This window comes from Dendropsophus ebraccatus, chromosome 4, assembly GCF_027789765.1.
Source record: "Dendropsophus ebraccatus isolate aDenEbr1 chromosome 4, aDenEbr1.pat, whole genome shotgun sequence".
In the NCBI taxonomy this organism is placed as follows: Eukaryota; Metazoa; Chordata; class Amphibia; order Anura; family Hylidae; genus Dendropsophus; species Dendropsophus ebraccatus.
Window position 1 is genome coordinate 164,336,385 of NC_091457.1, and position 72,089 is coordinate 164,408,473.

General features: G+C 45.4%; 1 protein-coding gene across 2 annotated transcripts; it reads left to right on the forward strand.

The window, feature by feature from the left end:
- Positions 1-3,157: 3,157 nt before the first annotated feature.
- Positions 3,158-17,162, forward strand: ZNF326 (zinc finger protein 326). Of its 2 annotated transcripts, none has more exons than XM_069967647.1 (10): positions 3,158-3,330; positions 7,043-7,118; positions 9,419-9,824; positions 11,904-12,087; positions 12,540-12,639; positions 13,497-13,644; positions 14,451-14,547; positions 15,040-15,170; positions 15,716-15,811; positions 16,399-17,162. In XM_069967647.1, the coding sequence occupies exons 2-10, from the start codon at positions 7,045-7,047 to the stop codon at positions 16,564-16,566; spliced, it is 1,404 nt and encodes a 467-aa protein (XP_069823748.1). In that variant the 5' UTR covers positions 3,158-3,330; positions 7,043-7,044; the 3' UTR covers positions 16,567-17,162. The 2 variants fall into 2 exon arrangements, with proteins under 2 accessions (XP_069823748.1, XP_069823749.1); XM_069967648.1 differs by lacking the exon at positions 3,158-3,330 and adding an exon at positions 3,615-3,979.
- The last annotated feature ends 54,927 nt before the right edge of the window (positions 17,163-72,089 follow it).

Consider the following 72,089-nt stretch of genomic DNA (forward strand, 5'->3'; position numbering starts at 1 on the left):
GGTGTGTGGTGAGGTGACGGTATGGTCTCTGTGATGTACAGGATGGGACAATGCTGAGGATGACGGCTCGTTGTCCTCCGTCTCCTCCGTCCTGGGGGCGGCCATTGTCCAGCAGATGTCCCGGCCATCTGTCACCTCTCGGCCCCTCAGGACGGCCTCCTCCAGGGCTGCTCTCTGCCTCTGTATTACATCAGGGCTCTATATCTGATAATGATAGGAGAGTGTTCACATTACTGTATGTTATTATTACCGGTAACCAGTGTATGGTGGCCCCTGTATCCAGCAGTGTGAGGGTCTCTGTACATAACACCACCCGCACAGGAAGGTCTTACAATGGCTGCCTGCAGTGTAACCAGGCGGCTCCCGAGCGTAATATGAGGGTCCTGAGTGTAATATCAGGGTCTGGAGTGTAATATGAGGGCCGGGAGTGTAATATGAGGGTCCCGAGTGTAATATCAGGGTCTGGAGTGTAATATGAGGGTCCACAGTGTAATATGAGGCCCTGGAGTGTAATATGAGGGTCCGGAGTGTAATATTAGGGTCCGGAGTGTAATATCAGGGTCTGGAGTGTAATATCAGGGTCCGGAGTGTAATATCAGGGTCCGGAGTGTAATATCAGGGTCCGGAGTGTAATATCAGGGTCTGGAGTGTAATATGAGGGTCCAGAGTGTAATATGAGGGTCCAGAGTGTAATATGAGGATCTAAAGTGTAATATGAGGGTCTGGGATTGTAATATGAGGGTCCAGAGTGTAATATGAGGGTCAGGAGTATAATATGAGGCCCTGGAGTGTAATATGAGGCCCTGGAGTGTAATATGAGGGTCCAGGGTGTAATATGAGGGTCCAGAGTGTAATATGAGGATCTAAAGTGTAATATGAGGGTCTGGGATTGTAATATGAGGGTCCAGAGTGTAATATGAGGCCCTGGAGTGTAATATCAGGGTCCGGAGTGTAATATGAGGCCCTGGAGTGTAATATGAGGCCCTGGAGTGTAATATGAGGGTCCAGGGTGTAATATGAGGGTCCAGGGTGTAATATGAGGGTCCGGAGTGTAATATGAGGGTCCGGAGTGTAATATGAGGGCCGGGAGTGTAATATGAGGGCCGGGAGTGTAATATGAGGGTCCGGAGTGTAATATGAGGGTCCAGAGTGTAATATGAGGATCAGTATTGTAAGATACACTGTAATATGAGGATCTCCAGACCCTTATATTACACTCCGGACCCTCTATAGGCTCCTCTATTAGATGACATCCAGTGGCGTAGCGACCGCGGTCGCAGGGGTCGCCGCCGCGACCGGGCCGCTACCAAGGCGGGGCCCGCGAGGCCCCCCCTTACCACTGCACTGCCCGCCTCCCACTCCCTCTTGTGACCGCAAGCAATGTTTTGCTTGCGATCACAAGAGGCAGGGGCCCCCGGCTGTCTTGCGGCCCCCAGGGAGCTCTGTGTGCAGCGGGGGGGGGGGGGGGGGGCATCGCGTTAAGAAAAAAACAGGCCCCGCGAAGCTCCGCCCCCTCCGCGCTAAGCCCCGCCTCCCGCCGGGGGAAGCCCGCCAGCGTGTGTGACCTGGGGGCTACAGAAATCATGCAGGTGAGTATAGATTTTTTTGTTTTTAAGGGGATGATGGGGGTGTAGTGGTATGATGATGGAACAAGAGGATGATGGGGGGTGTAGTGGTATGATAATGATGAAGGAACAAGAGGATGATGAGGATGTAGTGGTATGATGATGAGGGTGTAGTGGTATGATGATGATGAAGGAACAAGAGGATGATGAGGATGTAGTGGTATGATGATGAGGGTGTAGTGGTATGATGATGATGAAGGAACAAGAGGATGATGAGGATGTAGTGGTATGATGATGAGGGTGTAGTGGTATGATGATGAGGGTGTAGTGGTATGATGATGATGGAACAAGAGGATGATGAGGGGTGAAGTGGTATGATGATGAAAGGGCAGGAGGATGAAGGGGTAGTAGTAATATGGTGGAGGTGGTTGTAGTATGATGATGGAGGGGCAGGAGGAGGGGACAACATGGGGGGCATCTGTAAGGGGGATAAAATGGGGGGCATCTATATGGTTGATAACATGGGGGCAATCTATATGGGGGATAACATGGGGGGCATCTATAATAGGGACAACACAGGGGGCCATCTATAAGGGGGAAACATTGTGGGGCCATCTATAAGGTGGACTACACAGGGGGTGTATACAATAGGGGGATATGTACTATAAGGGGGTCACATAGAGTCAGGGCTACCCACTAAATGAGGGTGTAAAGGGGCCAATACAGATGTGCAGTTTGTAGAGAGATGAGGATGGTGTCAGTGTGAGGAGACTAATATGTATGTCTGGCAGATTCTGTGGATTCGTGGCTCGGAGAAGTTCTCATGATGGCCCAGGACAAATGGAGAAGATGAAAAGGGAAGAACTCCGATCAGAAAAGACGTCCCCTGTGAGTCACCTGATATATTTGCACTGTAATGTATATGGTGTATAGAGCCTGTGTAGAGCTGGGGCCACCTCTATATGACTGGATGAGGTGATATTGGTCTATGTACAGAGGATTTTATTCAGTAGCAGCGGTGGTGTTAGTCAGTATGTGGTAAGGGGGGGGGGGGCCAAGTTGACCTCTTGCACCAGGGCCCAAGAGACATTAGCTACGCCCCTGATGACATCTCATATTATAAAGAGCTGTGTATTGCAGTATTACATATTATACAGAGTATGGGGCTGCATATCGTGGTATAACATATTATACAGAGTATGGGGCTGCGTCAAGTACTGATAGTATTATAAGTAATACAAAGTACAGGGCTTCATATTGTAGTGATAGAATTATACAGAGTGCAGGGCTGCGTATTGTAGTGAGAGTTTTATACATTATACAGAGTGCAGGGCTGAGTATTGTAGTGATAGTATTGTAGTATTATACGTTATACAGAGTAGGGGGTTGCGTGTTGTAGTGATAGTATTATACGTTATACAGAGTACATGGCCGACTCAGTATTGTGATAGTATTGTAGTATTATACGTTATACAGAGTACAGGGCCGTCTCACAGCCCCGCCTCCTCACTGAGATGTTATTTTTCAATGACAATGGAGGAACAGGAGGGGCGGGACGTTTGGAAAACCCCACGTGATCCTTCCTAACCGACCAATCGCGCTCAGGGCGGTCTCGCTGTGACGTCACCCCCGCAGCGGCCATTACTGAGGCGGTGTGCAGGCTGCGCGTCCTCCATTCGCGTCTCTTCGTCTCCGGCAGCAGCAGCGCCCCCGCCCGCCCGGTGTCCTCCGCACTCACAGTCATCCGGTCACACGTTATCAGCAGGTAAGAAGCCGCGGGGGGGTGTGTGTTACCTCAGCGCGGCGTGTGGCGGGCTCCGCTCACCCAACATGGCGGCCGCCCCTTTGTTCTGTTTGGCGCCTTATCGTTATGAGGGCTGTGCGCGTGAGGGAGCCGCTCCCCGCGTCCGGTGATCGGAGGAGATGGCGACCCCTGCCGGGTATTACCGACCTGTACCGGGCCCCGTGTTCCCCCGGGCCTCATCCCCTCACAGCCGGCGGCCGTTGTTTCCCAAGATGGCGGAGCCTGTGACGGCCGCTTCTTTCTCTTTCATTCTGAGGCCCAGGCTCCGCCCACTCCTCCCAGCTGCGGTTTTTGTGCGGTTTCTTACATTTTCTTCGCTATTGGCTGCGGATATTGCGGCTACATTCTGGAGCATTCTGTGCCCATTGTCCTGGCCCTCACTATAGACAGCTGCTTTCTGTAAATGTCTCATTTTGGTGGGAAAATCCCCATCACCTTTTAGGTCCTGTTCACACAGGGCAGATATTTACAACAACATAGAAGTTGGTTACACCAGCAGAGAGTAGGCCGCAGGGACCACCACCAGTCTCCTTCTATGAGGCCATCCGTAGCCGCCATTATATTAGTGGGGATCAGGTTACTGATCATGAGAACTGAGGAGAATTACCGTGTAAGTGAATGGCAGTGAGGCCCGGGTGGTGTCCGTTCCTTATAATGCTTCAGTATATGCCCGGCCCGGTGCTGGATGTCCCATAGACATGTACTGGCGCTCGGCCGGCTCGCAGTCATGCCAGGGACGGGCTCCTTTGTTCCCTGTGTCTGTTGTGGTCACCCTGACCTGTAACACCCCTCCCCCAGCCACACAATAGCTAATACATTAGGGCTGGTAATGTACCTTGGAGCCAGGGTTGCACCCAGTCCATACAGGATCAGGAATATCCACAATATAGCACATGTCTGCACCTGGGCCTGCTGGTTGCATATGGATTTTTCCCTTTTTACATAGGCCTATTGGATTGGCAGCGGCCCAGCTCTATGCATTGGGGCTGCCGTCCCCCAGTGTCACCATATCCCCTCTCTGTGGTGTGCCTCCATTGATGGGGATATCGCCACATGGGCACGGTGGGGCATGTCGCATAAAACTGGTGCCAGAATGGTGCCAAACCCAGGAATAGGCAGCGTTTTAAGGAAAGGACCTTACCACCAGGATCTCCGCCCCAGCCCCAATTGGCTTATGTAGAAAAAAAGGGGATGAACCTGACGGTTCATTTACTTTAAGGGTGGTATTACACGGAACGATTATTGTTCGAAAAATCGTTAAATCGTTCGGATTTGAACGATAATCACTTCGTGTAATAGCAGGCAACGATTAAACGACCAACGAGAAATCGTTGATCGTCTAATAGGATCCGGACCTATTTTCATCGTTTGATCGTTCGCACATCATTCGGTGGAATAAGAATTCACAGCTGAAACGTACGCAATAGCGACGACTAAACGACCGCAAGAACGATCATAACGATCATTGTTTCGTGTTCTTCGGCGAACGATTTCGGGCTGTTCGCCTTAGCGGTCGTTTAAGATCGTTTATTGTTAATCGTTAGTCGTCTGAAAATTGCTTGGTGTAAGGCTGGGTTCACACTACGTTTTTGCAATCCGTTTTTCTCATCCATTTTTTTTGCAAAAAACAGATGCTTGTGTGTATCCGTTTTTCCATTGAGTACATTATAAAAAAATATCTGTTTTTGTTTTTTAACATGGTCGACTTTTTTTTTTTTTGTCCGTTAAAAAAAACACATCCTCTTTTTATAATGAAATTTAATGGAAAAGGGATCAAAATGGATGCACACACACGCATTCATTTTTCATCCGTTTTTGCCAATGGCAGCCAATCACCGCTCGGCTTGCCAGAGCTCATGAGTATATGAAAGCTGAGCTGTGATTGGTTGCAGTAAGACTGTGCCATACACCTCCCCCCACAACTGTTAGAGACAATTATCGTGCAAAAATCGTTTAAGCGTTCTAATTTAAATGATTGTTTTGTGTAATTGCAGGCAACGATTGAAAAATAGTTCATATGTCGTTGATTTAGATCTGAACCTAAAATTATCGTTAATCGTTCGTTGTAATGCCACATTTGTTCGTTCAAGTTCTGCATTTGTTCACTAATCGTTCAGTGTAATTGCACATTGTCCGTTTTGCTGGGATCAGAAGGAATAAACGATCATAGTAACGATCATAGTAACAATCGTAACTAACGATTATTGTTCTGTGTAGTATAGTGAACGATTTCAGGTTAACTATAAACAATCTCGCTTGGAATCGTTTAACGTTAAAAATCGCTCAGTGTATTAGGACCGCTAGAGACCTAAATGAAGCACCAGAGCCTCCATCCCCCCTTGCTACAGTGCCAAAATAGGTGATTTTGGGCTATAGCTTTTCCAAAATAAGATAGAAAACATTAGAAATTTTTTTTTTTTTAAGCGGTAAAATACCCCAAAGAACCTGTAGGCCTGGTCTCCGTATTGTTTCCCGCATATGGCGATATGCGAAGATCATCGTGTGTCGGGTAAAAGCCTGACTATTTGGCTGTGCTGGGTGAGAGGCGCGGGCCTGCCTATAAATCCTGAACATTAGTGGCAGCCTGGAGCTGGTGTAGACGACTTCTACAGTCTACATCAGTGATTTTCAACCTTTTTTGAGCCGCGGCACACTTTTTATACTTAAAAAATCCCGGGGCACACCACCAACCAAAATGGCACTAAAAAAGTACATATTTTACATATAGTTAATAATATAGATTCTAAATGTATTTATACTCACTCAGTGTGAAACCTGGGCCTGTTTTCTTCTCCCCCCCTGTGCTTCTCTCCACCATACTTCTCCCCCCTACTTCTCTCCTGTGCTTCTCTCCACTATACTTCTCCCCCTGCTTCTCTCCTGTGCTTCTCTCCACCATACTTCTCTCCCCCATGCTTCTCTCCTGTGATTCTCTCCCCCGTGCTTCTCTCCTGTGCTTCTCTCCACCATACTTCTCTCCCCCCTGCTTCTCCTGTGCTTCTCTCCCCCCTGCTTCTCCTGTGCTTCTCTCCCCCATGCTTCTCTCCTGTGATTCTCTCCCCCGTGCTTCTCTCCTGTGCTTCTCTCCACCAAACTTCTCTCCCCCCTGCTTCTCTCTGCTGTTTCTCTCCCCCATGCCCATGTTTCTCTCCCCCCCCTGCTTCTCTCCCCTGTTTCTCCCCATCCCCAGGTTTCTCTCCCCCATTGTTTTCTCCTGTTTCACAGGGGCACCATAGTTTGGGGAACTTTCCCCGCGGCACACCCGACCATGTGTCGCGGCACACTAGTGTGCCACGGCACACTGGTTGAAAATCACTGGTCTACATCACTGTACGTTTGTGGCATCCAGGAGGCCGCACCCTGTTGTGCTTGGCCCCACCTACTTGACAAGAGCAACATAAAATTGTAAACTAAAATATTTGTGCAAGATATTCCTTGTTTCATAAAACCTTGTCAAAGTTGGCGCAAATATTGCTGACTGATGGCTATAATGTTAGTGAGTAGACTTGTGTGTGCTTATAATGATTAGCATATTAGGAAATACACTGTATGCAAAAGGATTATTGCGCTGTTATGGTGAAGCGCTCTATGCACTTCTCTGTGAAGAGCTTTTGGTTCACATTCGTTTTGACATCTTTCCACACTGACATCCCTTTTGAACTTGTCTTTTTAGGCATGGAGAGAGATTACGGACACGTATCTTACGGTCGCGGTATGGACAGCTTTTCAATTGACAGTGGTGCTGATAGGTAAGTGGCGTATATTGTATAGCCTAGGAGTAGTCAGTATTTAGGTCTAATATCATGGCTTATTCTTCATGAGCCCAGATGTATAGATCTGCCTGAAACCCATAGCAACCAATCATGGCTCTGCTTTTACTTTACCTGAGCGTATATGTAAAGCGTGAGCTGTGATTGGTTGCTGTGGGCATGCACTACTGATGCAGGTAGAGGACTAATAATCTCAGTGATGGCTAAGAGGACTAACCCTCCTCTGTTTACAGGTGATTGCAAGTCACTAGAAAGGTTAAAGGGAGCTTTCAGTAGGTAAGACAAATCCAACCTGCTGATACCCCCCTGTTGTGCATGGGGCACAGAGGATGATCGATGTCCCTTACCTTCATCCTTGGTGCCGTTCCTGTGCAGTTAAAGGGGTTATCCAGCGCTACAAAAACATGGCCACTTTTTTCCCAAAGTTGCCACCACTCTCTTCTCCAGTTCAGGTATGGTCTGCAATTTACCTCCATTCACTTCAATGGAACGTAGTTACAAAACCCTACCCAAACTGGGGAGACGAGTGGTGCTGTCTATGGAAGAAGGTGGCCAATTTTTTTTGTAGGCCTGGATAATCCCTTTTAATGTAGTCCTCTGTCAAGTAAGGCCACTTGGAGACCTGCCCTAATCCCCACCCCCGTCTGCTCCACTGATTCTCATTGGGGTGGGGGCGATTCAGATTGGGGCTCTGGGGGCGCCTTATGGGAAAGAGGACTACATTAAGACTGCACGGAAATGGCGCCTAGGATGAAGGTGAGAGACATGCCTTCATCCTCAGCCTCCCGTGTGCAATAGGGAGCTATCAGCATGTTGGATTTGTCTTACCTGCTGATGGTTCCCTTTAAAAATTACAGATTCAGAGCTGTCGTTTTGGAGTATTTCCATTGGAAAGGCATCCTTATAGTTTGCACACTTATTGAGATTGTTTGCAGCCTAATCTCACCATCCTCCTATAGGCCTTACATGTAGCAAGATGGTCACTTCAGCACATGAAGTAAAAGCTTTGCAGATTGCAGTAATGCCCGGCATATTTCTACTCCTCCCGTTAAAGAACGCATATACACTGCTTATCCAAAAATAAACCCTGCCCTGAAAATATGCCCTAACTTTGAGTTTTGTAGAGTTTTTCCATAACGCTTTAAATATGAGCTTTACTCTAAAATGAAAAAAAAATACTAGAGCATAATACAATTGTTTATGGAAAAAATAACCAATCTAGCGGTTGTATGCTTATTTGCTGCACCTGTGAGGTCCTTTATTTTATGTGCGGCTGAGGCCTGTGATTGGCTGCATCAGTCACATGACTGTATGGGACGTTATCTCTGCAGCAAATACTGATGATACCAGGGAGCAGCAAGGGGAATTATGAGTGAATAAATTCAAGTTAGGAACGGAAGCATTGTGCCGCTATTAGTGAGGAAATAGGGGCATGGTCCTGAACCAAAATGTTGAAACACAGCCTAAGGGGGGTTTCACATGCAGTTTTTTTTTTTTTTTGTCCAAAGTGGAGTAGAAATGGATTCAACAAGGGAAGTGTAAGTTCTGAATTATATTTCCCATTTGTCTCGAATCCACTGCCACACAGAACTGTGTGAAACCACCCTTACTGCAGTCACACTCATTGCTCAGTTAACCCTCTGAAGGCTTTTTTAATTGGAGCTTTGTAACTTGCCATCATAGTAGTTTTATCAGTTTTCCTATATACATGTAGCAGACAAAGGAATATATCTGCTAAATGCTTTCACAATCTTCCATTAGAATTTATGCATAGACCACCCGTTAGCCCCTGTGTTTTGCATCTTAGATATTTATTCCTTGCTCCTTACAATAGACCCTTCCTCAACCCAACATAAAAGATTATTCTGCGTGTTAAGACTTTAAAGGCCTTTTTAATTCCTTTTAGTTATCCAATGTTTTCAGCGATATACTTGATTTTATTACAAGATGTTCTAGCGGAATCATATTAGTTTAGAGAGGAGGCAAAGTATTCAGAAGCTTAATGTGAACATGCTCCTATCACTGATCTGCCTGGGCTGAAAGTATGTGCAATTCCAGGCAGAAAGTTGCACATTTCTGTTTGGTTATGTTAACGCTGTTAAGCAAATGTTCCAGGTTTTGGGAGGGTTGCTTATAAATAAGCTGTAAGATATTAGGTTAGTTAATGCACTGCTTATTGTATGAGATGTAATGTTGATAAATGTCAGCTGATGCTTGATTTGTTTTGTATATTTCTGGAAAGCTTACCTCTATTTTTCTCCTCACGTCAATTCTTCCAGGTATGGACCTTATGAGTCTTTTGACTCCAGGTCTGCTGTGGGTGGGCGAGATCTGTACAGATCTGGCTATGGTTATAATGAATCCGATCAAGGCTACGGAGATAGTTATGATGGTCGATATGAGAACACATACCGGAGTAGCGTTGACTCTTATGAAGGTAGAAACCAGGGCGGGTCTAGCTGGGATCCGTCTTTCACACGAGCAAAAGTGAGGACTGGGTTTATGGAGGACAGAGGAAGAGACTCTTACTCTTCCTACGGCGGTTTTTCTTCGCCCTATATGAAGCCTGCAACAGTAGGCTCACGGGGAAGAGGAATGCCTGCTTACCCCGACAGTGCATTTGGCGGCAGAAGCAATGATGCTTTTGGAGGACCAGCAACAGGCAGAGGCCGTGGCAGAGGAGGAGTAAGTACAGAATCTTCTCAGATTCTTTTTAATAATCACTTTGAATTATTTGAAGACCAGAACTTTAAAATGGCATTTTGTCCATCCTATTCTATTGCATGAAGGTTTGTGCATTTCCCAGTGTGAACGCTCACTTTTAAAGAAGTAATGCTTTAAAGGTTCATCTGGGAATTAGCCCATTTCTGCTAAATTCTTTCCATGTGAAAGAAAATTTGAAGTATTCTGTAACTTTTCAATCGCATGTTCTATCTGTTTACAAGGGAATATAAATTCCTTGGCCTCATTTGGAGCATTAACTAAAGAAACAAAAAATAATTGCAAAAGGTTACATGAAGACCTTTTTGAAGTTCTGAGTAGGTTAAAGGTGCAATGTATTATAGTCAAATGTATCTTCATTTCACATATGGTATGTGTCATATGGCCCTGCAGCTGTTGCTAAACTACAATTCCTATCATGTTTGCACAGCTGAAGCCTTGGCTGTCTAGGCATGATGGGAACTGTAGTTTTGCATCAGTTGGAGGGTCACAAATTTGACACCTGGGCCTTAGACTTTTACTGTAAAAGCTTTAAACATCAGGTCTTATCCACCCTCTAAAAAGATTGAAATATGCGCCTGAAATGTCATAAAATAACATGAAAACCTTTACTCACCTTTTATGATCCTGCAGCGATCCAGCAGAGAAACCTCAGTGGGCATCCTAGTCTGTTAGGGGCTGACGTGGTCATAGCCCTGTGACCAGTCACCGATGGGAGTTAGAATACCAGTAGTACAGCATGTAACCATTTAAGCCACTGATTGGCACATACTTAAATGGGTTCTGTGGCAAAAAAATTTATCAACTAGTTTTAGAATGTTATACAGATTTATAAATCGCTGTTAAGGAATCTCAAGCCTTTCTTTACTTATCAGCTGCTGTATGTCCTGCAGGAAGTGGTGTATCTTTTCCCGTTTGACACAGTGCTCTCTGCTGCCACCTCTGTCCATGTCAGGAACTGTCAAGAGTAGCAGCAAATCCCCATACAAAACCTCTCCTGCTCTGGACAGTTCCTGACATGGACAGAGGTGGCAGCAGAGAGCACTGTTTTAGAGTGGAGAGAATACACCACTTCCTGCAGGACATACAGCAGCTGAGTGCTGGAAGTCTTCAGCTTTTTCAAATAGAAGTAACTTACAAATCTGTGTAACTTTCTCACACTAGAGAACCCTGTTAACAGAACAGGGTGCCTGCTGAAGCTTCTGTGCTAGATCACCATGGGATCAGATAGGTTTAAAAGTTTTTATGCTTTTACATTTATTTTTTTTTTGGCTTTGTTGTGCACCATGTACACTTGTCTGTGCAGAACCGTGAATTTTTCAGTGGGTGGATAACCATTTATATGTCTATTTAGTTCCATGGGTGCAGATAGCTGTGAAGAAGGCATCTGGTGCGATATGCTGACACCAGATATCCTGTATTTTTACATATAGCCTCACAAAGCATAAAAGGAAACTTGTATAGAAAATCACAAGAGTTTGAGCATGATCAGATCTCTTGTGGTTGGGGCAGGTCGCATGTGACTTGCCCCTCACTGTCATAACCATTTTATGGCAGTAGTGGAGCCCTGTCCTGAAGGGAGTAGACAGGACTCTTACTAGTTGTGCTCCGTTCCTCCTCCTTTTTATAGTTACTGATCGTTCAGAATTATCACCCAACTTAAAATAGTTAATACCAGTCTGCCACAATAGTGCTTCCGCTTTCTTTTTTTCAAGTTCTTTGCTTTACATGAGTAAGTATAGTACAATGCCTTGATGATGCCTTCATTTAATTTTGGAAAATGCATTGCACCTTTAATAAGTATTTGCAAAATTTGTAATGTGTTTAAGTTTTCTTTGTTACATCTTGGGGTGGGGGGGGGGGCATATTTTCATTTTCTTTGTTTTTTGTTTTTTATTTTTATTTTAGGTTTGGTATTTTTTTAAGTCTTTACTGATCAATGTGGTCCTGTACATTGCCAGCGCCACTTGGTTTGTAGAGGGTTATTCTTTAACAGTATTGGATGTTCTCAGTGGATTAATGTGGTTTTTACACTAATTTTAGCAACTTGGCCGTGGCATGCACAGACCGGGAATGTTGGAGTTTAAGCACCAGCCAATGCCTGGTGGCATGGCAAGAGGAATTAAGAGAAAGATGGCCCAGCCTTTCAAGGCACCAGTAGGTTTTGGCAAAAAACAAAAGCTGTCGAAAGCTGGAAACCAGAATGCTAAGAATACCCCAGCACCAGGTAATGTGTAATGCTACAAATGTTAGAATTGTATGGTTATTTCTAACTCAGGATTTAGAGTTGTGTTTAAAGACGCTGTTATGAGTATCTTAAGCTCAGCCAGAGGAAAGGAAAGTAGTGTTGGGCAACTTGCAATTCCCTGTTAGGGTGCATTCAAACCTACAGGATCCGCAGCAGATTTGATGCTGTGTTCAGTTAATTAAATAAAATCAGCTGCGGATCCGGTAAGTGTGAACGTACCCTTAAAGAGTTTTTTTTTTTTTTAGAGCAGTCCCTGTGCAGTGGTTACTTCCCCTAATGTGAATTCAGAAGTTGCCTGCTAAGCAGCTCTGGCTACTGGGGGGGTTTGGGTGGGAAATGAAGGACAAGAAGCTTTTTCTGGTATTTGGAGGAAATGGCTGTGTTTTAATAATGTTGCTAAATAAAGTCACATAATACCTTTGCTCTTTCAGAACCTGTTGACCCAGAAGAGGAAGAGAAGCGCCGCACAGAGGCTAGGAGAGAAAAGCAGAGGCGCAGAAGAGAGAAGAACAGTGAGAAATATGGAGATGGGTACGTTGCTTTTTATTACTTTTTTTTCTTTTTTTTTTTTTTTTTTTTTTTTTATAAATAAAGTAACTTGTATTGCAAGTGCATTCCAGAACATTCCTTATAGTTGACAAAATTGTTTGAATATTGATGGTTTGGCCTTGCTAACTTTCTGGACAAATTGTAAAGATGCCATTCAGGACTCAAGCTTATTGCTTGCTCAGAATATGTGCTGTATCAGTAATGGTGTATTTACAGAGATTTATCTGACAGATTTTTGAAGCCAAAGCCAGAAACAGACTGAGAACAGGTCATAAAGGAAAGACATATCTCTCCCCTTTTTCAAATCTTTTCCTGGCTTTGGCTAAAAAAACCCTCAGATAAATGTCTCTGTAAACGCAGCGTAACAGTCCTGTCTTTGTGTCCCTGTCGTTTACAAGAACCTTTGTCCAAAAAGTTTTTGATTGGTCTGGAAGTTGAGAATGAATGGAGAGCAGCATGTGACAGAGCTCTTAACTCCATGGCTTTGCTGTCCTGTCCTGTCTTTTTGCCATGCCAAAGTTTTTGCCATGAATGCTAAAGAGAACCTGTGATCAGTTTAAAAAAAGAGTTGTGTGTTTTTTATTTTTTTAAGCCTCTGGTGCACCTGCCCAGAGAACCCTGTTAAGCCTTACGTTTTGTTCCAACCTCTTCAAAATCTTGTTTTTTGAACTTTTTGGTTCTTACTACGGCTCTGTCAGGCTCGACTGATTAAATGTAGTAATATGTTACTGTGTGTAGAAGAGATTATTCATGCTTTACATCTGCAGAGGCAGGCCTTTTTGGTATGAACATTATATGCAGTATTTATCCAAGTGTTTTTATAATTCCCACCCCCCCAGAATGGCCTTCACATGCTCCTTTTGCAAGTTCAGATCCTTTGAAGAAAAAGGTATTGAAGAACACTTGGAAAGTCCAGCTCATCAAGATATGTTGGATCACATTCAGAAACAAACCAAATTTGACAAACCAGTCATGGAGTTCTTGCATGTAAGTAGAATACAAAGTTGTCTGATCTGTTCCATCTCTCCAAAATCTTATTGCTACTTTAAATTATTGAAAAGTTCCAGGCAAACTTAATACACTATCCTCTTGGCCCTTAAAGAGAACCTATCATCTCTCTCTATCTAACTACTGTCCCTAATGTCTCTATAAGCGTCCCTAAATCTAACTAAAGATACAGACTGCCTTTGCAGTCTGTATCTGATACTTTACCTGATCCTCTGTTCCCTGGCTGTATCGGCCGGAGCAGCCATCTTGATGACGTCACTGTGTTCTACCACTGGAACGCACTGCGAAACGCAGTGAAGTCACCAAGATGGCGACGCCCACCGGAACAGCGAGGGAACAGAGGATCAGGTAAAGTATCAGATACAGACTGCAGAGGCAGTCTGTATCTTTATGGTTATATTTAGGGACACTTATAGAAACACATTAGGGACACAGAAATACACAGCGATCTCGTGCTGGATAGCAAGAGATCGCAGTGTATTGACAGAGCGGCGGGCAAAGGATCATGGGATCCTATCCTGCTGCTCTGCATGCCGGGAAGATCCGGGCTATAATTGGCTGTGGAGCCTAAACGTGGCCCCAAAAAAGTAAGTTATTTAGTAAAATAAAAATTTCATAATCTAATAAGAGAATAATTTTTTTTAAATCACTGTGATTGGTTCTCTTTAAGCACCTTTAAAACTTTGCTTAAAAGCAAAACACATTGGTTGTGTAGTTGTATTATGGTGAAATCTGGTCTTTTGTTGGGTAATGAGTTTTTGTGTTTAATTTTTCTTCTCATTTAGGAATGCATTGTTAACAAGTACAAGAAAACAGCTGCACGGAAAGCGCAATCTGTCCAGAATGAAGCTGCCAAAGCTCCAGAGAAGGATATCATGGAAGGTAATGACCTGTCTTGCATGTTTGCGGTGATGTACAGAATACTGCTGTGGATGTTTATTTTCACAGGATACAGGTGGAGAGCCGTGCAAATCGGCCTTCTGACATAAGATTTTGTTACTCTGGATACGTCCCACCCCAGCCCAGTTACATTTGGAAACCATAGTCTAATAAGGTTTGAGCATGGTACTCGCCCAGTGTGGAAGTTTTGCTCTGCTTTCTATCACGACAAAGCTTACAGGCTCAAGTGCTGTTTGTAGCTAAACCTCTCCTCTTCAGACCATATAAGAACTACACTATGAAAGATTATAAAGATTTATATCAAATTACACTAGGGGCAAAACAAGCATAAAGCTGAAGTGCATACTGGTACTATTCACTGGCGTTGGGAGGTGAATCTGCTGATTATGGAATACTGCTAGTGTGTCTTTTCTAAAATGTAGTGACTGTGCCACTATAAATGCTTATTTTAACCCATTGTTTTTGTTGTCTTAGGAGTGACTCCAGATGACCATATGATGAAAGTAGAAACTGTGCATTGCAGTGCTTGTAGTGTGTATGTCCCTGCACTGCACAGCTCTGTTCAGTTGCATCTCAAGTCTTCTGATCATACAAAGAGCAAACTGGTAAGACTCCTGCCTCTCGCTGACCATTCTCTAACTGTTCATAATGTCAACACTGGACAACCCCATGTCCTACTGCTTTTAGTGGGTTCTTGTCTTACCCAGAAAACAGACCTGCTGTAAAGGCCCTATTCCACCAACAGATCTGACGACAGATTATCTGCCAAAGATTTGAAGCCAAACCCAGGAACAGACTATAATGAGAGAACAGGTCATAAAGGAAAGACTGGATTTTTCCTCTTTTCAAATCCATTCCTGGGTTTGGCTTCAAATCTTTGGCAGATAATCTGTCGTCAGATCTGTTGGTGGAATAGGGCCTTAAGGATGTTTACATCTGGCAGACTTGCTGCACCCATGTATTATGTAGTTGTTTGACTGTTTTACGAGGAGCCATGTAATAGTCTGACTGGCCATGTCACTACGCAACAGCAACCAGCCACCTCATATAGGGAAAGGGTTACCCATCTGGGACAGCACTAAGAATTTACAAAGCTATAATAGCTAATAGCAATTTAATTTTCTTTTTTTCTTTCTTTTTTTTTTTTTAGGCCTATAAAGATCAGATAAAACGGGAAAGCATTTTGACTGCTACAAGCATCTTAAACAATCCCTTGGTAAAAGCAAGATATGAAGTCTACCTGAAGGTAAGCAAAACCAGTCACAGAATATGGCACTTCTCATCTGTCTCCAGACTCGAATGGACAAAGAATCAATAAAAACTTTGTATGTAATTGTGCTGTTGGTAAAGGGGTTTCTGGAAAAAAGTCAGAGGATAATCAAATTTGGCAGCTCTTCCAATCAGCTGTTTACGTGCAGCACCAGGCTACATGATAGAATGGAGTCAGAAGCGGACAGCTCTGCACATTGTGTTGTGACCAGGTTGGGTCCCTGCAGCTCTGCTTGCGTTGACGTGAATGAGACCTGAGCTTCATTAACACAGTACTGCTACCACAGTGTATGGAGCTATGTGCTCACTGTGTATACTGGCTTCTTGGCTCTGGCAAACAGCTGACTTGCTTGGAAGCTCTAATTATATGGTACTGATTATCTGTTAAGAAGATGGGCCATATTCTCAGAAAAGTAGTTTTGGGCTGTGTTCACAGGCTGCATGTTATTTACTACACTGCCATGTTTTAAGTGCAAATCAGCATCTTTAAAAATTATGTAAATTCCATCAGCTTTCCTGGCACCTCTTTCAAGTACTTAAAGTCTAAATCTATTTTATTTTAAGGGTGAAAATCCATTTGAGACTCAGCCTGAAGAGACTGCACCAGAATCCAATGCTGAAGATGCTGCTGAAGTTCCCACTGGTGAGGAATGCGGGGCTTCTGCAAATGATTCTGCTTTGGCTGCCACGTCAGAAGACTTCACAGCAGACCCCCTTGCCTCCACTGAGTAAAAGTAGTCGTGATACTCGAGCAAATCAATTCCTCTTTTTTTTTTTTTTTTTTTTTTTTTTTTTTTTCTTTTATCTGTTGTGCCATCCTGTTTTAAACTTTGGCTTGTGGGCCATGAGAGTCTGATATTCGCAGAAATCAAACTTTTTTTTTTTTCTTTACATTTGGCATCGGCATACAATGAAAGAAATCCTCTTGCATTTTTAACACTTATCTTACTTTCTTTTATCGGGACCCCTCCTGATATTAACTTGCCAGTTTTATTTTCTGTTTTCTATTCTTGGTTGTAATATTTTTATCTTACAGATGCTGTGAAGTCTTGGACGTGTTTGTACAATGTTGAACAGTTAGTGTTTATATTGTAGTTTGTGACACTGAAATATTGTGGCATTGTAAACCTTTTTTCTGTTTGTTTGCTACTTAGATCCTTGTGTCTCAGATAACTAAATAAATCTCATAAACTGTTCATGATCTCTTATGGATAGAATCCTGAAAACCAGCATTTTCTCATGTAAGCCCGTTCTGCCTGTGAGATAAAGACCTGCGGGGAAATCCCAGGAACGGTTTTATGTAAATAAAGTTTAATTGTATAATGGAATCAAGCAGCCTGGCGATACTTCAGTTTCTCTCCATTTTCCTAGTAGAGATTTGCATTCAAGATGAAAAACCATACAGACCTAGACCCCAATTGTATGATTCATTCAACAGCCACTCCATGGTAAAGTGAGACTTTGGTTATCTTTCTCCCTATGAGCAGATGCTGTACTCTCTATAGCAGTCCCATAAACAACCGTCAGACATCCCCCCCCCCCCCCCCCCCCCCCCTCAAAAAAGTAAAAAAAAATCTTGGCAATTCGTAAGTGACTGAGACAATGTTTGGGAGTAATTCTTGAGGTCTGGATTTATGGCAATGATCCAAACAATAGCTTCCAGTACTCTGATACTAAATTTGGCCTATCGTAAGTCCCTGGTGTAACAACCAGACAGTTACAAGAAACAAATACATGAATGAATTGTTATCAGGTAACAAGAACTGAATGATTGTGGCCAGGGAATGAAGTAAACAGAAGAGCGAATTTATAGTAAAAACGGAGCATATCTCTTAGCTTGGCGGTCTGCTTATCAGCCGGCTGTCTTTGAACTCTGCCCCCACTCCTCCACGGCTGCCTGGAAAAAGCTGCATCCAGTCCTGGGAAACTGGGAAAAGTTTTCCAGGGCTGGATCAAGCTTTTCCCAGCACCAGGGGACCTGAGGCTGCCAGCTGATAAGGGGGCTGCCAAGCTAACGAAGTCATGTGCTTTGTTAATGTAAATTCGCTCATCTCTAGTAAACATGAACAGAAATTACAGACAGAATTACAGAACAGACATTAGCTTTCCCTAGTCTGTTCCTGAGTGCTGACATGTCGGCAGCTAGTCTCCTTGTGCACACAGTTGCTGGCTTCTTTGCAGCTATTACGGTCTATGCTGGACAACCTCATCTAAGACACTTCCTCCTCTAGACCATAGGGTATGCATGCACTCCTTCTCTTATGGCTGTTCATACATCTAAAATCTGTCCCTACCTGTCCTGGCTCAGCGACCTATTTAAGGGGGGTTGTCCAGGCTTTAAAAAAAAAAAAAATGGCTGTTTTCTTCCAGAAACAGCACCCCTCTTCTCAGTTTGGGTGGGGTTCTGCAGCTTTAGTTTTATTGAAGTGAATGGAACTAATAGCTGATATTTCTGTGCCATCCAGCAGCTACCCACGCTGGGACCACTTTTAGGAAGCAGCCTGGTACCCTCTAATCCTGAAGCTTCCACCTCTTGGAGTGGGATAAAGAGAGGAAACCTGGCAAATATTCTGCTCTTGATTTAGATCTAAAGGCAAACTGATTAGTTAGCACACTGTATCCACCTACTGCTTTATTAGGGTGGGTTCACACTATGGAATGGGGCGCGGATAACCCCCCCACGGATTCTGTCGCTCGCCCGCATCTCCGCCCAGTCATAGACTCGCATTCTATGGATGGGCGGATTCTGCCTCCGCTGAAAGAATTGACATGTGAATGGTGCAATCCGGCCGACCATAGAGTGGAGTCTATGGCACAGGCGGATATGCGAGGGGCAAGCGATGGAATCTGCTGTGGGTTATCACTGGGATTTGAAAGCACCTTTTCAATCTCTTCTGAATCTCATCCTCCTTGGCTTGTAGAGTACTGTCCCTGTGCAGTCCTATCTATGAGTACCTGAAATTTTAGCACCAAAATGGCTTTTGTGCTGATTCGGGCAGCATACTTTTAAATCAAGTTTCTATGTTAAAAAAAAAAAATAATCTCCAAAAATTCTTTTGCCTTCCATCTTATCTATAGTATTAAATCCAGATAGCTTGCAGTTTTCATTCTCACCACTAGGTCTAAAACTAAGCTGAGACTTCCGGTCTGTGATGAGGCGGCGGCTGCTCCTGCAAAGTGATCTGTACAGGATTACAGAGAGGTGACACCTGTAGATAGCACTAGTGTAATAGCCCTATTTCACGGAACGATTATCTTTCATAGACTCGCTCCAACGACCGCTCGTTAACGAGCACTTAACGATTTTTTTAAGCGAGTGATAACGCATAATACGTATGGGAACGTGAACGATATCTGTAGTGTAATGATTTTTTTGCGGTCGTTACATGGTCGTTTAAAACGTGGAGAAATGTAGGTAGACATTTCAAGAACGACAGATTTTTTTATTCAACGAAAAGATTAGCGAATTATTGTTGAAAGACCAACGATTTTTTTTTTCGACATGTTGAAAAATAAATAGTGAACGACTCAACGACTATTTTGCTGTTCGCTCGTTTACAGCTATTCCACAGAACGAATATCGTTAACGAGCAGTCGTTTGATCGATACTTGTTCTAAAAAGTTCAGTGGAAAAGGGCCTTAAGGATGCCTTTACACAGACAGGTTTATGTGACAGATTATTGAAGCCAAAGCCAGGAATGGATTGGAAAGAGGAGAACTGTCTTTCCTTTCTGACCCGTTCTGTTTAGTCTGTTCCTGGCTTTGGCTTAAAAAATCTGTCAGATAAATCTGTGTGTAAAGGCACCGTAGCACTTCCCTGTGGAATGACCTATTGAAAGGCCACAAAGTACGCTCAGTAATGTTTCACATACATCTCAAGGGGACAGATTGCAAGGGGGGGAACCTGCTAAACCCCACTCCCTCCCTCGCTAAAACTTACATAATACAGAAATAAATAACACACACATTTTGGCAAAAATTTAGCAGCGTATGCTGCCTTTTATTATAACTTAAATACACATCTGGGGAGGCCCGACACAAATCACGCCCTCCTTTTCCCCAGGAACCAAGGTGAGGGTGACCCGCCTAGGCCATTCCTCCCCCATTGACCGCAGCCTGCCTCCTAGCTGAACCGCGGCAAGGGGTACCTCACCAAATGGAACCACCTGGAAAAGGGGAGCGTGATTTCCACCACCAAAGGTAGGGCCCCCCCACATGCTCTACTTTCCGCCACCATCAATACCATCGCTCCAGCGCATACTGAAGTGCATTATTGAAGATGTCCAATCTCCGACAGATGTTCATTGTCTGTGTGATACAGACCCTCACAGGTATAGTCAATCAGTTCATCATATCCAATAGCCACACCGCCACGGTCCAACACAAACCGCTTGATTGCCTTATTCACTTTCTTCCGGGATCTCTCAATAGCAGGCATCGACCTTGCCTCCTTTCACCATCTCCGCTGCACCATGCAAGACCACATGATCGTTACTTCTGGCCACCTTGCCAGTCATCTGTCCATCTCCAGTAACATCATACGATACAAATCGTTGCCTCCAGCATGAACGATGATCACGTCCGGGGGTGCGCACCCACTGGATATCTCATTGATCTTCTTTGGCAACTCATCCCAGTGCAGGCTTCTCTTGCCAAACCACTTTACCACGCACTTCTCCATGGGCAAGCCCAGCTGCAGGCCATAAGGACGCCTCCTGGCCCGTCTTTCTGCCCAATGGATGTACGAATGCCCCACAATCCAGACAGACTTCTTTCCTGAAACAAAAAACAGAAACAGTGACGGTACACCATAAAACCATTTCCACCAGTAAGTTTATCACTCCACTTCCCCATCAGTGGACAATATCACGCACGTAGGCCTTAAACGCAGCCGATTTCCATCTGCCCAGCCTCTTAATCTAAAGTGCCTAACCTAGCTCACACCCCCTCTCCTTTTATTCTCATAACCCCGTCCCTTCTCACACCTATCTCACCTGAAATACCTCCCACAGGTATAACCGCCGCCTAGCTAATTCTCTTTGTCTCTACACAAAGCCCCCCAGCTAAGCCCACCCACTCTACTAACTCCAGCAGCCATTTTAACTCCCTCATGATACCAAACCACCATTATCCCCATTACAAACAAATCCCTCCAGCAACCACCCGGTCGTGGTCGCAGAGACCCCCCTTATGGTTCCTTGCCGGGAGGCCCCTTACCCCAACTCGTCACTCCTTCTCTCTAATGTTTCTGCCTTCTCTAGGAGAGGGGTAATTGCACCCAGACAGCTCTGGCTGCTGCTTATCTCTCTCAAACCAAAGGGGTGGAGTAATGGTTTTCCAGCACCAAAGTGATTGCCAGACCAATAGCTCTGGCAGTGTTACAAGTATACTATATACTTCACTGTCCTTTGTGTATAAACTATTCATCTCTTGGCTTAACCTGCCCACTCCTCAGTACTCTGATATTTGACTGGCAGTCTGGGGCGATTCTCTGGAGGGTCTTCTGCCCGTCTGAGGTATGCCCGGAATCTGTTAGCTGTGCTACAGTCTCTACCTGTCCTTCCCTCGCAGTATACGGTCAGCTCCAGCTAGTCAGGAAGACTTCCCCTCTTTACATATTCAGACATAACTTTTAAGGGGGTACTCCGGCAAAAAAAAAATTCTATCAGATTGGCTGGTTTCAGAAAGTTATATAGATTTGTAATTTACTATTTTAAAAATCTCCAGTCTTCCAGTACTTATCAGCTGCTATGTGTCCTGCAGGAAGTGGTGTATTCTCTCCAGTCTGACACACTGCTCTCTGCTGCCACCTCTGTCCATGTCAGGAACTGTGCAGAGCAGCAGCAGATCCCCATAGAAAACCTCTCCTGCTCTGGACAGTTCCTGACATGGACAGAGGTGGCAGCAGAGAGCAGTGTGTCAGACTGGAGAGAATACACCACCTCCTGCAGCACATACAGCAGCTGATAAGGGATGGGAATTGTAGTTTTGCACCTGCGGGGGGCCCTGAGTCTGACACCTGTGGTGTAGAATATAAAATGCTTTCTCTATCTGGGCCTGTTGGTAATGTCAGTAATCATTGAAAACTACACATCCCACAATGCACCACAGCTTCAGCTCTGCTACATTGTGTGTCGCAGCAAGTGGTATTCAACCCAATATATAGCAATGATGGATGATATGACGTACAGTGGGGGGAATGGTCATGCAGAGAGATGTTTATGGGCTGGAGAGACATGATGCCACCCATCACATCAACACAGAAGACAAGGTGCAGAATCGGGGAACCCCTTTATATAACAGGTATATTGTTATCCCTAATAGACAACTGGGCAACCCCTTTATATGACAGTTACAATGTTATCCCTAAAAGAATCGGAGAACTCCTTTAATTAACATACAATATTTTCCCTAATAGAGGGATATAACGGATACAAAGTTATCCATAAAAGAGAATCAAGGAGCCCCTTTATATAAAAGATACAGCATTATCCCTTGTAGATAATCGGGGTACCCCTTTATATAACAGATACAGCATTATCCCTTGTAGATAATCGGGGTACCCCTTTATATAACAGATACAGCATTATCCCTTGTAGATAATCGAGGAACCCCTTTATATGACAGTTACAATGTTATCCCTTAAAGAATCTGGGAACTCCGTTATATAACAGATACAATGTTATTCCTAATCGAGAAATGTGGAACCCCTGTATATAACATACACTGTTTTCCCTAATAGAGAATCGGGGAATCTTGTTATATAACAGATACAAAGTTATCCATAAAAGAGATTCAAGGAACCCCTTTATATAACAAAGATACAATGTTATCCCTAATAGAGAATTGGGGAACCCCTTTATATAACACAGATACAACATTATACCTAATAGAGAATTGGGGAACCCCTTTATATAACACAGATACAACATTATACCTAATAGAGAATTGGGGAACTCCTTTATATAACAGATACAATGTTATTTCTAATAGACAATATAACATACAATGTTTTCCCTAAGAGGATCAGGGAATCTTGTTATATAAAAGATACAAAGTTATCCATAAAAGAGAATTGGGGAACCCCTTTATATAACACGGATACAGTGGTATCCCTAAAAAAGGATCAGAGAATCCCTTTATATAAGACAGATACAATGTTATCCCTAATAGAGAATCAGGGAACTTCTTTACACTCACTGGCCACTTTATTAGGTACACCATGCTAGTAGCGGGTTGGACCCCCTTTTGCCTTCAGAACTGCCTCAATTCTTGGTGGCATAGATACAACAAGGTGCTGGAAGCTTCCTCAGAGATTTTGGTCCATATTGACATGATGACATCACACAGTTGCCGCAGATTTGTCGGCTGCACATCCATGATGCCAATCTCCCGTTCCACCACATCCCAAAGATGCTCTATTGGATTGAGATCTGGTGACTGTGGAGGCCATTGGAGTACAGTGACCTCATTGTCATGTTCAAGAAACCAGTCTGAGATGATTCTAGCTTTATGACATGGCGCATTATCCTGCTGAAAGTAGCCATCAGATGAGCCATCAGGTCCATTGTGGTCATAAAGGGATGGACATGGTCAGCAACAATACTCAGGTAGGCTGTGGCGTTGCAACGATGCTCAATTGGTATCAAGGGGCCCAAAGAGTGCCAAGAAAATATTCCCCACACCATGACACCACCACCAGCCTGAACCGTTGATACAAGGCAGGATGGATCCATGCTTTCATGTTGTTGGCGCCAAATTCTGACCCTACCATCCGAATGTCGCAGCAGAAATCGAGACTCATCAGACCAGGCAACATTTTTCCAATCTTCTACTGTCCAATTTCGATGAGCTTGTGCAAATTGTAGCCTCAGTTTCCTGTTCTTAGCTGAAAGGAGAGGCTCCCGGTGTGGTCTTCTGCTGCTGTAGCCCATACTGTGTACTGTGCGTTCAGAGATGCTCTTCTGCCTACCTTGGTTGTAACGGTTGGCTATTTGAGTCACTGTTGCCTTTCTATCAGCTGGAACTAGTCTGCCCATTCTCCTCTGACCTCTGGCATCAACAAGGCATTTCCGCCCACAGAACTGCCGCTCACTGGATGTTTTTTCTTTTTCGGACCATTCTCTGTAAACCCTAGAGATGGTTGTGCGTGAAAATCCCAGTAGATCAGCAGTTTCTGAAATACTCAGACCAGCCCTTCTGGCACCAACAACCATGCCACGTTCAAAGGCCCTCAAATCACCTTTCTTCCCCATACTGATGCTCGGTTTGAACTGCAGGAGATTGTCTTTACCATGTCTACATGCCTAAATGCACTGAGTTGCCGCCATGTGATTGGCTGATTAGAAATTAAATGGTAACGTGCAGTTGGACAGGTGTACCTAATAAAGTGGCCGGTGAGTGTACATAACACATACAATGTTATTTCTAATAGAGAATCGGGGAACCCCTTTATATAACATACAATTTTTCCCTAATAGAGGATCAGGGAATCCTGTTATATAACAGATACAAAGTTATCCAGAAAAGAGAATCGGGGAACCCCTTTATATAACACAGATATAACGCTATACCTAATAGAGAATTGGGGAGCCGCTTTATATAAAACATACAACATCCCTTATAGAGAATTGAGGAACCCCTTTATATAATACAGATACAATGTTATCCCTAATAGAGGTTCGGGGCACCCCTTTATACAACACAGTTACAATGTTATCCCTAATAGAGGATCGGGGGACCACTTTATGTAAGACAGTTACAATGGTATCCCTAATAGAGAATCGGGAGACCCCTTTATATAACAGATACAATGTTATCCCTTATAGAGAATAGGGGGATCCCTTTATAAAACAGATACAATATTATCCCTAATAGAGAATTGGGGAACCCCTTTTTATAAGACATATACAATGTTATCCCTAATAGAGAATCAGGGGCCCCCTTTGTATAACAGATACAATGTTATCTCTAATAGAGAATTAGGGGACCCCTTTATATAACAGATACAGTGTTACCCATAATAGAGAATAGGTGGACCCCTTTATATAATAGATACAATGTTATCCCTAATAGAGAATAGGGGGACCCCTTTATATAACAGATACAATGTTATCTCTAATAGAGAATTAGGGGACCCCTTTATATAACAGATACAGTGTTACCCATAATAGAGAATAGGCGGACCCCTTTATATAACAGATACAATGTTATCCCTAACCCTTATGTTAAAGCTGATGAATCATTAGATGAGGATGAGAAGTTTGACGACTAATCTGTATTCCGTCTTCCAGGATCTCATTTTATATTGGTCCAGGAGCTACAAAAGGCCAGAAGGAGAGGAAGAGAGGCGTCTGTGAATCGGCGTGGGAGGCGCTGGCGTCCACAGGTTAATTAATTCCATCATCTGGGACGGGGATTGTCGGCGCGGGGTGACTGTCACTGCTAAATGACAGATGTCTTGCTGAAAATCCCTCACATCTTTCCTTGTGATATGGAGTTCAGTGGCGGCAATAACAGGGTACATTTCTTTAATAACTGTTACATCTAATCTTCAGAGATTTCTCCAACATGTCCTATTGCTTTTACACAGTTCCCCTGACATTATTGTCTGCATTTTCCGCCTGCATTATGCGCGCAGATTTAGAGTCAACAGCGTCCCAGTAGTGCGGAGGCCGGGTACTCACTTCTCTGCTTCTGCAATTGTCGTAAATTTCCCTTCCTCTTCCAGCTTCATGAAACATCTGGGATATGACAATGAGGTCCCTGATCTACAATAGCAAACATCCCCTAACGTTGAACATATGGTCTCGGCTACGAGCCCGCCAGCCGTGATAAATTTGAGTATTTTGAAGAAGCAAAGTGTCTGCTTTCTATTGTTTCCTTCACGGTCATTTCTGAAGTCGTTGGATGCGATACATTGGAGATGCAGAACGCATCCAGCGGGCGATCTCGACAACTAAGAATAAGACAAAAATGCTGTAAATTAGTAAATAAATTAAAAAATTACCAAGAGGCCCTATTAATTTTTGATGAATTGTTTACTACTCTAGTAGTGACAGTGAGTCTTGTTTCCCAGGGCCAGGAGCGTCTCATTTGGGCTAGTTCCATCCCCCCCCCCTTTCCCCTATCAATGTAGTTTCACTGGCTAGGGAAGTAATTTAGAGGTCTTGGCCATCCAGCTGCTAATGGAATGAGACCAACTAGGGTTACGTCCTCTTTCTATACAGTGGGGAAAATAAGTATTTGATACGCTGACGATTTTTGCAGTTTTTCCTACCTATAAAGAATGAAGAAGGGGGTAATTTTAATGGTCGGTAACTTCACCTGTGAGAGAGAGAATCTATAAAAATATTCCAAATACTCTCACAGAGCTCACAGAGAGTGTCTGTATAAGAAGCTCCTCCTCCTCTGCCCTCATTGCCTGGATTACCTGCACCTGTTCCATCTCGTTACCTGTATAATAATCACCTGTCTACACACTCATCACACGCCAACTTCTCCACCATGGCCACGACCAAAGAGCTGTCTAAGGACATCAGGGACAAAATTGTAGACCTGCACAAGCCTGGGACGGGCTACAGGACAATAGGAAGGCAGCTTGGTGAGAAGAGGAAAAACTGTTGGCGCATTTATTGGAAAATAGTAGTAAACACAAGATGACTGACTATCTTCCTTGGTCTGGAATCTTGCCTCGTGGGGTAAGGATGATTCTGAGAAAGGTCAGGAATCAGCCCAGAACTAGACAGGAGGAGCTGGTCACTGACCTGAGGGGGACCACAGTCTCATAGATTGCTGTTAGTTAGACACTATGTCGTGCTGGATTATAATCCTGCACAGCACACGAGCTTCACTTTATTATTACTGTAAATTCGCTCATCTCTACCAGCAATCATCCAAGGAGTGGGAGCCTGATCACGTCTATTCGGCCACGCTAATATATATCCCTATCGGACGCACATCTTCTACTGGCAGCATGACTGATCTTCTACCAGCTGGAAACATCTGTGCCTTTACACTAATAAACTAAGTGTCACTGTCACCATAGAAGACTTTTGACATGTCATAGAGACATCATAGAGAGAGGATAGGCCCAGGTCTCAGTGTTCACACCAGTATCAATCATCAGAACAAGCCGGGAGAAGACCGCGCTGCAGTGTGTCCGCTCACCGCTCTGTATCAGCATAATCAGTCAGGCTCCATAGACTTACATTATGCGCCAGACTGATCACATGACACAGAGGCGGGAGAGGATCGGGCTTAGCGTGGTCTTCTCCCTGATCGCTCTCTCGATCTGTACAAGCCTGAGCACTTAGACCTGGACCGATCAAAACTAATCCAAACCAATGGTAAGCCAGGAACCTCATTCTTTTCATTTTTTTTCTATAATAGTTTGGCAATTCTAAATATCTATATCATATATATCTATAGCCGCCTTTGCATTTGCAGCGCGCTGTTGCACATTTTTGTTTTTAATTTTTATGTTTTTCTGTGTCCAGTAACCACACGGACCGTAAGAACAGCTAGGCGAGAGCAAGATACTAGAGAAGTACAAGAACCACTAGTCTAGTATACGTTATAAGCCGCACCGTTCTGCAAGATCACCTGATCCAGAGTAATTGATTAGCTGTGAAGACATATCAGCTGAGTCACATGCCCCCAAACAGTCTGGACCTTCTTACTATGGTGGAAGCTTTGTGGTTTAAAAGATTTGTTCAGTAGAAAGAGCAAATATCACCGTACATATTACCGCCATGTTGTTACTGACCAAATCCTGTATACCGTGACCGGGTATCTAAGCAATTAAAAAAAAATAAAATAAAATCTGCTGCCGCTGTAATTACACTGACCTGGAGAATGATGGAAAAACGTTTTGTAAAAAACATAAAAACAAAACTCAAAATAAGGCAGAATTGCATTTTTTGTCCCTTTTAACCCACAAATTCTTTACTTAGTTTTGCAGCGTGGTATATGGTAGAGCGAGATTACAAAGTGAGAAAAATAAAAAATGCTGTCACCAGCAGTTGAACATAGTATCAAAATTACAACTCCCATCATGCCCGGTCAGCCTTCAGTTTGGGTAACGCTGCTCTCAGGCTTATAACTACATTCTGTATAACAAGGAACCTACGGACGGGTAAGCCCTGTAGTGGACTCCATCCCGCCTGGTACCATGTATCAGTGGGAGAGTTTGTGACCATGGAGTCCAGTACAGGCCTTACCCGTCTGTAGATTACGTGTTATATGGAACATGGGAGTAAACCCTAAGTTTGGGTATTCTGCACTTCTGATCAGGGATGGACAGCTCAGAACAAAAAGAAGATAAAGTCCAGCAGAGGGCAGCAGCGACACATGATTACAGGAATCATCTGCCGTCATCTCTATCACTAATTCACCTGGATGTCAGGATGAGGAGGATGGTTACTGTTCTGCCAATGTGAATGTTATAATAATGTAACATCCGGGTCCAACTCCTTAATTTACTACTGAGGGGCAGGAATACTTGTAATTGCACAAGTGATATCCTGTATCTATCTATCTATCTATCTATCTATCTATCTATCTATCTATCTATCTATCTATCTATCTCCTATCTATCTATCTATCTATCTATCTATCTATCTATCTATCTATCTATCTATCTCCTATCTATCTATCTATCTATCTATCTATCTATCTATTTCCTATCTATCCAACCATACCATATTTATTATTACTGTGTATGGGGCTCCGGAGCACACAGATGGTCACTGCTCTCTGATAACCAAGTTGCATCAGCAGAAAATGCTTAAAGAGGATGTACCACACGGTACATCCTCTTTAACCTGAACCCACGAATCGATCAGCGCCGGCATGGCGCCATTCGATCCAGCGGTACCGGCCAATGCTGAAGCACTGGAGGTCGACGGGCCCGCCCCCAGTGGGAGGGAATTCCCTCCCCTGTATGACGCGGCTCCATTCATTCTAAGCGAGCCGCGTCATACAGGGGAGGGAATTCCCTCCCACTGGGGGCGGGCCGGCCGGTACCGCTTCAGCACCGGCCGGTACCGCTGGATTGGACGGCGCCGTGCTCGGGAACCGAGCGGCGGTCCGAAAAACGGACCGCGGCACCGGATTCCCCGTGCCAGCGCCGATCGATCCGTGGGTTCAGGTTAAAGAGGATGTACTGGGTGGTACATCCTTTTTAAGTATTCCTGGCAGTATCGGGATTGGACCTCTGCTAATAGGTAAAGGGTTGTCTCCTCCTCTGGTCGGTAAAGGGTTGTCTTCTCTGGTGATCTGTAAAGGTTTGTCTTCTCCGCTGCTTGGTAAAGGGTTGTCTTCTCCGCTGGTTGATAAAGGGTTGTCTTCTCCGCTGGTTGATAAAGGGTTGTCTTCTCCGCTGGTTGATAAAGGGTTGTCTTCTCCGCTGGTTGGTAAAGGGTTGTCTTCTCCGCTGGTTGGTAAAGGGCTGGCTTCTCTGCTGGTTGGTAAAGGGTTGTCTCCTCCTCTGGTTGGTAAAGGGTTGTCTTCTCCGCTGTTTGATAAAGGGTTGTCTTCTCCGCTGGTTGATAAAGGGCTGTCTTCTCCGCTGGTTGATAAAGGGTTGATTTCTCTGGTGATCAGTAAAGGATTGTCTTTTCCATTGGTTGGTAAAGGGTTGTCTTCTCTGCTGGTTGGTAAAGGGTTGTCTTCTCCATAGGTTGGTAAAGGGCTGTCTTCTCTGCTGGTTGGTGAAGGGTTGTCTTTTCCATTGGTTGGTAAAGGGTTGTCTTCTCCATAGTTTAGTAAAGGGTTGTCTTCTCCATAGTTTAGTAAAGGGTTGTCTTCTCCTCTGGTTGGTAATGAGTTGTCTTCTCCGTTGAGCCACGTTTCTGCTTCATGGATTGGATGGACATTAGGGGATAAACATCAGAAATATAAAACACCCTTCAATCATTGCTGAAAGGACACAAGCTGGGGGGGGGGGGATGTTATGGTCTGGGGAATGTTATTGTGGTGTTTAGTGGGCCACTCATCCATGTGGAGGTTATAGCTATGAATCCATCCTTGTAGATCATGTATATCCATACATGCTCATTGCCTCCCCTGGAGCAGATGGGATCTTTCAGCAAGACAATGTGATATATTACACAGCTAGAAATGTCAGACATTGGTTGGAAGAGCGAGACTAAGACTTCTCCGTACTACCCTGACCCCTAATTCCCCAGACCTGAACCCAAATAAGCATCTGTGGGACCACCTGGATGGTGGTGTTTGCTCTATGGACCCTTCAGCAGAGTGTGGGATGCAGTCAGTATGGCTCCAGATACTTGTGACACCTATGAGGACCATATGGAGTCACTCTGCACTCATCTAGATTCACCATGCGTCACATTAAATGCCTGAAAGCTGCCCATTAGGGATCTTTTGGGCTTTGTAAGGCTTCATTTCCACCTCACCAGCTATTGTAACACGCAGTATACCTGGAGAGTTGATGGGCGTTGTAGCAGGTTGGGGACCACTGGGCTGCCTGATCCCTGCTGGGTAATATATGTGATTTGTTCAGTGCAGGTTGGAAGTTTCCAGACGGATCCAATGTGAGACACCAGTCCTTTGCTTTGCAGGAAGCTGCAGTATGTTTCCTCCACCAGCAGATGGCAGATTACACCAGCACATTGCTAGCACACATAACAAGACACCAGCTAAAAACCCGCCACCTAGTGTACTACATATATCAGGAATGCAGCCTCCATATCTTACGATGGAATAAGCCAGGAATAAGCAAAAACCTACATTTTATACGGTAGAAATGGAACTGCTCCCAAACAAGTAATTGCTTTATTACTCTTCTATGTTTTCATCAGACTGAGCTCACGTCATGCCTTTCTGTACAGGTTTTTCTGTGTTTTATGTTTTGAAACAAAAAAACAACAACCCCATAAATACCATTTTCTGGCAGTTTTTAAAGCATCTGTTATCAGTACAGACATCGCAAAACCAGGAGGGAGGAAGCACAGAACCAAAGATTTTGCAGCACATTCTGCACAGTCGTGTCCAGGAGAAGTCTTCATGGCGGTCTAGGTCAGATGGACAAGAAATGAGAAAATATGAGCTGTAGTATGATGCTATTATTCAGTCATTATGTGGCGGTATTATTTGGTATTTGTATATCATTCCGTCATTATGTGGAGGAACTGTGAGGTTGAACTATGATGGTATTATTTGGTAACAGTATTGTGAATTATTTATTTATTAGGTGACGGTAATATGAAGTTATAATGTGGTTGTGTTATTTGGTGACAGTACTGTGTATTAGTCATTATATGGTAGTAATGTAAGGTTATGATGTGGCAGTATTATTTAGTGACAGTACTCTATATTAATCAGTCATGATGCAGTAGTTATATAAGGATGTGGCAGTATTATTTAGCAACAGTGCGATGTATTAGTCATTATATGGCACTAATATAAGGTTATAATGTTGCAGTATTATTTGGTAACAGTGCTATGTATTATTCAGTCATTATCTGGTAGTAATATAAGGTTATAATGTTGCAGTATTATTTGGTAACAGTGCTATGTATTATTCAGTCATTATCTGGTAGTAATATAAGGTTATAATGTGGCAGTATTATTTAGCAACAGTGCGATGTATTAGTCATTATATGGCACTAATATAAGGTTATAATGTTGCAGTATTTTTTGGTAACAGTGCTATGTATTATTCAGTCATTATCTGGTAGTAATATAAGGTTATAATGTGGCAGTATTATTTAGTAACAGTGCTATGTATTAGTCATTATATGGCAGTAATATAAGGTTATAATGTGGCAGTATTATTTGGGGAGAGTACTCTATATTAATCAGTCATTATGCAGTAATAGGATAGGATGTGGCATTGTTATTTGGTAACAGTACTATGGATTGTTTAGTCATTATGTGGTAGCTATATGAGGTTATGATGTGGTGGTATTATTTGGTGACCATACTCTATATTCATCATTCATTATTCGGTAGTAATTTGAGGTTACAATGTGGGATTGGTATTGGGATTTTTAGTAACTATAAGTGCACCTTTCTAGGGAGACATTGGGATTTTTAGTAACTATAAGTGCACCTCTATAGGGAGACATTGGGATTTTTAGTAACTATAAGTGCACCTCTATAGGGAGACATTGGGATTTTTAGTAACTATAAGTGCACCTCTATAGGGAGACATTGGGATTTTTTAGTAACTATAAGTGCACCTCTATAGGGAGACATTGGGATTTTTAGTAACTATAAGCGCACCTTTCTAGGGAGACATTGGGATTTTTAGTAACTATAAGTGCACCTCTATAGGGAGACATTGGGATTTTTAGTAACTATAAGTGCACCTCTATAGGGAGACATTGGGATTTTTAGTAACTATAAGTGCACCTCTATAGGGAGACATTGGGATTTTTAGTAACTATAAGTGCACCTCTATAGGGAGACATTGGGATTTTTTAGTAACTATAAGTGCACCTCTATAGGGAGACATTGGGATTTTTAGTAACTATAAGCGCACCTTTCTAGGGAGACATTGGGATTTTTAGTAACTATAAGCGCACCTTTCTAGGGAGACATTGGGATTTTTAGTAACTATAAGTGCACCTTTATAGGGAGACATTGGGATTTTTAGTAACTATAAGCGCACCTTTCTAGGGAGACATTGGGATTTTTAGTAACTATAAGCGCATCTTTCTAGGGAGACATTAGGATTTTTATTAACTGCTGAAAAATGCACCCTGTGCTGCCCAGGTAAAAAGTGTCAGGGTGTTAAAGGGAATCAATCAGCCGCTTTATGCGGCAGAAAAAGAAGTTTTAATACCTGTGGGTGCGGCAGACAGAGGCGAGGAGGTAGTCGCCTGTGCGGCTCCTCGCCCATGTCTAGTCACTGCGCTCTTCCTGTCACCGCGCTCTGGGTGATGATTGCCAGGCAGAGTACCCATTGCTGGCCTCTCTCCCTGTCAATCATCTCTTATCAAAATTGTCACCAATCATTACAATGCCAACTTCATTAAAGGGATATTCCACTCAATTATAACCTTTGATATGTTGCTGCCCATGGTAAGACTAACAATTCCTTCCATACTTGTTATTATCTATTCAGTCTCCTTCCCCCAGTTCTCAGGTGCTGCTTTCTGCTGAAGACACAAAAATCTGTGTGTGAGCTTTTCTCTCTGTCTCCCCCTCCTCCCCCCTCCCTTCTGAGACGGCTAATGTAAACAAGTCCCTGGCAGGCTGTTTCTGCAACATTGTAGCTTCTTTGTAATGCTGGGAGGGTTATTCTAAGGTCAAGTTGCTAATAAACTCACTGTGATTAACCCCTTAATGACCGTGGGTGTACATGTACACCTCTGCAGGCAGGGCCTTGTCACAAATAGGCGTACATGTGCGCCCCGCCGGGGTACCGAGCTATGAAGTGAGCTCAGGATCTAAGCTCGCTTTATAGCGGGTGAGGACAGACTGCTATTAGCCTCCCTGTCCGCCCTCCCCGCCCGCCCACGGGAGAAGCGGCGTGTCTGGGCGTTAGACATCAGCCATGAGTTTACATGTATGCCTGTACTTCTATAAATAAATGAACTGTTGCATTCAAGCACTGAACTGTGAGTATCCGTTCTTCCAATTGAAGAGCCCTGCTGTCTATGTGGATACAAGTTTCATAAGTACAGAGCGAGTGGTGATAAGCCACTTGTAACCACACTATGGATACGTACACATCTGATCTGCTTGCAGCTTGGCCTGAGTTTCCTGAGGTGTTTCAGCAGCCCTAGCAGCAGTATGGTGGATCTGATCAGCTTGCTGAGTTTCCTGATGTGTTTCAGCAGGCGTAGCAGCAGTACGGTGGATCTGATCAGCTTGCTGAGTTTCCTGAGGTGTTTCGGAAGCCGTAGCAGCAGTACAGTGGATCTGATCAGCTTGCTGAGTTTTCTGAGGTGTTTCAGCAGCCCTAGCAGCAGTATGGTGGATCTGATCAGCTTGCTGAGTTTCCTGAGGTGTTTCAGCAGCTCGGCTAGCAGCATGGTACATCTGATCAGCTTGCGTGTCTGTGTGTATATGTGTGTGAGGAGGGGTGTGTGGGCAGACATCGACACCAGCTTTGTGAGGTAAAATCTGATCTTCACAACATTCTACCATGTATTTCTATGGGTCTGTTCTCCTGGTGACTGGCCTGGCTGTCATATCTGTGACTATGATGCACTGGATCTGCACATTCATGTCTCTATAGCTCTGGCTGAGGCTGATCCCCTCACCTGTGCAATGCTGGGGAGACATCTGTGTGTGCTGGAGATTCTACCATTCATTTTTATGGGGTGGTCTTCCCCATCCCCCTCCTCTCCTGTACAATTGGAAAGGACAGGACCTTCCCTCTAACCTTCCTGGGCACCCAATGTATCTGCCTGCCAAATTTGGGGTCAAATGTTTTAGGCATTCAGAAGTCTATAGACGGCAGACATTAATTTTTATTATAAATAGATAAGTACACCTTCCTAGAGAGACATTTGGATTTTTAGTAGATTTAAGTGTACCTTCCTAATGAGACATTGGGATTTTTTTGCAACAATAAGTGCACCTCCCTAGAGAGACATTGGGATTTTTGCAACAATAAGTACACCTCCCTAGAGAGACATTGGGATTTTTGCAACAATAAGTACACCTCCCTAGAGAGACGTTGGGATTTTTGCAACAATAAGTGCACCTTCTTAGGGAGACGTTGGAATTTTTGTAACAATAAGTGTACCTTTCTTTCTATGGCTCTTCCCCTGCAAAGCACAACTGACCCCATGGTGCAGTTTCGAGGGGGTCTCTTAGCAGTGGACACACTTTGGTTTCTTAGAAGGTAACATTTTGCTTTGATCTTTTAGCACAGCCAAAGTGAAGAGACTCTGCGGGTAGAATGCGCCTATTTTTAAGATGATGCTGAAGTTGTATCCTTTTTGCCATTTCTGAAACGCTCAGTACAACTATACCGCAAGGACAAAAATAGCCTATTTTGACAAGTATGCCATTAAACACTAAAGAAGACGTGCAGCGTTCTGCTGAGAGCGAACACTTCCCCGACTTTAATTGTATCTCTCTCATAAATAGATCAAGGTCTCGCTGAAGGGGCCGGTAATATAGTGTGAGCTATTTTACTAAAAATGGTTTCATTTAGAGGAAAGTTGTTCACTATTAATTTTTCATTTGTATTCGTATTTAGGTAACAGATGTGAAGTCGCTGCGGTCCCCGGATGACACATATTGAGTTGTCGCGCTGGATATGAAGGACGGGGGGTTACTTTCCAATATCACCATATAATTTAACAGAGCGAACAACTTTCTGCCGTGTCGTGTTCGTGAATCCGCACGGGAGACGGAAGTGAAAAGGAGATTTTTAAAATATTTTTTAGATGATTTCTCGGTATTAGAAGAACCTGTTGCCTCCTGTATCAGATATTCGGTAACATTGCTGACAATTTAAAGGGCTTATAGGAATCTCTTATCTTCCTATATACCTGAGAATAGGAAGAAAAGGACTTTATAATGTACAGGAATAGGCACTTTTCTCGTTTTTCCTGAAGTCTATAGGGCGCCCAATCTGTTTACATCTAGTAACACAGCGCCTTTACCAGAAGGGCTCCCTCCGGCCTTGGGAGGCTTCAGTTTGGAAATTTGCAGTCAATGCTGAGAGTCAAGCAGGTTTTTTGCAGTTGTATGTAAATGGGGTCTCATAGACTTGTAATATACTGGAAATTGTTGAAAATCTTTGAGCAAAATTCACAGCAAAAACCTGAAAAAAGAAGTGGTCGATAACTTATACATGTCTATGTGAGGGAGTAACAAAGACAAGCCCCTTAAAAGGGTGTTCTCATCTAGATCTTAATAACATTTGCTCTGGATGTGCTATAAATGTCACATTGATGAGGGCCCCAACTCTGGAGACAACAGCTTTCATGAGATTAAGGGCCCCCTGGCTTCCTTAGAAGTGGTTGAGAGGTGAAACCAACACAATGGCTGTTCTTTTTGCTCTGGATCAGTGCATATTGACCACAAGCCCCGGTTAGTTAAAGAGTAATTATCAGCAGGTTAGAAGTATTTTATGTATATCCTAACTGTGCACGAAGCGCTGGGGACGGTGGTTAGGGTTACTTACCTTCAGCCTCTGCGCCATTCTCGTCTTATTAGGAGTTTTATCTTTGTGCTAATGACGCATTTTGGTGCAGTGGGAGCAGTGCACACCCAGTGCACTGATCTGGCCCGCTCTGCTAATATTCAATAGAGGGGGCGGATTGGTGCACTGGGGGTGGTAGCCTAGTGCACCAATATGCCTCATTAGAATATGGATTAAACCCCTAATGTAGTGTCCCAGTGCAGGTGTGCCACTATATCTTGTATACACTCTGGGATGATGGGTGCCTTTCCGCACTATGACCACTTGGTGTCTCACTCTCTCCTGTTTGTTATACACAGCTGAAGGTCAAAAAGGTTTAACTTTGCTGTGTTGTATGTTAACTGTTGTCCAATCACTGGTGCAGGTACAACACACACACACACGTCTGTCCTATTACACTACTTCTTTCTCCTCTTTCTGGTATGTTCTCTACGTGACCCCTATAAAGGTTAGTTAGTTCCTGATAAGAAGGGTTTTTTGTCTTTTGTTAGTAGTGGAGTTGGTGTGAGAGACAGTTTTTCCAGAGCCTGAGAGAAAGTTATTATGCAGTGCTAAGCCCCATGGTGGGATCACTGTCACCTGGGCTCAACCTTGCCTACGCCTAGGATCCTTCTTAAAAGTCTGGACAATCTAAAGAGTCAGAGAGCGAGAAGTTATTCAGCGCTACAAAAACATGGCCACTTTTCCCCCTACTGTTGTCTCCATTTACTTCAATGGAACTGAATCTCAAAACCCCACCCAAACTGGAGACAACAGTAGGGGGAAAGTGGCCATGTTTTTGTAGCGCTGGATAACCCCTTTAAGGAAGAAGTTCTTGACTTGATAGCCTCTTTTTAAATATCAGTGGCTTTGGCAGCTCTTTGCAGAAGTTGTTTGACTCCTTGTCGTGACTTTCTGCGTTCCAGCTTTCTGCCCATCCTTGCTTTTGTCGTTTTGTCCAGGTCCCTGCTTATAGTCCTGATAGGGATATCTTGTAGTCCAGGGTTGTTATAGGAATATTTGCAGGGAGTTTTAGTGGTGTTTGGTAGAGATGAGCGAACCTCGAGCACTGTACACCAAAGACTAGAGATGAGTGATTCCCGAGCAGGATCAGGTCCATCTGAACCTGAGTGTGCAGCATTCAGTGGCTGTAAAAGTTGGATGCAGCCCTAGGGAGTCCTGGAAAACCTGCATACGGCCTATTGGGCCTTAGGGTACTATTACACGGAACGATAATCGGCCGAATTGGCCCGATGCGGACGATTATCGCTCCGTGTAATAAATGCAACGATCAGCCGATGACAACGATCATCGGCTGATCGTTGATATAGGGTAGACCCTATTTTTGTCGGGCGCCGACCGCGCACCGCTGCGTGTAATAGCGGTGCGTGGCCGTCGACTAACGATATACATTACCCATCCACGTTCCAGGGCTGCTCCTGCCGTCTGCTTCTCCCTGGGTCCCGCGCGCCCTCTAGCTTCACAGCGGCCTGTCAGCTGATAGGCCGCTCAGCCAATCACAGGCCGCGGCAGTCCCGGTCTGTGATTGGCTGAGCGGCCTACCACCTGACAGGCCGCTGTGAAGCTAGAGCGCGCACGGGACCCTGGGAGAAGCGGACGGCAGGAACAGCCCTGGAACGTGGATGGGTAATGTATGCCAGTTTAGCAAGGGCTGCAAGGACATCGGTAACGATGTCCTTGCAGCTCTTGTCAAACGATTATCGGGCCGTGTAATAGGCCCAGTAAACGAGCAACGATCTAGCAGATCGCTGCTCGTTTACAGGTATCATCGGGCCCTGCTCGGCCCGTGTAATACCACCCTTAGGGCTGCAGCCACTGATAAACAAGTGCTGCATGCTCGGGTTTGGCTGGACCCCAGTTTGCTTGAGATTAACTCTAGTGTTTGGTGTTACAGTTTAGAGAAAGATAAGGGACAGCTAGCTAGGCTTAATTCTTTGTATTTGTTCTTACTCATCATCTTCTGTTTCATTCCTGAAGGCCATCATCATCATTCATTTGTCCCATCATCCATTCCACCATCCATCATCGGTGAGTTGCTATTCTTTTTCTTGCAACCTCCCGCTTGGGATGTAATTCAGGCCTGCTGTAAGTCCTGGGCAGGGGCGGGCTGGGCCGGGGGGCAGGGGAGAACATGCCCCCCGGGCCGGTCTTCCCCCAGTTGTCAGGGCCGCATGGCTGCTGACAGCTGGCTGGAGTCCTCAGTGCCTCCCCTGCTTACAGCCCCGTTCCTCTTCAGTCATATTTACCTGTGGCTGTGCTGTGGATCCGGACTGTGATGGAAGCGGCCGCTGAAGCCCCGCCCCCATGACGGTAAGCCCTGCCTCCTTTATGGCCATTATGCTTTCTATAAGCCTATGAGGCTTATGGTAAAAAGCAAACTGCTGTACGCAGTATCTTCCTCCGGCCACCAGAGGCCGCTCTCTCCTCCCAGCTGGTTCTCCTGTGTCTGGGCTAGAAGAGCCTGAAGACAGAGAAGATGGTGTCTGCAGGAAGCCAGGTACCTACACAGGAGGACATCTACACAGCAGGACATAGGGCAGGGGGAGGGGACCAAGGCCCTCCAGCTGTTGCAGAACTACTACTACCATCATACCTGGGCAGCCATAGGCTGTCCATGCATGATGGGAGTTGTAGTTTTGCAACAGCTGAAGAGCCAAGGTTCCCTATCCCTGACATAGAGGATACGTATATACAGGAGACCTACACAGGAGGATACATATATACAGGAGGAGACATACAGAGGAGTATATAGAGGATACATATATACAGGAGGATACATACAGAGGAGTATATAGAGGATACATATATACAGGAGGAGACATATATACAGGGGTACATGGAGGATACATATATACAAGAGGAGACATACAGAGGAATTAGGGCTGGGTGAGTAAACAAATTAATTCGCCCAGAAGGTTAGAATCGATTAGATTTTTGTAAAAATCTTAAATAAAATTTTCACAAAAAATCATTGCAGGCGGAGCAGCATGGATTGTCGGGTTGGCGGCCGGGCAAGAGGTGCAGGTCAAGCGGGCGGCGCGGAGGTGAGGTGCATGGCGGGCTTATGGCGGTGCGTGGAGTGTTGGGCTGGAGGTGAGGTGCAGGGCGGTCGGGCAGTCCGCCTAATAGAGCTGCGACTGACCTGCCTGAGCTATAAATATCACGTCCTGCTCCCCTCCTGGCCACACATGCAGGTCCCCGGTCTCTGGAGCAGGTGATATCACCACTACAGTCCCTGCGGCCTCCTTCAAAGACTGGGGACCTGCATGTGTGGCGGGGAGGGGAACTTGTGTGCCAGGGTGAGAGGAAGAGGAGGAGGGCTATGTGCACTCCTGCCCCAATCACCCCCAGCTGCCCCAGTCCCCCTAGAGTCACCCCCAGTCTGCCTCAGTGCCCCTCAATCACCCCCAGTCTGCCCCAGTCCCCCCTCAGTCACCCCCAGTCTTTCCCATTTCCCCTTCGTCATCCCCAGTCTGCCCCAGTCCCCCTTCAGTCAACTCCAACTGTCCCCAGTCCCCCTTCAGTCAACCCGTTTGCCCCATACACCCCCAGCTCTCCCAGTCACCCTCAGCTCCCCCAGTTTGCCCCATACACCCCCAGCTCTCCCAGTCACCCCCAGCTCCCCCAGTTTGCCCCATACACCCCCAGCTCTCCCAGTCACCCTCAGCTCCCCCAGTTTGCCCCATACACCCCCAGCTCTCCCAGTCACCCCCAGCCCCCCCAGTTTGCCCCATACACCCCCAGCTCTCCCAGTCACCCCCAGCTCCCCCAGTCACCCTCAGCTCCCCCAGTTTGCCCCATACACCCCCAGCTCTCCCAGTCACCCTCAGCTCCCCCAGCTTGCCCCATACACCCCCAGCTCTCCCAGTCACCCCCAGCTACCCCAGTTTGCCCCATACACCCCCAGCTCTCCCAGTCACCCCCAGCTGCCCCAGTTTCCCCCAGTGACCCCTCAGCTATACCCGTATTACTACTACACCCCTCATCTTTACCTGTACTACTACAGCCCACATCTGTACCTGTACTACTAATCCCCCTCATCTGTACTACTAATACACCCCTCATTTATACCTGTACTACCATACCCCTCATCTTTACCTGTACTACTACTAATGCCCCTCATCTGTATTACTAATACCCCCCATATCTATACCTGTACTACCTCACCCCTCATCTTTACCTGTACTACTACACCCCTTATTCACTATACCTCCACTACTACACCCTACCTAGATGGAGGCACCAGTGGTATGGTGGTATAAGTAACTATGTGGTGAAGGAGTGGTGATAACATTTGTTACTTATATAATGGTAATAGATGATGTGGCTATGGGGTCATAGAGCGCAGTTATGGGCGTGGCTATGTCCCTCTTTCCCCCCAGCAAAAGTTGGGGGGTATGCATATATACAGGAGTACATAGAGAAGACAGATATACAGAAGTATATAGATGATACATACAGTATATACAGTAGTACATAGAGGAGACATATATACAGAAGTATATAGATGATACATATATACAGGAGTACATAGAGGATACATCATATATCCTCTATGTACTCCTGTATATATGCATCCTCTATGTACTGCTGTATATATGTCTCCTCTGTACTGCTGTATATATGTCTCCTCTATGTACTGCTGTATATATGTCTCCTCTATGTACTCCTGTATATATGCATCCTCTATGTACTGCTGTGTAGGTCTCCTCCTGTGTATATATATATATATATATATTTATATATATATATATATATATAAAATGTATATATAGTTACACTGATCCAAATTTTCCTGCATTGCATATTCCCTCGTGAATATATATATATATATATATATATATATATTCGCACACACAGGAGGAGACCTACACAGCAGTACATAGAGGATACATATATACAGCAGTACATAGAGGATACATATATACAGGAGTAGACATACACAGCAGTACATAGAGGATACATATATACAGGAGTAGACATACACAGCAGTACATAGAGGGGACATATATACAGGAGGAGACATATACAGGAGTACATAGAGGATACATATATACAGGAGTACATAGAGGATACATATAAGTATGTGTGTTTGTTGTTTTGTTTATTATTATTTTTACTAATGGGGGGTGCACACACGAGGGGGGTGTTCTAAAAAGAGGAATGCCTATACCCACAGGACCACAGCAGTGATATAAACTATTGTAAAAAAAAAAATACAGAAACCCCAGCTTTCCCAGCATCTTGTATTTGTAGTCAGTATAATGGAGGTCACCCAGCGTTTCCACCATCTTATACTCAGTATGATGGAGGTCACCCAGCTTTCCCAGCATCTTATACTCAGTAGGATGGAGGTCACCCAGCTTTCTCACCATCCTATACTCAGTATGATGGAGGTCACTCAGCTTTCCCAGCATCTTATAGTCAGTAGGATGGAGGTCACCCAGCTTTCTCACCATCTTATACTCAGTATGATGGAGGTCACCCAGCTTTCTCACCATCTTATACTCAGTATGATGGAGGTCACCCAGCTTTTCCCACCATCTTATACTCAGTATGATGGAGGTCACCCAGCTTTCCCAGGATCTTGTAGTAAGTATGATGGAGGTCACCCAGCTTTCTCACCATCTTATACTCAGTATGATGGAGGTCACCCAGCTTTTCCCACCATCTTATACTCAGTATGATGGAGGTCACCCAGCTTTCCCAGCATCTTATAGTCAGTAGGATGGAGGTCACCCAGCTTTCTCACCATCCTATACTCAGTATGATGGAGGTCACCCAGCTTTCCCAGCATCTTATAGTCAGTAGGATGGAGGTCACCCAGCTTTCTCACCATCCTATACTCAGTATGATGGAGGTCACCCAGCTTTCCCAGCATCTTATAGTCAGTAGGATGGAGGTCACCCAGCTTTCACAGCATCTTATACTCAGTTTGATGAAGGTCAACCAGCTTTCCAGCATCATATACTCAGTACGATAGAGGTCACCCAGCATTCCTTGCATCTTTCTATGGGTACGTTCCGTGTCATCGCTGAGCCGCCCCATAGACTTATACAGGAAAGTGACTTCTGATCCCTTCACAGGGCACAGTAGGATATTTGGTCACAAATGACGAAGATGTTATAGGTAAGGGCCAGAGTGGTCCTTAAAGGATGGGCCGCCAGCCTGCTACTTATGGGCCAGTGCTGTGTGCTTGCCCCCCGGGCTAAAATTTGCCAGCCAGCCCCTGGTCCTGGGGGTACTGGAGCCCTGGTTAGGACCCATGAAAGGCGACTCCTATAGATGAATCCTGGTTCTGCCCTCTAGTGGCCAGCTGGATTTATTACATGTATGTTCATGTCTGTGATGGGGATGTAAAGGAAGCTACTACACACCAGTTTCTGTGCACGCTGGCGGATTCTGTATAACTAATGAGTGACATCTAGCTGGCTTAGTAACATGTAGTTAGCGGCATATATAATGATGTGGCCTTTACCTTGTCTTCCTACATAATCCCTTTGTTTGGTCGATTCTCGGAACGCACTGCTTGGCATATTCACCATTCATATAAGCCTCGTCTCTGTAAATTTATTATGACATATTAGCACTCAGAGCGATGTTGTGCAGTAAGCTCGGGAGCCGCGTCTTTGTTGTGATTTACCGCTATTCTATCGATCCGTAATACCACCAATAAAAACGTGATGTCTTCTTCTAAATGCATAACAATAGCGGCATGGAAATCAAGCACGGCCTAAACCAAAGCCATTGATTTTTAATTGTAGGTTGCGTTTTTTGCTTTTGTTCTATGGTTGGATTTGCCGGTCATGTCCACGAGGCCGGCGGTGAAGACTTGATTGGCATCCGGTCATTATTTCTTATAAAGTGTATTTTAGCCCTAATACTATCTGACAGCTATTTTTTAAGGCTGACAGCAACAATACCGTCTAATTCCCAGCGAACCGCTCTAAATATGTGGTATTGCAATCAGTTTAACAACCCCTGGAGGCGGAAAAAAATCTCCGCTTTGAACGAACACTCAAGGGGAAGAAATCTAAGATTTATAAAGGCCAAAAAGTATTCAAGAAAAGGGCCAAAGTTTATAAGTGAGCCGATAATTGATGTTTCCTTTGTTGGAGGAGAAAGCTGGAAGATGCTTCAAGAATTAATCTTTAACATGTTCTAATCTCTTCTAACGAGTGCGAATAAAAGGACAAACCGCTGAGAATGTCAGAAGAAGAAGAAGACGCAACAGAACAGACAAAGACAGAGGATGGTCACGTTTACAACATGTGACGGTATGTGATATGGGGATGGTCTGGTGTAATGGTATGTGTTATGGGGATGGTCTGGTGTAGGCGGTATGTGTTATGGGGATGGTCTGGTGTAGACGGCATGTGATATGGGGATGGTCTGGTGTAGGCGGTATGTGATATGGGGCTGGTCTGGTGTAATGGTATGCGTTATGGGGATGGTCTGGTGTAGACGGCATGTGATATGGGGATGGTCTGGTGTAGGCGGTATGTGATATGGGGCTGGTCTGGTGTAATGGTATGCGTTATGGGGATGGTCTGGTGTAGGCGGTTTGTGTTATGTGGATGGTCTGGTGTAATGGTATGTGATATGGGGATGGTCTGGTGGAGGCGGTATGTGTTATGGGGATGGTCTGGTGTAATAATATGTGTTATGGGGATGGTCTGGTGTATTGGTATGCGTTATGGGGATGGTCTGGTGTAGGCAGTATGTGATATCAGGATGGTCTGGTGTAGGCGGTATGTGTTATGGGGATGGTCTGGTGTAATAATATGTGTTATAGGGATGGTCTGGTGTAATGGTATGTGTTATAGGAATGGTCTGGTGTAGGGGGTATATGTTATGGGGATGTCTGGTATAGGCGGTATGTGTTATGGGGATGGTCTGGTGTAGGCGGTATGTGTTATGGGGATGGTCTGGTATAATAATATGTGTTATGGGGATGGTCTGGTGTAATAATATGTGTAATGGGGATGGTCTGATGTGGGCAGTATGTGTTATGAGGATGGTCCGGTGTAATAATATGTGTTATGGGGATGGTCTGGTGAGGGCTGTATGTGTTATGGGGATGGTCTGGTGTAATGGTGTGTGTTATGGGGATGGTCTGGTGTAGGCGGTATGTGTTATGGGGATGGTCTGGTGTAGGCAGTATGTGTTATAGGGATGGTCAGGTGTAGGCGGCATGTGTTATAGGAATGGTCTGGTGTAATGGTGTGTGTTATGGGGATGGTCTGGTGTAGGCGGTATGTGTTATGGGAATGGTCTGGTGTAGGCGGTATGTGTTATGGGGATGGTCTGGTGTAGGCAGTATGTGATATGGGGATGGTCTGGTGTAGGCGGTATGCGCTATGGGGATGGTCTGGTGTAGGCAGTATGTGATATGGGGATGGTCTGGTGTAGGCGGTATGCGCTATGGGGATGGTCTGGTGTAGGCAGTATGTGATATGGGGATGGTCTGGTGTAGGCGGTATGTGATATGGGGATGGTCTGGTGTAGGCGGTATGTGATATGGGGATGGTCTGGTGTAGGCGGTATGTAATATGGGGATGGTCTGGTGTAGGCGGTATGTGATAAGGGGATGGTCTGGTGTAGGCGGTATGTGTTATGAGGACGGTCTGGTGTAGGCGGTATGTGTTATGAGGATGGTCTGGTGTAGGCGGTATGTGATATGGGGATGGTCTGGTGTAGGCGGTATGTGATATGGGGATGGTCTGGTGTAGGCGGTATATGTTATGGGGATTGTCTGGTGTAACAGTGTGTTATGGGGATTGTCTGGTGTAACAATGTGTTATGGGGATGGTCTGGTGTAGGCGGTATGTGTTATGGGGATGGTCTGGTGTAATGGTATGTGATATGGGGATGGTCTGGTATAGGCGGTATGTGTTATGGGGATGGTCTGGTGTAGGCGGTATGCAGGGGCGTAGCTAATGTCTCCTGGGCCCTGGTGCGAGAGGTCAACTTGGGCCCCCCCCCCCCTTTTCACGACCAAGACCGATATTACCAATAACACCAGCCTATAGGAAGAGAACATTTTATCACCATACATATTACCGCCATACTGTTATTGACCAAATCCTGTACACTGAGACCAATATTACCAGTATATAGGAAGAAAATATTACCGCTACACCACACCCACTACCATCACCACCATATTGTTACTGACCAAATCCATACTGAGACCAATAAAACACAGTACCAGATAAAAGTAACAAATATTACCACCACATACTGACTAATACCACTGCATATTGACTAATACCACTGCAAACTGAATAACACCACCACATACTGACTAATACCACCGCTGCTACTGAATAATCCACTGTACACAGATCACTATCACCTCATCCAGTCATATAGAGGCTGACCCAGCCCTACACAAGCTCTGTACACCATATACATTATAGTGCAGTTATATCAAGTGACTCACAAGGGGCGTCTTCTCAAATCAGAGTCGTTTTAATTTTCTCCTCCATCCGTCCTGGGCCGTTATGAGAACTTCTCCGAGCTACGAATCCACAGAATCTGCCAGACAAACATATTAGGCTCCTCACTCCATTAGGCACCATCCTTATCTCTCTACTAACTGCACATCTGTATTGGTCCCTATATGCCCTCATTTAGTGGGTAGGCTGACACTGTGATCCCCCTTAAAGTATATGCCCCCCTCTGTGTAGCCTCCTTATAGGCCCTCTCCCCCCTTACTTATACCCCCTTATAGATGGCTCCCCTCTCCCCCCTCCTTATAGATGGCTCCCTTTCCCCCCCCCCATTATAGATGGCGTCCCTCTCCCCCCCCCCCATTATAGATGGCTTCCCTCTCCCCCCCCCCCCCATTATAGATGGCTTCCCTCCCCCCCCCCCCATTATAGATGGCTTCCCTCTCCCTCCCCCCATTATAGATGGCTTCCCTCCCCCCCCCCATTATAGATGGCTTCCCTCTCCCCCCCCATTATAGATGGCTTCCCTCTCCCTCCCCCCATTATAGATGGCTTCCCTCTCCCTCCCCCCATTATAGATGGCTTCCCTCTCCCCCTCTCCCCCATTATAGATGGCTTCCCTCTCCCTCCCCCCATTATAGATGGCTTCCCTCTCCCTCTCCCCATTATAGATGGCTTCCCTCTCCCTCCCCCCATTATAGATGGCTTCCCTCTCCCCCCCCCATTATAGATGGCTTCCATCCCCCCCATTATAGATGGCTTCCATCCCCCCCCATTATAGATGGCTTCCCTCTCCCCCATTATAGATGGCTTCCCTCTCCCTCCCCCCATTATAGATGGCCTCCCTCTCCCCCCCCCCATTATAGATGGCTTCCCTCTTCCCGTTATAGATGGCTTCCCTCCCCCTCCCCCCGTTATAGATGGCTTCCCTCCCCCTCCCCCCCGTTATAGATGGCTTTCCTCCCCCTCCCCCCATTATAGATGGCTTCCCTCTCCCTCCCCCCATTATAGATGGCTTCCCTATCCCTCCCCCCATTATAGATGGCTTCCCTCTCCCTCCCCCCATTATAGATGGCTTCCCTCTCCCTCCCCCGTTATAGATGGCTTCCCTCCCCCTCCCCCCATTATAGATGGCTTCCCCCTCCCCCCATTATAGACGGCTTCCCTCTCCCTCCCCCCATTATAGATGGCTTCCCTCCCCCCATTATAGATGGCTTCCCTCCCCCCATTATAGATGGCTTCCCCCTCCCCCCATTATAGATGGCTTCCCTCTCCCTCCCCCCATTATAGATGGCTTCCCTCCCCCTCCCCCCCCATTATAGATGGCTTCCCCCTCTCCCCATTATAGACGGCTTCCCTCCCCCTCCCCCCCTTATAGATGGCTTCCCCCTCCCCCCATTATAGATGGCTTCCCTCTCCCCCATTATAGATGGCTTCCCTCTCCCTCCCCCCATTATAGATGGCCTCCCTCTCCCCCCCCCCATTATAGATGGCTTCCCTCTCCCCCATTATAGATGGCTTCCCTCTCCCTCCCCCCCATTATAGATGGCCTCCCTCTCCCCCCCATTATAGATGGCTTCCCTCTCCCCCATTATAGATGGCTTCCCTCTCCCTCCCCCCGTTATAGATGGCTTCCCTCCCCCTCCCCCCATTATAGATGGCTTCCCTCTCCCTCCCCCCATTATAGATGGCTTCCCTCTCCCTCCCCCCATTATAGATGGCTTCCCTCTCCCTCCCCCCATTATAGATGGCTTCCCTCTCCCTCCCCCATTATAGATGGCTTCCCCCTCCCCCCATTATAGACGGCTTCTCTCTCCCTCCCCCCATTATAGATGGCTTCCCTCTCCCACCCCCCATTATAGATGGCTTCCCTCCCCCCATTATAGATAGCTTCCCCCTCCCCCCATTATAGATGGCTTCCCTCTCCCTCCCCCCATTATAGATGGCTTCCCTCCCCCTCCCCCCCATTATAGATGGCTTCCCCCTCCCCCCATTATAGACGGCTTCCCTCCCCCTCCCCCCCATTATAGATGGCTTCCCCCTCCCCCCATTATAGACGGCTTCCCTCTCCCTCCCCCCATTATAGATGGCTTCCCTCTCCCTCCCCCCATTATAGATGGCTTCCCTCCCCCTCCCCCCCATTATAGATGGCTTCCCCCTCCCCCCATTATAGATGGCTTCCCTCTCCCTCCCCCCATTATAGATGGCTTCCCTCTCCCTCCCCCCATTATAGATGGCTTCCTTCTCCCTCCCCCCATTATAGATGGCTTCCCTCTCCCTCCCCCCATTATAGATGGCTTCCCTCTCCCTCCCCCATTATAGATGGCTTCCCTCCCCCTCCCCCCCATTATAGATGGCTTCCCCCTACCCCCATTATAGACGGATTCCCTCCCCCCATTATAGATGGCTTCCCCCTCCCCCCATTATAGACGGCTTCCCTCTCCCTCCCCCCATTATAGATGGCTTCCCTCTCCCTCCCCCCATTATAGATGGCTTCCCTCCCCCTCCCCCCATTATAGATGGCTTCCCCCTCCCCCCATTATAGATGGCTTCCCTCTCCCTCCCCCCATTATAGATGGCTTCCCTCTCCCTCCCCCCATTATAGATGGCTTCCCTCTCCCTCCCCCCATTATAGATGGCTTCCCTCTCCCTCCCCCCATTATAGATGGCTTCCCTCTCCTCCCTTCTTATAGATGGCTTCCCTCTCCCTCCCCCCATTATAGATGGCTTCCCTCTCCTCCCTTCTTATAGATTACCCCCCTCCTTTCCTCCCCCTGTGCACAGCAGATAACAAAAAAAAAAAAACTCACCTGCCATCCGTTCCCACGTCGAACCTCTCGCCTCCTGGTCCGGTCCCCGACTGATGCGCGGCTGCCGGGGGTGTCCCGTCCTATCCCCGGCAGCGCCACGCATCAGTGAACTCCCTGTACGCCGGGGCTGGGACTTTCGGCACAGGAAGCGTCTCTGACGTGCGCTTCCTGTGCCGGAAGTCAGGGCCCCAGCCGGCATAGGGAGCTTACTGATTCGCCGCGCTGCCGGGGATAGGACGGGACACCCCCGGCAGCCGTGCATCAGTCGGGGAACATAGAACTCTTGAGACCGCAAGCAAAATTATGCTTGCGGTCACAAGAGAGTGCAGTGGCGAGTATGTGTTATGGGGCTGGTCTGGTGTAATGGTATGCATTATGGGGATGGTCTGGTGTAGGCGGTATGTGTTATGGGGATGGTCTGGTGTAGGCAGTATGTGTTATGGGGATGGTCTGGTGTAATGGTATGCGTTATGGGGATGGTCTGGTGTAGGCGGTATGTGTTATGGGGATGGTCTGGTGTAGGCAGTATGTGTTATGGGGATGGTCTGGTGTAATGGTATGCGTTATGGGGATGGTCTGGTGTAGGCGGTATGTGTTATGGGGATGGTCTGGTGTAATGGTGTGTGTTATGGGGATGGTCTGGTGTAGGCGGTATGTGATATGGGAATGGTCTGGTGTAGGCGGTATGTGTTATAGGAATGGTCTGGTGTAATAGTATCTGTACACAAATATTGGGGCATGCACTACCAACTACTGAAATGTCAAGGGTGCTTCCTAAAACATACCAAAAAAATGAAACACAACACCACAAATAAACCAATAAATATATTTTTGTACTATTGTATACTTCGGAGTGCTCCTTTATATAACATACCCCTGCTCCTTTGTGGTGGTCTGGTGTAATAGTATGTGTTATAGGGATGGTCTGGTGTAATGGTATGTGTTATGGGGATTGTCTGGTGTAGGCGGTATGTGTTATGGGGATTGTCTGGTGTAGGAGGTATGTGTTATGGGGATTGTCTGGTGTAGGTGGTATGTGTTATGGGGATGGTCTAGTGTAGGCGGTATGTGTTATGGGGATGGTCTGGTGTAGGCGGTATGTGATATGGGGATGGTCTGGTGTAGGCGGTATGTGATATGAGGATGGTCTGGTGTAGGCGGTATGTGATATGAGGATGGTCTGGTGTAGGCGGTATGTGATATGTGGATGGTCTGGTGTAGGCGGTATGTGTTATAGGGATGGTCTGGTGTAATGGTATGTGTTATAGGGATGGTCTGGTGTAGGCGGTATGTGTTAAAGGGATGGTCTGGTGTAGGCGGTATATGTTGTGGGGATGGTCTGGTGTAATAATATGTGTTATGTGGATGGTCTGGTGTAGTAATATGTATTATGTGGATGGTCTGGTGTAGACTGTATGTGTTATGGGGATGGTCTGGTGTAATAATATGTATTATGTGGATGGTCTGGTGTAGACTGTATGTGTTATGGGATCGCCTGGTGTAATAATATGTTTTATGTGGATGGTCTGGTGTAGACTGTATGTGTTTTGAGGATCGTCTGGTTTTGGATATGCATCTATAGTATCTGGATCGTATAGGATATTATCCCAATGAATGAAGAATCTGAATGGATAGATTGGAGTTTGCTATAGTTGCAAAATTTTACTTTTTATTTGAATTAGAGTTTACTGCAGCTACTATATCTGATGAAGTTGAGAACCTATTGTTTAATCGAGACCTTAAGGGCAGCCATAAAATGCTGCCAAATGCAAACACAACCAACAGCTATTCCCAATGGGCACCCTATACTTGTGTGTATAGAGAGTATACAGCTGGATACATCTGGTGGCGATAATCTCCCATTAGAATAAGGCAATAGTTTTGTTAAAGTTCAACAGGACCACTTTATGTCTACTCTATGTATGCCAAGCAAATATCAGGCCATCTCATACACAAGCCATGGTTGGCCAGTTCTGAGGGGGTCATGGGGTTCGGTATATGTGTGTGGAGCCTTCTCTAAGCTTTACAGGAATCTAATGATATTGTGACAAGCTCCTGATAGAAGTCAGTCTTTTCTCACTTTGGTGCTGGGGGAATAGGAGGTTGTTGCCTACACTTATTATCACTATGATGTAACCCCTGAAGGCACAATGTGAGCTGATTATTGGGTGTGATGCCTGACAGTGACTGACACTCATTAACCTTTATAGTAATAGCACCTATATTATTATTAGATACTTCTGAAATAATTCTCCATACTAGAAATACTGAAGTGCTTCTCCACCAACATGTCTCATGTGATAAGGTCCTGCTCGGCCAAGAAACTTCCAAAGGGAGAATCACGTGACGATCACTGAATGGTAACAAGAAAAAGTAGGTATAGGGGTTAGGTTTAGGATGAAGGACTCAAACCTTAAATTTAACCCTAACAACCCCAATTCTAACTCTGTACTAGCCTAAAAGGAGGCAGTACAGTCCTAGAAACCCCCAGCATCTAACATGAGTAGTGTTAGGTGGAGTTGCTGGACTGTTTGGGTTCGGCAACGTTCTCCGGACCCTGAACACTTGGCATTTGACTCCCGGCATCTGGAGAAGTTAAATGCTATCCTAGTTTGGCAAATCTATTCAACACTAGTTATGTTGAGTTGGCGAACTCCTAGGGTTCGGCAACCTTCTTTGAACCCAATCACTCTGCATTTGACTCCTGGCATCTGGAAAAGTTAGATGCTGCCCTGGAGTTGGAGTTGACAAACTAGGGCGGTATCTACTTAATAGGATTAAAAAGTGTGGTAATTAACCTGAAAAGCCATGTTTAGTGTTGAATGGTGTTGCCGAAATCTTAGGGTTTGGCCATGTTCTCTGAACCCAAACGCTCAGCATTTGACTCCTCAACAGCATTTGACTCCTGACGCCTGGAGAAGTTAGATGTCGGGAGTAAATTGCCGAGTGTTTGGTGAATGTTGACGAACTCGAACAGTTCACCAACTCAACAAAACTAGTGTTTAGCAGAGTTGCCGAACTAGAGCAGCATCTAACTTCTCCAGGCTCTTTGAGTCAAATTCTAAGCGTTGGGGTTCGCAGAACAACACTAAACATGACTGTTGCAGCACTTTTTAATCCTGATCAAATTTGAGCAAATCTCTATACGATTTATAACGAAATCACAAAAGTCCAATGTAAAACCAGAGAATAGAAGAAGACCTAAAGCCATATCCCTAATGTATGTGTCTCCTTTTTACTTTAACTATGGATATTCTACTTTGAATATTTACAATTATCGGTTTCACAGATTTGCGCGAAGTGCTACAAATGGTTGGATTTGTCACCTCTTCCCAATTGAAACAACGGTGGCAATGGTTTAATTGCCACCTTTTTTCATTTAAGCAATTGTTCCAATGATGAGTAATTGTCGCCTTTTCCAATTCAAACAATTAGGTCAAGGGTTCTGCATGTGGACAGTCTTTAAATTAACGCTGCATTCCTGCATGTATTACTGTTCACAGATCTGTGACAGGGCTTTTTTCTTTTTTTTGGGGTGGGGTGTGAGCTGCGGCGACGGTGGGGGGGCGGTTTTAGTGTAAGTGCAGGTGGCGCATATTTATGTCATCATAAGAGTTGATTGAATAATTGTGCTGTTTAGCAGACACAGAAGCATCGATTGTCTAAAACATAACGCGAGAAATTATTAGTGAATTATCATTTGTCTGAATATTCACTATCATATTTGGTAAATAGATGAATCACGTGGTAATGACTTCGAGAGAATGCTCAATTTTCAAGACTTTTCTGCAGATTTTCACACACAAGCAATTAGGCTGCGCCTGGGGGCAGATGTAAGCCAGCCAATGACTGAGCATGGGGCCGTTCTTAATGTGGCTGATGCCTCGATAACTAGGAACACAACTTCAAGGGAAATTAATTTAAGAAAATTCTTCGAAAGAAACATCGGGGGCAATGTATTATTACTATATATACTGATCAGCCAGAATCACCTTTCCAATACTGTGTAGGCTCCCCCTGTGCCACCAAAGCTCTGACCTATCAAGACCTCGAGACCACAAGATCCTTAAAGGAGTCCTGTTATATCTAGCACCAAGTCCTGTAAGGGTGTGGACCCTATAGCCCTGTGATGCATCCCCCAAGACCCCATATTCCCGTCATTTGCCCCTCAGGGCCTGAACCCCTTAGTCTTGTGATGTGATCCCCCACCAGAACCCATTCCCCTGTGCCACCCCTGTGGTGCTACCTCCATGGATCCCTCACATGATCAATGGAATTGAGATGGGGAATCTGGAGGATGTGTCACCATCTTGACATCCCTCCTAATCAGAGTTGTTCACTTTCCCTTCTTTATCCAGTCCAGACAACCAGGATGATTACTTCCAGCCATAACTCATCTCTGATGAGAAAATATCTTAGGCAAACATTTTCAACACCCTTCTACTTCTCTATCACTAACGGACTAACAGTAACATATGTAGGCTTCAGTAGGTAGTTTGCCTAACATATAGGCCCAGTATATGCGTTTCCTTAGTAGATAGTTTTCCTAAAATATAGGCGTAAAATAAGTAGTTTCCCCAGCATATAGGTGCCCTAAGTAGGTAGTTTCTCAGTATATAGGTGTTCCCTTATGTAGTTTTCCCTAATATGTAGTTAACCCCTGTAGGCAGTTTCCTCAGTATATTGGTGTCCCCTGTAGGTAGTTTCTCCAGTATATAGGTAACCAAGTAGGTAGTTTCCCTGGTAAATGAACAACATCATTGTGGGTGTGTGTGAGCCCCCGGGGAAAAGACGCTCCAGGCTTCTAGTAGCTTTAGGCCAGAAGCTGCCTGTGGCCTAGAACAGGAGTGACAGAGCGAGGAGGCAACTGAGCACCCCTTTAAACACTGGGCATGGACTTAGAACCTGCTTATATTTAAAAGCATACCCCAACCGGCATCTGGTCGGCACCCTGGGCCTTGTTGTTGAGTAAGAACCTGGTGCCCAAGTCACTAGAGCAGATACCAGTGGCTTGGAATATAGTAGGGGATCCCCTTTATGAGAACTTAAAGAGGTACTCCACTTCTATTACATGAATTTGGCCGTTTGTCTGCAGCACATGCCCTGAAGCTGCAAAAAATCCTCACTTCCTGGTCCACTCTGCCTCCACTCCTCTTGTGGTGTCCCACCACGGGTGTTGCCATTGGTTACACCCCTCGCAAAAGTCTGTACTTTCTTGTAAGTAAGTGGTGATGTACAGTAGTAGTGATAAAGTTTCGCCACAAGATGTCGCTATTGTAGGTATGTGTACTCAGTAGCTGCACAGCTGAAGTATGGAAAGGGTTTTTGTTTGCTTATATGTCACATGGATCCGTGAACCAATGAAAGTCTCTACTTCTGTCCTATCATCTCCTTCTTTACTTCTTCTTTATGCACTCTTCACCCACTCACAGCACACCTTACAGGGAGCTGTGGATAGTAATCACGTGGGTAGAGAAAATGTAGTGTTCTTTCGGTATTGGACTTTGTAGGGAAAAGAAACTAGCTAGAACACTCTCTACAGTGGTTCCTATAGGCCTTGGCCCTCTGCCAGGTCCCCAGTCTTTGTCAGGTTCCTGTATGGAGAGGAACAAGACAGGACGCACCTAACAGTTTTCCTTCAAGTAACCTTACGTAGCACTATGCAGTTTTAAAACCTTTACAGGAGAGGACAAGTCAGAGATCATCTCAACCCACGCCATGGACTAGGTGAGTCACAATGCAGGACAGTATCCACAAAGGCAGAAAGCTAGGAACTGATCCGGATAGAGCAAAGTTGGTAGAAGCGTAGGAACTCTATCTCTCAGCGCGGGTGTCAGCAGGAAACCCTCAGCATTCCGCTCATCCCAGGTAACAGGGTCTGGGGCTTGTGTCACCCTCTAGGACAGGTCCCCCGACACTGGTAGGGCAATAGGTGGTTCATTCCGACAAGAGTCGATGCACGGGCACAAGTGTTCTCTTATCTCTACCTCATCCTCCAACATCCTGGCAGAGCACACTACTACTTGGGTTGGCACTCTCACAACATCCTCCTCTCTGCTCCTCTGGTTCTTCTGTATACCTCTCAGCATGCAACCCAGTCAGCACGACTGTACCGCTCTCTATACTTTCACTACAGATCTGGATCTGAACTATTAAGTGTCGTATCAAGTATCAAATACTTTGTCAATGCACAGCTGCATATTCTGCTGTACCTAAGTACCCCCAGAGTAAACAAGATTTTATTTATTTAAGAGGCTCTGATTCTTCTTCCCGCACCAACACAGTATACACACACTCCTTGGGTCATCTCCCCTTTCTGTGGGTGGCAGTGCCAATAGTCCGGGTGGGTCACTATTCCACTCCGGACCACCGTGACATCAACCCAAGGGACCCCTCAGCAGCCCGGCAGGTCACTGACTACAGGGGAACAAGGTGTACCTAGCTCTCTCAAATAAAAGTAAGTGTGCCACCATACCTGTGTGCCCAACCGGCACTGGCGTCACAACATAACACTCTAGGGTCCGGTTACATCTCGGCCATCCGCCATAGAACTGGCGTCACACTCGACCACCTAGCAAGTGACCGACTGTACCACCCACATACCAACGCAGGGGTGGCTCACCACACTCTGTCCTCCCCCTCCCTTCTGAGACCAAAGTCACATGATCTGATCTGACATTGTTTTCACCGGCCGGAAATTTGCGGTCAAAACAACGGCCGTAGAATTACGAGCATACGGGCTGGTCGTGAAACAACGGCCGTTGTTTAATATTGCCTCCTAGCATGTTTTTAATCGGGCTGAAACATGTCATTTAATTGAAATACTGCGACTAGCCTAATAAACCACTCAGTAAATTTTTTACATTAAAGGGGTAGTGCGGCGGTAAAGAATTATTCACAGAATAACACACATTACAAAGTTATACAACTTTGCAATGTATGTTATGTCTGTGAATGGCCCCCTTCCCCGTGTCCCCCCACCCGTGTACCCGGAAGTGTGGTGCGCTATACATACCTGTCACATGCCGACTCGTCTCCGATCTTCAGTCAGCGATGTCGTCATCGGACGGCCGGGCCGAATCCCTCCGAGCGTCCTGAGTGCCGGCCGCCCTCTTCAGCGTCATCGGCTGCTCAGCCGCGATTGGCTGAGCATAACTGTGCGGCCGCACTGAAATTCATGGCCGTAGTTGTAACATTACCGGCCGCATTTAAATGACATGTTCATTTTTCACGGGTCCGTACGAACTACGGCCGTTGTCTTATACGCTGTGTGCATTGTACGACGGTAGTTCGTACGAATTGCTATATTGTATCATCCTCAAAACAACGGCCGTAGTTTTGTGGTGAAAACTACGGCCGTTGTTTTACGTAGTGTGAACATAGCCTAAAGAAGAAGTAGATTGAGCCAGCGTAGGGCAGATACTACAAGATGAGGCGGATACTTAGCAGTTGGCTCTCAGGTGCAATGCATGCAATGCAACTTACCGATAACTTTTGTTAAGACGCTTTAATTACAATGTTCTCCTCGCTTCGGTAACTCAGTAAATTCTTAGCATAATGAAGCAAAGGTGATAAAGTTATACTGGGAGAATGTATGGCTGCAGACAGGCGTTACATACAGAGCCCAATTTAAACCAAATATCAGTGGTTTTATCCATTTTTAATTAAAAATTTCCACCAAATCCTCCAATAATGACATCCAATGCGTGAGTTCTCTGCTGTGGCCGGTGGTTGTGTTCTCTTATAGATCCACCAGTCCAGTAATCTTCACAGTATGGAATGGTATTGCACGCAAAAAGTTTTGGGAACTTTTATTCCTATTCCTTCTACTGTGACTGATATTTCAATGAATTAAGCCATTTACCAAGACCAATTCACCATTCACCAATTAGACACATTCAAAACTTTTGAGAACATGTTTTAGAATGTGGCTTTAAAACCAATCTTGGCAACAAATTCACTGGTCGCGGTTAAGAAGTTGAGTGGAAACCTGATGCAGATTAATCTCATCTTGTGGTCAAAGCCTTCGTAGACCGCACGGTGGTGTCTTAAAGGAATATTCCTTTATTATCAACCACAGCTGACACATTTCACATCAGTTGACTCAATTCCTCTTTTTTAGATTAATGGTATCTGTATAATTCATTTGAGGGGATATATGGATGAACCAATATGAAAGACGTGTGCTCTGGCTCGTAATAAAGAAATATAGACCACTGTGGTCTATGAAGTCTAACTTAGTCTGGCTCCTACTCAACTTCTTGCAGTGTTGACTAGAGATGAGCGCAACTGGAGCATGCTCGAGTCTGATCGTTCGGCATTTGAATACTGGTGGATGCAGCCCTAGGGAGTCCGGGAAAACATGGATATGCCCAAAAGCCATAGGCTGTATCCATGATTTTCAGGACTCCCTAGGGCTGCATCCAACTTCTTTAGCCACCGGTATTCAAATGACAAACGTTTAGACTCCAGTATGTTCCTGGTTCACTCATCTCTAGATCAAGGTTGGTGGGCTGTGGAGACGTCTCCAGGACCAGGCCTGATGACCTGTGGATCAGGCAACATGAAAGTGATGACACGTTACCTTCAGTAGTTGACCATGCTTCTGCCCTACCCTCTATCCATATTGCTGATACCCATGTACTGACCTCTGTTGACTACAGATGATGTCATGTTCTGTGTCTCCTTCCTGTTTACAGTGTTATAGCAGTTGGACTTCGATAATTGGCGTAGCTAGCATGATGGCAGACCAAACAGCTGCTATGGGCCCCGGGCGGTAAGGGGGCCCTGGTAAAGAGTGGTCTGCCATCATGGTATGCCATTTTCAGAGCCCCTTCCCGGTGGCAACAGCACCACCATTTGGGAGGTGACAACTACCCCCCTGATCGCCGCAGCACCTAACCTAACCTTGGTGGAGTGCTGTCCCTGAACCCCATACTCACCCCATGCTCTTTGCCTTCCAAGCACACAAATGATGTCACTTATGTGCCAGGGATCTGTCAGATTGTTGGAATACCGGGCCAAATGAGAAGTGAGTGTGGGGTTCACCTATGGCACACCATCAACAGCACCCCTCTTTCCTCTGTGGAGTGCCGCACTAGATTCATAGGGCCACATACAGTTTTTTTTTTACTATGGGGCCCCATGAATCCTAGCTACGCCCCTGACTCCAATTCTGACTCCAGACCGGTACACCTGCACAAAATACTCTGTCAAAAAGAGTGAAAGTATGTCCCATTGCCTTTTTTTTGGTGTGGGTTTTTTGGTGTTATTTTAACCAAAATAAGCTCAGAAAAACACAACGGTAACCCAGTCTATAACAAAGCTCTCCAACGTGCAGCCATAGTCACGAGCGCTGCTTTGCGGATCAGGATTCTGCTATTGGGATGCAATTTCCCCTCATTACTGTAATTACTTAAAATGTTTGGCTTTTTAAGCATATTCCAAAACTTGTTAGCGAATCCCGTAATAATTACTAACGCCAGAGGTAGATTTTTTTGAATAGCTTCACATCCACAAAATGCACTTTCTAATAGATCTGTTAGTGACTGCGCCGGAGCGGATCTCCCTCTAAATTAACAATCTCATGCAAATTAGGGGAAGGGGGGGAACTAATATAAATTGGGTTAATTACTATAGCTCAAGTTTAGCTCAACAGCTCTTAATTCTAACTTTCAAAGGCTACACAAACCAATTTTGCGCTCTTAGAATATAATGAGGCGTCTTTGCTCTGTAATCAGTCCTCCCAGTGTTTCCAGTCGCTGTCTAATACGCTTCTCCTTTGAAGTCTGCAAAGATCTAACATAATTGAAGAAATGTCGAACTGCTTGACTTGATGGAGGGGAAAATAAAGGAATGAAACATTAATCAGACGTGTGCATCTCAATTAAGCCAATTAAAAGTATCACAGACAGGGCCGGGGATGGCGATAGGTGGCTGCCGCGCTCGAATACATTACAGGTGCTCACCTGGCCGTCCCGAGTCATAAATACACCATAAAGATTTCACGGCTGGTGCCCCGAGGGTCACGTAACGTATAGTCTGAATTACGGGCGGACCCTTTTAATGTTTCTTTAGTTCTTGTACAAGGAAATGCAATTTAGTTCACTTGAGCTTGCAGCAATATACCACTAGGGGGCACATGTTTGGTGGACGAAAATCTGGTAACCTACCAAAAAGTAATGTACCTTTATAATTGCCAAATCAATATTTTTATGCGACCTGGTTGTCGTCGCTGTGCAGATTCCGATGGTGCTGTTTATTTTTCAGCTGCCCAGTTCCTATTTCTATATATGCAAATAAGGTTGTTAGGTGCACTGGAGGCGAGCCCAGTGCACCAATATCTCCTCCCCTGTATGAGGCAGTAAGACAGAGCTAGGCTAGGGCCGGACTTGATTCAGAAGGGGGTGCGTCAACTTCGTTATATCAGTCTAAATTTCACCAATAGCCCAAAAACTAGGTCATCTAGGAAGTTGTTTTGACATTTTTTCACTAAGGCTGCCTGGAAAACATGGATACAGCCATAAGCCATAGGCTGTATCCATGTTTTTCCAGGATTCACTAGGGCTGCATCCAACTTCCTCAGCCAATAATCAATTGCTGCACGCTTGGGTTCGGACAGACCAGAGCGTGCTCGAGATTGGCTCATCCCAATATCATACCATACTACCTTCTACTTGCAGGGCATTATGGGCTTCTCTAAGATCATGCAATCCTTCCTCATTCTCCCCTCTGCCATGTGGCTGATGCCATTTTAACCAAGTTTTAGTAAAGTTTGGACCGAATCTGGATTCAAATTGTTCAGTTTGCTCATCTCTACATATAACCAGTGCCCTGCATTGCTGCTATTAAGACTAACAGTTACACAAAATCTATCGCTCGGAACTCAGACTTCTTAAATAGATTTTTTTTTAACTGGAATTTTACATGCGATCTAAGCATGGATACTTGCTTGATGGTTCCTGGGTCCTCTGACCATAAATTACTATGTGACCTGCAAAAGTTTGGCCATTGGATGAGGTCATTGTGTATGGCCATTGGATGAGGTCATTGTGTATGGCCTTTAGATGAGGTCATTAGGTATGGTCATTGGATGAGCTCATTGGGTATGGTCATTGGATGAGGTCATGGGGTGAAGTCATTGGGTAAGAGCAATGGGTATGGTCATTGGATGAGATCATTGGGTATGGCCATTAGATGAGGTCATTGATTATGGTCATTGGATGAGATCATTGGGTATGGTCATTGGATGAGGTCATTGGGTATGGCCATTGGATGAGGTCATTGGGTATGGCCATTGGATAAGGTCATTGGGTATGGCCTTTGGATAAGGTCATTGGGTATGGTCATTGGATGAGCTCATTGGGTATGACCATTGGATGAAGTCATTGGGTAAGGTGATTTGGTGTGGTCACTGGGTGAAGTCGTTGGGTGAGAGCAATGGGTGAGGCCATTGTACCATTAGCCTTAGAACCTCCAAACATAAAAAAGCTACAAAACACAATCTCTAAGTAATAATAATCAGATACTACTAGAGATGGTAAGCATAGGGCACTCATCGTAACGGCGAGTCATCTATGCGGCGTATCCTCCCGCCTGACATATAGGCGCCGTGTCCTTATAACGACTAATAATTTGTAACAAGTGTTAATTGATAAACAGCTCCCTATGGTAGATTAATTAAAGCTGTACAATTGCCGGGCGATTTACAGCCGGGATTGATCTCAATTAGTCAACAAAATCTGTGTAGTCTGTTCAAAGAGGAATAAGGAAATTTAGTCTACGGAGGCTTTGGGGATTTCGTCTTGCCGGATTTCTGCACGCCGCACTTTTTAAACAAGTGAAATAAAATTACAAGTCTTCCAGTTTTGTTTGTTCTGAATCTTTACATTAGATCCTTTCATTCCCCGTTTTTTCTTTATTGTCATCTTGCTCAACAATAGGCAGAATTTTTTTTTTTTAAATTTTATATTTCCTTTTTGTTGTTTTTTTTATCTTTGCTTATTAGAGTGAGGATGAAGAGACGGCGATGTTAATTCAGGAGGCTGTGTACATTTTTAAGAGAACATTTTTGAAAGTCTTAAAAGCGGCGAAATGCAAAACAGTCGGTAAATGACACTTTTGATCTGGGAATGATCTGCTTAAAACCTGTCAGTAGGAATCGCTAATTATAAAACGCCACGAGAGGGATGACAGGAGCGCGGAGGGGAAGGAAGGGGGGGGCTCGGAAACTAGGAGGCATGCTGATCAAGAGGGCCGTCATCCACGCTAAAGTACAATTCACCAGTCTTTTATCAATTAGACAGATAGTAAGGAGGAAGAGTACGGATTCCCCGATTGCCCGAGAGGAACAGAAAGTGTCATTTGTGTTAAAATGAGATCACAGACTGGATACAAACAGCTGCCAGAGCAGTCATTAAGTTGTTTGCAAATAAATAATGGATTTTTTGTAGCAACTGAAAATACTGCGATAAACAAGCCAGGCGGCCATTTTTTTCCCTTTAAGTATAAATTTAAGATTTGCACTAAGATGTCAGTGAGACCGCCATCATGGCTCTGATCCTCCTGGAAGGGATGTAGTGGTATCGAGTTATAGGCTTCATCTAAACTTCAATGATTCTTCTCATTCTGGCGTGTCATAAACAGATATTTCCCCCCATGACCGTGTCACTTAGCGCTTCTGTTCAATGTATTTTTAAATTAATTTCTGGTGTTTTTTTTTTTTTAAAGAAAAAAGTTTTTAAATCAGCTGGTATCAGAAATGTATACAGATTTGTAAATGACTTCTATTTAGAGATCTCCAGTCTTCCAGTACTTAACAGCTGCTGTATGTCCTGCAGGAAGTGGTGTATTCTCTCCAGTCTGACGCAGTGCTCTCTGCTGCCACCACTGTCCATGTCAGGGGGGTGATTCTGACTTTTATTAGGGGAGGGGGCTTTTTACTAATAATACTAACACTTTTTATTTTTTATTTTTTTTTACACATATACTAAAAGCCCCTCTTCTCATTGAGATCTTTGCTGTATAGTTATACAGCAAAGATCAATGAGATCGGCACTCGGCTGCTGCAGCCAAAAGCATCTGAGTGGGGAGTCGGGATCAGCGCCATTTTGGCGAAGACCCCGGCCGGCCCCAGTCACGGAGATCGCTCCTCTGGGACAACATCCTGGAGCAGCGATCTCCGCCACTAGACACCAGGGAAGTGCTGCATCCGGTAATCGGATGCAGCTGTCATCTTTGACAGCTGCATCTGATTACTGTATTAGCGGGCACGGCTATCGGACCAATGCCCGCTAATACCCGCAGTCCTGGGCTACAAGCGGCACCTGGGACCGCGGCGGTTCTGAACACCTCTCGGGGACATATGATGTACGGGTACGTCATATGTCCCTAAGAGGTTAAAGGAAAAAGATTTTATGGAAAATCTGTTTTTATTAATCTCTCTCAAGGTATACAATCAATTCGTATGTACATATACATCATAAGTAAAGCATACACATCGATGACGAGAGAGTGTTTTTCATTTTAAGACCACAATAGGTCACAAGTTTCACAAGCTGACACCAAACATATGTGTGTAGCACCATAACATTCGCTCCACAGCATGGAGAGCTAAAAAACTTTATATCTCCATAAGGAGACCAAAAGCAGCAATAACAAAGAAAAAGAGAGGAAAGAAAGAAGGGGCAAGAAGAAAAGGTAGAATAAAGAAAGGGTAAGTGAAGAGGAGAAAAAAGGGGCAAAACAGGGAGTCCAAGACAAGACGGAGACACTAGGGAGGGGAGTGACAGTATGTAGGCAATCATCAACCCTCAGATAAGCATAGGGTACCTGAGTTACAGATCATAAGACCAGTCGCATCCAGATGTCGGCAGCAGAACCGCCCCGAGCGCTCCAGGCCTGTAATCGTCTAATAATATTTAAGTGCTTGTAGCGGTCAAGGCCACAAACTCAGGGGCATCCATGAATTGATTCAGCGGAGACAATACCGCAGTGCATTTGGCCGACCAGCCATGTTCCTCAGCAATTAGTTCCTCCATCCTACCCAGCTCCCTCACCTCAGCAATGCACTCAGCTAATGTGGGGACATTTGGGCTCTTCCAATGGCGAAGAATGATTGTACGGACTGCTGTAATGAGATGCTGTAATATGCCCCTCTTGACTCGAGAGATAGAACCCGGTAATAGGGACAATAAAGCAACTTGTGGGGTATGTGGGACTTTCTTGCCGGCGTACTTTTCATAGATATTAAAGATCTTCCACCATAGCGGCTGGATTTTGGGGCACGACCACCAAATGTGTAAGAAGTCACCCCGGTTAGTGAGGCAACACCAACATCTGTCAAAGGACTCCGGGAACATGGCACAAAGTCTGGTCGGAACATAATACCATCTGGAGATAATTTTAAAGTTCTTTTCCTTGGCTCTCAATGCCATGGGAAGACCATGAGTTATATTCACAGGACTATAGAACAGAGCTGTGGTCCAACGAGATCCCCAAGTCTGTCTCCTGTTTGTCAAAAAAGGATGCCCTACCAGCGTTGCAGGGGTGGAGGAGCACTTGGTAGACTTTAAAAAAAGAGTGAGGAATAGGGGACACAGAAAGTACCATACTCTCGAAGTCCATCACAGATGGGTTATAGGGACAATCCGGAAAGGCAGATCTAACAAAGAAAGATAACTGCTCGTATTCTAGCCAGGAGAGGGCACGTCCTGATCCCCTATCCTGCAAGGATTGAAATGCAAGCAAAGCCCCCCTCCATCACGTCTCTCAGGCATAGCCTGGAGCAACGAGGCCATAGCAGAAAAGTAGGGGAGTGGAATCCTGGTGCGAAAGCTGGATTTTGCAAAACAGGCGTCATAGGTCCAGGTCGTTTCCCAATAGGGTATTTGGCCATCCATTTGTCATGCGCTGCTAAATACGGCCAACTAGGTACTGAATTGCGATCCTTGGGGAGCATCCAGGGAGCCAATGCTAAATCTACTGTGGAAAGAGAGAGTCCAAGTGCGACCCACCGTTTCTGGAGACCGGAATGCGTCCAGTCCAAGACATGTCCCACAAGGGCCGCCTCATGGTATAGCTGGAGATTTGGGAGATCCACACCACCAAGCTCCTTACATTTAGTCAGAGTCGCAAAACTAGCACGAGGTCTAGAGGCGCCCCAGGAAAAAGATTTTAAAAAATATCATTTGTTTCCCTCGAGCAGCTGATAGACAATTAAAGTGGACGACATAGTGATGATCCACCAGGCTGTTATATCTCTTGGAATATTCTATTCATCTGCTTATAGACCCCCAACCTCCGGTGTCATACGGTATAAATCATGTGAGACAATGCCGCCATAATGAAGCAAACACCTCTAATACCCAGTGATCTCCTCGTAAACAAACCTCTTTGTCAATGATGATTTAGTAACCATTAGAGTGGCCGCCCAATAAGCCGGGATGGGTGACCCTGGAGGGCACGCCATTAGGAATAACTCGTGGTGATGAATGTGCGGAGGATGGTGGGAGCAGGATGGATGCACAGAGGAGTCAATGAGAGGAGTCAATGAGAGGAGCGCCAGCGTCTCCGGAGAGGATTCAGACGGGACCGTCACCCTGTGGCCTCCGCATGTTATATAGTAACGTATGGAGAACAATGATAACGAGACATATAGATGGCTGCTAATTAAAAGAACATTAGGGACAATTTATTATTGTTGTCCCAGTTTGGGCTGTCGCTTTTTTTTGTACTTTTATTTTCAGTTTTTAGTTAGATTTATGACTCTGGCACTCAGAACTAGACATGAGCCCAACCGGAGCATGCTCGCCTGTGTCCAAACCCGGAACTCTCTGGATTTGATTACTGGAGGCTGAAGAAGTTGGAACCCGGCCTTGAGGCTGCCTGGAAAACATGAATACTGCCATAGGCCATAAGCTGTGTCCAGGCCGTCCTGGACTTCCCAGGGTTGCATCCAACTTCTTCAGCCTCTCGTCATCCAATGCAGAAAGTTTCAGGTTTGGACGGACTCAAATGTGCTCAAATGTGCTCATCTACACTCAGAATCCGTTACATTTGACACATGAGAACGTTCTCCACATTGAGCTACGATCAGAATTCTAATTTGAAATATATATATATATATATATATATATATATATATATATATATATATATATATTTTTATTTTTTTTTTCAAATTTAAACCTACTCGTTCCCAGGGTCGTCTATGCAAAATTTTGCCACCACAATACTGTGAAAACTTTCTTAAAGGAGAAGTCCAGCTAATCTTTTTATTAAAGTATTGTATTGCCCCCCAAAAGATATACAAATCCCCAATATACACTTATTACGGGAAATGCTTGGAAAGTGCTTTTTTCCTTACTACTACACTAAGGCTCCACTTCCTGGACAACATGGTGATGTCACTTCCTGGATAACATGGTGATGTCACTTCCTGGATAACATGGTGATGTCACTTCCTGGATAACATGGTGATGTCACTTCATGGATAACATAGTGATGTCACTTCCTGGATAACATGGTGATGTCACTTCCTGGATAACATGGTGATGTCACTTCCTGGATAACATGGCGATGTCACTTCCTGGATAACATGGTGTTGTCACGACCCGACTCCCAGAACTGTGACACAGGGCACTGGAGGGACACTGAGCAGCCCTCTGCCATCATCCTTTGCAGCCACAGCCCGCACAGCTCTGTGAGTCGGGTCGTGACATCACCATGTTATCCAAGAAGTGAAGCCTTGATGCAGTAGTAAGTGCAGGGAAAAGAAGCCCTTTATAAGCATTTCCCGTAATAAGTGTATATTGGGGATTTGTATAACTTTTGGGGGGCAATACAATTCTTTAATAAAAATTTTCACCGGACTTCTCATTCAAAGGGGGGACAAAGGGGTTACAACATATTGATGGCAATGAGTATATGACTGGTGAGGTGCCAGCACTCAGTACCTCTGCTTAACATACATGGAGATAGAAGCTCTATGGCTCCATTCACTGTGTTGTGGTCGTGCCGGGTTACTGCAGTTTAGTTCCCATTGATGGGCCCTGCTGCCGTGCTGCTCACACATTTTGTGTCACAGTTTGCCCAATACAAAGATCAGTTGTATAATATGGGTTTGAGGGGGCAACAACAGCCTCTAGGCCTAAAGGCCCTATTACACCAAACGATTATTGTCCTTACTTGGCCGATCACTGGCCATTACAACCGATAATCTTTTGGTGTAATAGAACATGTTGAAACAGCCCAATCATGACAGCTCCCCACGCCCCTCAAGCCTCCCCCCAGCTCCACCCGACTAGCTGTCTGTACGCTGTACATGGGAGATGGGACAGAGGGGTCTGGAGGAGGATAGAGGAGTGTAGATGGGACAGAGAAGTCTGGAGGAGGATAGAGGAGTGTAGATGGGACAGAGAAGTCTGGAGGAGGATAGAGGAGTGTAGATGGGACAGAGAAGTCTGGAGGAGGATAGAGGAGTGTAGATGGGACAGAGGAGTCTGGAGGAGGATAGAGGAAAGTAGATGGGACAGAGAGGTCTGGAGGAGGATAGAGGAGTGTAGATGGGAAAGAGGAGTCTGGAGGAGGATAGAGGAAAGTAGATGGGACAGAGGAGTCTGGAGGAGGATAGAGGAAAGTAGATGGGACAGAGGAGTCTGGAGGAGGATAGAGGAAAGTAGATGGGACAGAGGAGTCTGGAGGAGAATAGAGGAGTGTAGATGGGACAGATGAGTCTGGAGGAGGATAGAGAAGTGTAGATGGAACAGAGAAGTCTGGAGGCGGATAGAGGAGTGTAGATGGGACAAAGGAGTCTGGAGGAGGATAGAGGAGTGTAGATGGGACAGAGAAGCCTGGGGGAGGATAGAGGAGTGTAGATGGAACAGAGAAGTCTGGAGGCGGATAGAGGAGTGTAGATGGGACAGAGGAGTCTAGAGGAGTGTAGATGGGACAGAGGAGTCTGGAGGAGGATAGAGGAGTGTAGATGGGACATGGGGTCTGGAGGAGGATAGAGGAGGTTAGATGGGACAGAGGGGTGGAGGAGGATAGAGAAAAGTACATGGGACAGAGGAGTCTGGAGGAGGATAGAGGAGTGTAGATGGGACAGAGGAGTCTGGAGGAGGATAGAGGAAAGTAGATGGGACAGAGGAGTCTGGAGGAGGATAGAGGAGTGTAGATGGGACAGAGGACTCTGGAGGAGGATAGAGGAGTGTAGATGGGAAAGAGGAGTCTAGAGGAGGATAGAGGAGTGTAGATGGGACAGAGGAGTTTGGAAGAGGATAGAGGAGTGTAGATGGGACAGAGGAGTCTGGAGGAGGATAGAGGAAAGTAGATGGGACAGAGGAGTCTGGAGGAGGATAGAGGAGTGTAGATGGGACAGAGGAGTCTGGAGGAGGATAGAGGAAAGTAGATGGGACAGAGGAGTCTGGAGGAGGATAGAGGAGTGTAGATGGGACAGAGGAGTCTGGAAGAGGATAGAGGAGTGTAGATGGGAAAGAGGAGTCTAGAGGAGGATAGAAAAGTGTAGATGGGACAGAGGAGTCTGGAGGAGGATAGAGGAGTGTAGATGGGAAAGAGGAGTCTAGAGGAGGATAGAGGAGTGAAGATGGGACAGAGGAGTCTGGAGGAGGATAGAGGAAAGTAGATGGGACAGAGGAGTCTGGAGGAGGATAGAGGAAAGTAGATGGGACAGAGGAGTCTGGAGGAGGATAGAGGAGTGTAGATGGGACAGAGGAGTCTGGAGGAGGATAGAGGAGTCTGGAGGAGGATAGAGGAGTGTAGATGGGAAAGAGGAGTCTGTAGTAGGGGGCAGGAGTCTAAAGCAAAACAGGGGAAAAGAGGGGTCTAAAGGGGACAGAGAAGTCTGGAGGGGGATAGAGGGGTTTGAAAGAGACACAGATGTCTTGAGGGAACAGAAATGTCTGGAGGGGACAATGGGGTCTGACATCAACTTACTTCACATTGAGCACATGCACACTAGGATCAGTATGGGGAGGACAGGAGAGATAACCGCAGGCTGAGCAAGAGTCAACTGACTCCACCAGGATCAGAACGATGAGACCCGATTAGTAAGTAATTGTCACAAATGGACGATCACAGCGATCAATACAAATAATATAGTAATTATAATATATAGTAGTAATAATAATAAGAATAATACAAATAATATATAGTAATAATAATACAAATAATAGAGTAATAATAATATAAATAATAATTATAAATAAATACAAATAATAATATAGTAATAATAGTGATGATAATATATAGTAATAATAATAATAATAAAACAAATAATATAGTAATAATAATATATAGTAATAATAAAAATAATACAAATAATATAGTAATTATAATATATATAGTAGTAATAATAATAATAATAATACAAATAATATAGTAATAATACAAATAATACAAATAATATAGTAATAATAATATATAGTAATAATAATAGTAGTAATATAATAAAAATAATAATAAAATAATAATAATAATAATAATAATAATAATAATAATAATAATAATAATAATATAATAGTAATAATAATAATAATAATACAAATAATATAGTAACATTTCTCTAAACCTTACACCAGATAATATCATAGATAATATATCCAGAACCTCCGAGCTGGTATCTGGCTGAATGCCCCCCCCGTCCCCGATATCATTTAGCGCATCAAATCAACCAAATATCACAACTGTAAAATATATAATTGTTGAGTAATTTCCTCTTCCCGGATTGGATACTGTCTGATATGGTGCGTATAGGTGCCGCTCCTCTGCCTCGTAGCCGGCAGGGTTATTTATGCAGATTCCGGAGTTGTGAAGATGTCGCCCGTGGACCTTACACGTTCAGAGCGGGATCTAAAAATACAATGTGATCATTCATATGATAATATTATAAATTAGCAGCTTTCTATGTGATAAAAGACTTATGTACAATTGAGCAGTGACGATTCCTCTCGCTAACGAGTGCGGACGGCGAGGCGTATGTGTGACAGATGAACCATGAAGTGTGCAGCCATTATACCGGGGCAGGGGTATAGTAACCATGAAGTGTGCAGCCATTATACCGGGGCAGGGGTATAGTAACCATGAAGTGTGCAGCCATTATACCGGGGCAGGGGTATAGTAACCATGAAGTGTGCGGCCATTATACCGGGGCAGGGGTATAGTAACCATGAAGTGTGCGGCCATTATACCGGGGCAGGGGTATAGTAACCATGAAGTGTGCAGCCATTATACCGGGGCAAAGGTATAGTAACCATGAAGTGTGCAGCCATTATACCGGGGCAGGGGTATAGTAACCATGAAGTGTGCGGCCATTATACCGGGGCAGGGGTATAGTAACCATGAAGTGTGCAGCCATTATACCGGGGCAGGGGTATAGTAACCATGAAGTGTGCAGCCATTATACCGGGGCAAAGGTATAGTAACCATGAAGTGTGCAGCCATTATACCGGGGCAGGGGTATAGTAACCATGAAGTGTGCGGCCATTATACCGGGGCAGGGGTATAGTAACCATGAAGTGTGCGGCCATTATACCGGGGCAGGGGTATAGTAACCATGAAGTGTGCAGCCATTATACCGGGGCAGGGGTATAGTAACCATGAAGTGTGCAGCCATTATACCGGGGCAGGGGTATAGTAACTATGAAGTGTGCGGCCATTATACCGGGGCAGGGGTATAGTAACCATGAAGTGTGCAGCCATTATACCGGGGCAGGGGTATAGTAACCATGAAGTGTGCAGCCATTATACCGGGGCAGGGGTATAGTAACCATGAAGTGTGCAGCCATCCATTATACCGGGGCAGGGGTATAGTAACCATGAAGTGTGCAGCCATCCATTATACCAGGGCAGGGGTATAGTAACCATGAAGTGTGCAGCCATCCATTATACCGGGGCAGGGGTATAGTAACCATGAAGTGTGCAGCCATCCATTATACCGGGGCAGGGGTATAGTAACCATGAAGTGTGCAGCCATCCATTATACCGGGGCAGGGGTATAGTAACCATGAAGTGTGCAGCCATCCATTATATCGGGGCAGGGGTATAGTAACCATGAAGTGTGCAGCCATCCATTATACCGGGGCAGGGGTATAGTAACCATGAAGTGTGCAGCCATCCATTATACCGGGGCAGGGGTATAGTAACCATGAAGTGTGCAGCCATCCATTATACCAGGGCAGGGGTATAGTAACCATGAAGTGTGCAGCCATCCATTATACCGGGGCAGGGGTATAGTAACCATGAAGTGTGCAGCCATCCATTATACCGGGGCAGGGGTATAGTAACCATGAAGTGTGCAGCCATTATACCGGGGCAGGGGTATAGTAACCATGAAGTGTGCGTCCATTATACCGGGGAAGGGGTATAGTAACCATGAAGTGTGCAGCCATTATACCGGGGCAGGGGTATAGTAACCATGAAGTGTGCGGCCATTATACCGGGGCAGGGGTATAGTAACCATGAAGTGTGCAGCCATTATACCGGGGTAGGGGTATAGTAACCATGAAGTGTGCGTCCATTATACCGGGGAAGGGGTAGAATAACCATGAAGTGTGCGGCCATTATACCGGGGCAGGGGTATAGTAACTATGAAGTGTGCGGCCATTATAGCGGGGCAGGGGTATAGTAACTATGAAGTGTGCAGCCATTATACCGGGGCAGGGGTATAGTAACTATGAAGTGTGCGGCCATTATACCGGGGCAGGGGTATAGTAACTATGAAGTGTGCAGCCATTATACCGGGGCAGGGGTATAGTAACTATGAAGTGTGCGGCCATTATACCGGGGCAGGGGTATAGTAACCATGAAGTGTGCGGCCATTATATCGGGGCAGGGGTATAGTAACCATGAAGTGTGCGGCCATTATACCGGGGCAGGGGTATAGTAACCATGAAGTGTGCAGCCATTATACAGCAGCAGGGGGGTAACTACCATGAGGTGTGCGGCCCTTATACTGGAGTTATTATATATAGAGGAGTTTTGCGTCTTCATTCATTTAGATTAAAGAGGTAGTTTACTTTTTATTTTAAATCAACTGGTGCCAGAAAGTGCCAGAGATTTGTAATTTACTTCTATTAAAAAATCTCCAGTCTTCCCATACTTATCAGCTGCTGTATGTCCTGCAGGAAGTGGTGTATTCTTTCCAGTCTGACCCAGTGTTCTGCTGCCACCTCTGTCCATGTCAGGAACTGTCCAGAGCAGCAGCAAATCCCCATAGAAAACCTCTCCTGCTCTGCACAGTTCCTGACATGGACAGAGGTGGCAGCAGAGAGCACTGTGTCAGACTGGAAAGAATACACCACTTCCTGCAGGACATACAGCAGCTGATAAGTTGATCCCTCCTGCTATGTATTTGAATGGGACGGCCTGTGCGCCTCCACTCTCTGCTCAAAGAATTAACATGGGATCCAAAAGGTCACTTTCTGTTCTTGTTTCCTGGCAGTCTATATCTGGGCCTGGAGGGAAGTCTGGAGGAGGACAGAGAAGTCTGAGGGGGAACAAAGGCATCTAGAGGAAGATGGAGCAGTCTAGAGGGGCAACACATGTTCACAAAGGACAGAGGAGTCTGAAAGGGAGCAGAGATGTTTAGAAAAGACAAAGGAGTCTGGAGGAGTAGGAGTGGTCTGCAGGGAACAGAAGAGTTTAGGGAGGAAAGAGGAGTCTGAAAGGGAACAGGGGACGGAGGGGCAGAGAAGTCTGGAGGGTGAGAAGGTCAGAAAAGACAGAGGAGTCTGGAGGGGGAAAGATGATCAGAAAGAAGAGAGGGGTTTGGAGGAATCTGGAGGGGTCTTAGTGGTCTGCAGGTCAGGACAGTAGAGTTTGGAGAGGAGAGAGGAGAGGAGAGGAGAGGAGAGAGGAGTCTAGAAGGTTCTCAAAGAAGTCTGGAGGATGACAGAGGGGTCTGGAGGGGTCAGAAGCAGGGCCGGATTAAAGGGAGGGCACAAGGGGCACGTGCCCAGGGGCCTCCACCACTAGAGGGCCTCCACCAGCCCAAACCCAGAAGTGGTGTCTGGGAGCCAGTCCCACGCACAAAAAGCATGTGGAAACCCTACCTGGACACAGCACTGGCCACACTGCATGCTGTCCAGGGAGGGAGGGAGGTGTAGGGTTAATCCTGTGTAAGCATCTCCCTCCCGGCAGGCTCAGACTCCCCCCTGATGGGTCTTTGAATGGATTCTTCCTGTCAAGCTTCCGGGTGCCTATCTCCTGCCGAGGTCCTCACTCCCCCTTGCCCCCCCCCCTCACTGAGGAGAGGACAGCATGGGACCTCAGCAAGGAAACCTGATCTCTCCAGCAGGGATGACAGGCTGAAGGAACAGAGAAGAGCCATCTGCCCAGATCAGGTGAGTATGAGGTTTTGTTTTGTATTGGCACATCAGAGCAGGGGTATGTACTATAGGGGCATATATCAGAGCAGGGATATATACTATAGGGGCATATATCAGAGCAGGGGTATATACTATAGGGGCATATATCAGAGCAGGGGGCATATACTATGGGGGCATATATCAGAGCCGAGGGCATATACTATGGGGGCATATATCAGAGCAGGGGTATGGTACAGTATATTGCCTGTGTGCAGTGTATGGTATATAGCCTGTGTGCAGTGTATGGTATATAGCCTGTGTGCAGCCTATGATATATACCCTGTGTGCAGCATATGACATGTAACCTGTGTGCAGTGTATGATATATAGCCTGTATGCAGCCTATGATATATTGCCTGTGTGCAGTGTATGGTATATAGCCTGTGTGCAGTGTATGATATATAGCCTGTGTGCAGCATATGATATATAGCCTGTGTGCAGCATATGATATATAGCCTGTGTGCAGCATA

Bases quoted from the DNA above. Each gene is read 5' to 3' on its own strand.
- ZNF326 (XM_069967647.1), top strand. From the start codon at position 7,045: ATGGAGAGAGATTACGGACACGTATCTTACGGTCGCGGTATGGACAGC. The intron at 12,088-12,539 runs GTAATGTGTAAT...TTGCTCTTTCAG, and splicing joins TAAGAATACCCCAGCACCAG to AACCTGTTGACCCAGAAGAG. The intron at 13,645-14,450 runs GTAAGTAGAATA...CTTCTCATTTAG, and splicing joins CAGTCATGGAGTTCTTGCAT to GAATGCATTGTTAACAAGTA.